The sequence below is a fragment of the Adiantum capillus-veneris genome, chromosome 3, assembly GCF_014529385.1.
Source record: "Adiantum capillus-veneris isolate H3 chromosome 3, ASM1452938v2, whole genome shotgun sequence".
In the NCBI taxonomy this organism is placed as follows: Eukaryota; Viridiplantae; Streptophyta; class Polypodiopsida; order Polypodiales; family Pteridaceae; genus Adiantum; species Adiantum capillus-veneris.
Window position 1 is genome coordinate 119,036,052 of NC_140933.1, and position 60,948 is coordinate 119,096,999.

The 60,948-nt window shown below is 45.3% G+C and overlaps 1 protein-coding gene across 1 annotated transcript; it reads left to right on the forward strand.

The window, feature by feature from the left end:
- The first annotated feature begins 17,833 nt into the window (after nucleotides 1–17,833).
- LOC147461589 (uncharacterized) lies at nucleotides 17,834–60,477 on the forward strand. Its single transcript, XM_086509093.1, has 5 exons — nucleotides 17,834–19,371; nucleotides 19,463–19,539; nucleotides 19,618–19,729; nucleotides 19,825–19,950; nucleotides 59,933–60,477. Exons 1-5 carry the CDS (start codon nucleotides 17,983–17,985, stop codon nucleotides 60,272–60,274), a joined length of 2,046 nt encoding a protein of 681 aa, XP_086365219.1. The 5' UTR covers nucleotides 17,834–17,982; the 3' UTR covers nucleotides 60,275–60,477.
- The last annotated feature ends 471 nt before the right edge of the window (nucleotides 60,478–60,948 follow it).

Sequence of the window (60,948 nt, forward strand, 5' to 3'; positions counted from 1 at the left end):
ATGGCCAAGAGGAGACTTTCAGCCACAGAGTTTAAGAGAACAAAAATGCAAAAGTTATGCTTTAATTGCATGGGACGATACCAGAGAAAACATTGTCCCCATGCACCAAATTTGTAGGACCTTATGGAATGTCACCAATAAGTTTTCAACTATCTTTTAGATGTCATTAAGTAGGTATATATTTGATCGGCTCTTTGTATAAGATACAGTAGACAAATAGATATAGCCTATAGTCTAGAAATTGCAAATGTTGCTTTCTGTTTTGATTCTCAAATGGGTTGACTGCTACATATATATGGTGCTTATCCTTATGTCATTTACATTTACATTTACATTTAGTAAAATCACTAGCATATGGTCTACCTATTCTTTTGCGGCCGCGGTCCTTTAATACAATTTCTCCTACCAATTGCATGATACATGAACATTTGTGCATGCAACACATAGCTATGAGCACAATAATTTCTTAAAATTCTTATGATCAAGCAAGGCTTCCAGAAGCATGATTCCATATATGTATATGCATTTGATGCATAATTATTCCACAACAATCACATCTTGCCAGAGTGCAGGATGCTTCGACTTCTAATGCTAGGGGAGATGGTCACAAAATTTGGTAAGAGCCTTAAATTTAAGTTTCAATTTTGAACTTACTCCATTTTGTAGGATTTTCTACAATGTCAACTTGACAAGTGAATGTTGCTTCGGTCAAGCAGAGTTTTCCAATTTGCTACCTTTGATAGTTAAGCCTCAAGAGCTATCTCTTTCAATATTGGGTTATCTAAGGAATCTCAATAAGAGGCACGATTTGGCAAGGCCGATTTTCTTCAGTGAAAACTCGACAAGGTCGATTTTCTTCTACATTGACGTTTGTTTGTGAGTAGGAGAAGTTGTTAGATATGAGCATATGTTGCATCCTACCTTATCTTTTTCATGTACTTATGTGAAGCACAACTTCAATTTAGGGCATATTGCATAGAAACTTCCAAAGTTTGGAATATGCTCATAGCATACGAACTTGGAAAACTTTGACAAAATATCTACTTATTTTTTATTGGAGGTCGGTATTACCCAAGCCTCGAGGGCATACAAGGTACATTCAACAACTCTAAATTTCCCAGTAGACATGGCTACAAGCCACATTCTAGCAAGGGCAAGCGCTCTCAGATGGGCGACAAGGTCACACATTTTCAAGTTGTGCTTGTATTTTTGTCTTTCAAATTTTCACTTGAATAAGATTTCTCTTTTATGCAAAGCAAAGTGCTTTGACAGACTTATTGCAAAGCAAGGCTTCTGTTCCGTGCCACAATACTATCCGTTGATTTAGGATCAAGGATAATGGCACACAAGTTTGGCAATAAGAGGATATAAGCTCATAGTTGTGGTTTGTAATGACCAACTGTTAAGTGTCCATGCCAGTACACATCGTGCAAGGAAAATATGGCCTCTGCTCACATTGGGGACACCGTCATTGAAGCCAAGGACTTATCACACTATTTTTCTACTATGCATGCATGTCATGCCAATATTGTGGACTCGTTCCACTAAAGCATAGTTTATGCTTCTGCTATAACATCAACTACTATGTTTACAAAGAGTTGAGGCTGGTACCATTTCTTTTGATCGGTGTACAGTGACAAAGCAATTTCTGTGCACAAGGTGCTAGCAGTACAGATGATGTTTTATGTGAGTAGCAAGTAGGCATGGCCACGCTATCAAGCATATGATTCATGGGACAACATGAATAGATTAAGAGATCATCCCAGTAGGTAATCTCTTGTTGCAAACCCAAGAAAATTTAGTTTCACTACTTTCTTATGTTAGGAATTATTTTGAGACTCAACTGTGAATAAGATTCCAACTTGAGAAGAGATGCTGCTTAGTTGTAGCACTGATTATATCTATGGGAGTGGTATTTTCCGAGATATGACCAAGTTAATACACAATCACCCATAGGTGTTGAGCATCACAATTTGATCTCATCACATTTCTACTTTTAAGGAAGGAAATCCACAAGCTACCAAGGGGTAGTGGACAAGTTCAACTTGCAAAGTTGACTTCACTCAATATTAGACACGATAGATTGTATTGGCCACCGTCTAGTTAGAGTTGTTCTCATATAAAGTTTATCCAAGGGTTTTTAACCAAGGGGTTTGGACTGCAAAGGTGACACCCAGGGTTACCAATACAATACTGCTTGATTTTTGTTAATCTTTTGATTAGTGTTACTAGACCTTTTCATATAGGAGATTTGGTCATGTGTGTTGGACTACGGGCAAGTGAACACTATGTTCAACCTCCATGTATGCATCTAATTTGGTTTTATTTCATTTTTAAATATGATTTGCTTGAATTTTCTAAGTAGGATGTGTCATGTAGGAGAAAGTATTTTGGACCGTACTGTCCGCAATATATTTTTTGTATTTTGTAATTATGGGCCTGCATGTAGCATTTCATTTGACACAGGTTGTCACAAGAGGAGAAACATGGTCTAGGAACTCAAGGAGTTCAGTATAGCCAATGTGGAGTAAGAAAGCGAGGGTCCCTTTCACTCATGTCATAGAGTGTTTACAATTACCTCCACACACAAGTACATCTCGTTCTTGTAGGATGTTCTTTCTTGAGACTTCCTTATATGAGACATATTCCACATGTGGAGAATATGAGTCTTTGGGACTAACATTGGCACTTGTTCTTTGAATTTTGTGTTGCGAAAAAGTCCCTAGGTGTTAGTCAAATCCATTTATTTGACCATTTGAACACATTGTATTAGGAACAATTTCAGTGGCCCAAAATTGTCGAGGGATACTTAGTAAGACTTGTTAAGGTTACAAGTATTGTTAAACAACTTTAATGGATGGTTGTTTATATGCGTAGCAGAGTTACGTTATGTTACTGAACTAGTTCATTTGGTACCTAAATGTGATGTATTTTCACATTCTAATATGGTCCAAATCTATTAGCATGGTTTTCACGTAGAAAATATTTGTTTTTTTCTCGTGCGCTGTGAGCATAACATTAGCCATAAGTATTGATAAGTATAATTATGGATATGCAGGTTCGGATTTGTTTTTGCTAAATGCATGCACACTAGGTGTTATGGGCCCTAGTTTTTAGCAAAGGCTGATTTGGAGCAACGTGCACATTCATGACATTAGTAGCTTCTAAAGAATTTCGCACTCTATGTGCACTATCTCTTCACACTCTATGTGCACTATCTCTATGAGATTAATTGTAGATCTATCAATCACCAATAAAGGTCATGGCTCAGTTTGGGTGCTTGTAGATCAGGTCACTAAAGTTAACCAAGATGATTCTTCTAATAATGTTGATTAATCAGCATTGTTGCAATGAATTTTGATCCCTATTTACCAGTCATTTTGGTGGACCCAATATTGCCAGTTATCTAGAGAGGCTAGGCAGATTACAAGTGTTAATCTTGTGCTAAAGGATATGCTAAGCGTGTACATTAGTACCACACACTCCTATTAGAAAGTTTATTTCTCTGGTTGGAGTTTGCTTACCATGAAGCAAAACATGTTGCAAGACTAAGTTTAGTCTCTTCTTAACATGAGGCTCTCAACCTCGATCAACAGTTACAATGGGGTTGTTTACTGATGCAAAGTCAAGGACGTATACTTTGTTCATGAGTTACGTCAGCCACTTATACTTTGGGTACATCTTTGTTGTGATAACTTGTTTAGCATGCTCAAGTGAGTTCTAAATGGAGTCTACATGCTATGTTGGATATGGGTCTGTTTCACAAGATGGTTGCAAAGGGACAACAATGTGGAAAATCAATATGATCTTCTTTATTTCATTGAATCTCCTATTGTACCGTGCTCCGGTCAAAAGGACAATTGGACCCATGAAGGATGTCATTGCCAACAACATTAGTGTTCTTTATGACGCTATCACCACTTTTTATTTTGAGGATGAAAACGCTTCTCCGGGGGGGGAGTAATGTCAAGCCAAGGGCCAAAGGGTCTGAACGCCTTAGTTGGGCTAGGAGCCAAGGCCAAGGCATAACGTTAAAGGATCCTACTTGAAAGAGCCAAGGGCTATAAGTAGGTTGGGAGGAGATCATTATGCTTGTCCATCCCTAGGTCTCACATAGTAAATATGCATGAGGATTAAATATCATAAAGAAATTAAGGTGAATTAAGAAAATGATTATCAAATAATTTAGTAGATGAGGTATATAATTTTCCCTTATATATTATGTGTGTATATGTATATTATGGAGAATTTTTCCATGCATCTAAAAAAAATGTATCATGGTGCCATCACCCGTTCCCATTATATGCATGCTACAAGACAACGGTGTATATATATAGAGTAGTGGGTTTTCCCTTGATCCCTCAAGGGTTTTTTCATCCACAATTAGGAAACTTTGTTTGGAAGGGGCTAGTGTAAGTATTCTATGTATCTAGTTTAAGTATTCTATACACTTTAAAGTTGCAATATCTGTGTATCATCAATATGTTCTTCTCTTCCTCTATCTTCTCACGCTCCATCGATTCATTGGAGTCTCTTACTCAGAAAGAGGTGGATGAGTTGTTGAAAAACACAAAACCACCAGTCTTAGGGTGAGGAGAAAGAAACCAACAAAGTCAAGATAAACATTTTCCTTAGTAAATGGGAAGGTATTCACCAACTTTGTCGTACTTCGAATGCAGTCAAGGCACTACAAATGGTGGATGTCTCTCAAGGAGAAGGGCATAGTACCGTGCACATGGGCTTCTTTTGAGAACATGTTTTAAAACAAATTTCTTCCTACTAATGAGAAGGATAGAAACTAAATAGCATAGGATAGCATCATAGGACCCATCTTGAACATATTTTGCATTTTAGAGATTTTATCCTCAAATTGGAGGGTTTAGATGACTTCCACGTGGGTTAAGTCTTGAGCTTAAGAAGCATGTTAAAATCCAAAATCCCAAAACACTTGAGGAAGCTATAGTGCAAGCACATGTTCATAATGAGTCTGATGATCATGTGGAGTAATTGCTTCCCCCAGAAACCTCTTCTCGTTAATTCAATGTGGAGATAACACATATAGAAAGTGGTTCATGAGTGTTGTATCACTACCTCTCTGTGGCAACCATGGCCAAATGGGTAAGCATCTTCAAGGTCCCCTACAAGACAAAATCCAAATTCTACCTACACATGGTGCAAGACAAGTTTTTAGAAGAGTGCGGACTCCTCTATCAAAAGGTATACCAAGCTTCCCCCTCAAATGGTGCACTGATGGCAACAAAATTTGCCAAGAGCTTCATCTATGAGAAGTGTGCAGTTGTCGATATGGACCCGTAGAAACATTGAATTGCTTGGGCAATGGTGGGTGGTGTTAAGTATGGAGCCTGATTTACCCCTTGTAACTTTTAGTCTTAAAAATGAACATTTGTAAGGCCCCCATTATGAGGAGAAGCCATCGTGCATAAGAAAAATCACTCGTCAGAAAAGCAAAAAATCATGTCAGAATATCCCCTTTTCGTCAGAATATTATGGCCGGAAAGTGATCGGAAAAAGGCCAGTTGGTTGGCCGGCTGGCCAGTGACCAAAAGTCAACGGCTGGTGGCCGTTGGGTGGAAGTCTTTGGCCGATGGCCGATTTCTAGGCGGACTTATCTTCTCAAGGGTGGCCACACATGGGCGCATGGGAGAATTCAACTCGGACTTGTATATACAAGGGCGTATACACACAACTGCCTCTCCTGAGAGAGGGCAGCCCTTTTGGCTTATAAAAGGAGGCCTCTTCTACACACAAAATGCATTGTGAAGTTGATGAAACAAGGTGAGTGTGAGGAGGTGAGAGGGACGAAATATGGGAGCTTCATTAAGGGTATAATCCCTTTGTAACCTACTTCTAGTTTGAAGTACTAAAGCCATTGAGTGGCTAATTTCCCATGGACGTAGCCCACATTGGTGAACCACGTATATTGTGTGTGCACGCTCTCTCTCTCTCTCTACACTCTATAATCTCTCGTGTGTGAAAATTATCTCTCTCTAGTAAGAAAACTACTCTAATATTTACTTAGCTACTTCCTATTTCCTAGCACATGGAATTGTATTGGATGATGTCAAGGCTCAAGAAGGAGGTCTACAAAGAAAGCTCAGTAAGTTTAGAATAGATTATGTTGTGCCACAGTCCCTGCATGCAGACATTGCAGTGTCTTTGGTTCCAACCATGTCAGTATCGAGGGCCAAGCCCTGCAAATGATATCTCATGTAAGGTTCAAGATGCAGATGAGAAGTTGGCTTCTATTAAAACATTGTTGCAAGAGAAGCGTGACCTATGGCTACACAATGAGGGAACATATATATAGCGTGTGCTCCAATCATTGCATAATTGGAGTGGTTGATAGACAAATTGTAGCAAATGAAAGAAATGCATGGTTTCTATAAAGATATTGAAAGGTTAAGGTGGGTGATCCGATGAGGCATTCATACTATTTGTATAATTAGAAGATTGAGAATGCTAAGTACACACTTAGGTAATTAATACACATAAGAGCATAGCATATGCACACAATGGTTATTAGTTCATATTGAGTGTATACACAAGCTCAATTTATAGCCTTGAGCTAGGCATATTTGTGCACACAAGTGATGATGTCACAAGGATTGCCAAGTAGACTACACATTAGGATTTATCACATGGTCTATCACATGCCATAAGTTGGCTAGGCATCCACATGTAAGAGGGTGCTCACACACCTTAGGTGCTACAAGACATGTACCCTAACAACCCTCCCCGTGTGGATTTTGTTTGTACTAAAGCACTTACCCTACCTCCCTTCAAAACACACTAGGGGTAGGTATAAAAGACACAATCCTCCCCTTGACCACAAGTAGGGAAAAGAATGCACAAAAATCCCTTGGACGTAAGGTCGGATACACAAAATCCTTTCCTACAACACAAACATTTGATTTTTGCCTTTTTCTTTGTAGTGGTTGTTGTTGTTGTGTGTGTTTGGTGTTGTTATCTTTGTATTTGCAATACTTGGATGAGTGATTGTTCTTTCCACATGCTTGCAAGGGTTGACTCCATAAAATCCTTTGACAAATGATTGGTGTGGCCATAGTGTGTGCACTTGAGGTTGCTTTTGTTTTTGTTGTTCAACAATGGTAGGTGACCGCAGATGCTCCTCCATTTTTTTCTTGGTGCCTCTGATCTTCTTCTCAAAACCTTGAAAATAGTCTATCACTTCCTCAAGAAAGGGTATTGGGTCCTTCTCCTTGAGTACGGTCACAATTTGTCCATACTCACCATCAAGGAGTGCTTTGAGAAGCACTTCCACTTGATCGTCATTATCGACAACACATTGGACATATGTGAGATGTGCACAAATTTGAGCCGATTTACTAGTGAGGCTATAACTTCACTAGGTTCTATGATTAGACTGTTAGAGTTCCATTTTAAGGGAAATTTTTTAGTGTTTGACTCTAGCTCCAAAGTGCTTCTTTGGTGTGGTCCAATCCTCGTAATAAGTTTTGCAACTATTTAAATAGTGCACAAAATGATCGTCAAAGTGATGTGAGGAATATGTCCAAAGCTTGCTTGCTCGTCTTTGGTGTAAAATTGAGAAACACTTTGTCCGGTTTCAATTCTCTCACTCTCCCCCATTGGTTTGACCATAAACCACAACTATTTTTCATTAAATATCCTTTGGTCTTAGCTTGCCATGTGTGGAAGCCCTAATCATTGAATTTATATGTGCCCTCCCCCCCCCCCTTCCCCTCCCATAATTGTGCAGTGAATGTGTGTGTGAAGAGGTATGAGGAAGGTCTTACCCGATATGTAAACAGGTAGTGTCTAATCCTCTACAAAGAATGTAAATGTAGGAGTATAGGTGTATACATACATTGCATAGAAAAAGGGTATAATGTCGCAAATGACTATAGTTGAATTTTGAACAAACAAAAATATTGCGGTTGAACTTGATAGTGCACCCTTTCCATCGCGTATCAGAAAACTTCAACCGTGGTAGGCCATGCGAGTGCCTAGACTAAGGGGGAGTTTAGATTGCGCTAGCGCAGAGCCTCTCCTAGCTCCACTTTTTCACCCTCCTACAAGCAATCCGGTCCACCTATGCAATTCACACACGTGTGCTTCTTCTCTTTCTCTCGATCGTTGTCTCGCAGCGATAGCTGTCAGCCAGTGTCAAGACTGGAGGTTTGTGATTCATTGAAGTCACCTTTTCCATTCCCGTGGGCGGGGTGAGTAGCTTGGAATAGTTTGTTCAAGTTGTTCCACGAGTCAACATGCCACGCAAGCCTAGTGAGCAAGTGGGAAACTCTAAGTCTAAACAGCTTTCTGATGAGCGAGTGATTCCATTGCTCAAAGTAGGAGAGAGATGTGCAAAGCTTGGCACTATGTACCAAGCCTAAGAGTGTGCAAAGGCTTGATAAAGGAAGATACATCTTGGATGCCATTATATATATATTTAGGAGGGTATTGAGTATGCTAAAGAGACAAATTAGGACTTCATTTTCTTCAAGAATGATTTTGATAAGGTATATGATAGAATGGAGTGGGACTTCATATTAAGAGCAATTCAAGGATGGTACTTGGCTCTCCAAATCCCAGCTCTTACACCAATTTCAAATTCCTCAAGGTTGTGTAGACCTAGTATGTAGAAAAATTCATTTATGCAAAAAGCTTCACAGTCTTACTTCAGGGGCAATAAATTTCTTTTGCTCAAGGTTTGTAGAAACATCTATGAATGCAAAGGGAACCTAGGGAAAATGGATTGTTAGCTGATTTCAAAGCTTAACAAAAGGTGGGGGCTCTCTTGGAATGATAAGCAATGGAGTTACATATTTTCAATGCATATGGGGTTATCCTCTCTCCATTAAGCACAACTGCTTGTTGTGGTTTATATTACACCAAGGGATTTGGACAGGCTCAAAAGAAAAAGCAATTGGTGTATTTGATGGAATATGCAGAAGATGTAAGGTTCACGAGGAAACGTTTTATCATCTTTTCATCAACTATAAATATAACACCTTCTTCAAAAGAGAATTCTAAGTACTTGCATGCTTTGTGGAAAGCTCAAAGTTAAATTAATGGGATGTATCTCCTAATTGGTGAATGTAGCTTCACATACATCCCTCTGTGGACTTGTATGAGAGGAACCCTATTGTGACAGATCTGGATTGAGAGGAACAATGCAATATTTGGAGATACTTTTTCACATTCAACTCACAAGCAGACTGCTAGCTTTAAAATTGTAATGAAGGAATTGGCCATTCATGCCTCTCATGTCACCTATTGTGACCTCAAATGTCTACAGAAGGAGCTTAGGTGGCAAAGGTGGAGACCAGTGATTTTATCCTTTTATGAACAGAGGAGGCTCAATGCTATTTTCAATTATCTTTCTTATTCTACTTAATGTACCCTCTATTTTCAGGCCTTCCCTCTTTTGGCTAGAGTTACCCTACCCTACCGTAGGGGCTTTTGTACTTTCTTTTTGCTCTAATTAATTTAGTTGTTCTTCTAAAAATAAAAATAAAAATTGTGGCACTTAGCCTAGGGTAAAGGGGCCATTAAAAAACCAGGTCCCTTTACAGGACTCGTGGCCCCCCAATGTTAAGTGTAATTTGGACCATGCAAGAGACATGAAAAGCCCGGTGTTGAAGTGGTTACTTCAGTTCAAAAAGGGCTCAAAGTTGCCGGATGTGAGCTCAATCCCTGTTGGCCACTTTGTCTCACAATACCCCCCACTATTGGCCTCCTTTTCAAGGCCATTTTTGTTACACAGAAAATTGTATGTGTTGTCCTTTGGAACGACCTTTGATAGGGCCGGGGAGGGGGAATGAGGGAACACACCCGACACAACAACAAAGGCCTCTCTATAGCTCGGGGTATCCACAACACCCCTATCCTCTCAAAAAACACCTTCAAAAACACACTTTACACTAGCAGACCACCGCCTGCTCTTTATCCAATGCTTACACACTCCACAAGTCCACCACACAATGCACCCCTGCTGTCACGATCTGTCTCCACTCTTGCACACACGCACACACACACACACACACACACACACACACACACACACACACACAGCTTCTCAATCTCACTCTCTCACACAAAACACCATTGGTCCGGGGGGGGCACACGCATCCACATTGCCGGCACCACGGGGAAACACAAGAGCAAGAGAAAGAAAAGGGGGAAAGGGGAAACAATAGCAGAATTGGGCAATAGTGGCTTGATTACAGTTCAAGAGGCATGTACGAAGCTTGAAATGCCATCACAATAGCCATTCTCAAGAAAAATTACAAAGGGATTGAGACAGGCACACTCCTCTGCCAAAGAACTCTACTCTGTAGGCTTCAAACGGCACCAAAAAAGGCCCTAAGTTGATTAAAAAATTACTTTTATAGTGGGGGGTCTTCAACTTTGGAAACTGTTCTCTAATTGGTCCATCTGGCACCTTAATTTGGCATTTTTGGAAGGGGGGAGCCCCCTCATTTTCATATGCTCTCTTTTGTTCTCTTTGGCTTGTACTTGAGGAGGGGGGTGGGGGGGGTGCACTAGTGACGTCGCTAGTGCCCCTTGGAATTTTTATTATTTCATTTATCTTTCCTTCATTTTCACCTTTTGGACTACCTTTGATTTAGCTCAACTTTGGTTGGCTCTGGCTTTGACCCAACCCTTAAACCCACTTGGACTCCCTATTTCTATACTGCCTTTTGAAATCCCCATCTGACCTCCGACCACCCTCCTCGGACTACCTTTTCTTGGTCCCCTTGACTGCCCTTTGTCCGGCTGGGTGGACCCTCTCTCTCTCTCTCTCTCTCTCTCTCTCTCTCTCTCTCTCTCTCTCTCTCTCTCTCTCTCTCTCTCTCTCTCTCTCTCTCTCTCTCTCTCTCTCCCCTAGAGCACTCTTTAACTTGCCTTTGACCATCTCTCTCGACTACACTTTGGGCTTTCTCCCTCTCTTACTCTCTCTCCCACAAGCTGCCTCCCTTGCACCGACTTGGGCCTTCTTGTTTTTCCTTTGAACTCTCTCTCTCTCTCTCTCTCTCTCTCTCTCTCTCTCTCTCTCTCTCTCTCTCTCTCTCTCTCTCTCTCTCTCTCTCTCTCTCTCTCTCTCTCTCTCTCTCTCTCTCTCTCTCTTCCCCCCCATGGGAATCATCCCCTACATGCATAGGACCACTAGCGATATCGCTAGTGGTGCCTTTGTCTTTTCCTCTCTCCAAAAGAGTCCTTCCAGGCCGCGTGTGAATGGGCCCCCGTCGTACGGCCACATCCTGCCACCACTGGCCACCGCCTTCAGCTTCGCCCATGACCAAAAAGCGCCAATTTCCGCTCTGCAGGGCCCATGCGCCTCACGCCATGGCTTTGCGGAGAGAGCTCTCTTCCCACGTGCTTGATACACCATATGAGTGTCGCCCTCTAGCCCATATAGCATGTGGTTCCCCCTTCTACCTACCAAAGTTACCCAAAAAGATCATTTTTTCCCATCACCCCTTCACGGTTCCACAACTCGGTGATCGCAAGTTCGATTGCCTTATCGTGACGACCGGCCGGTAGAGTCAGTCCTCACTTCAAACCTCCTCATGCTTTTCGCACTTCGACTTCCTCGGGCCCTCTTTTCGAGGCTGTCCAAATTGCCAAAATCAAGCTGGTGGCACGACGTCGGGAACGAACGTCGACTTCCATCTGCAATATCTCTCTTGTCCGGCTTTCGATTGAGGTGTTGTCAGTCCCCGTTGACTCACCTTGGTTCATACTACCCTCTAGAACCCCATCGAGGCCCAAAAAATTCCAGATGGCCCGCATACCCGTATTGTCATGTGGGCACAGACCCAGCCCCCCGCAAAACTTCAACTAGCCATAACTTGCTATCCAGAGCTCTGATTAGCAATCCGATAAGACATGCATGCTTCATAATTTGAGCACTACAACTCTATCTGCTGATATCTACTCTAGGCACCTATCCCCATCTGCCCTGGCCATCTTAGATCTGCTAACTCTTCTAACTTTAAATTGCAATATCTTGCACATTGGGGCTCCGTTTGACGAGTCGTCTGGACCGGCTTTTAGAGAACTTTGAACACTACATTCCAGATCACTGACTTGGCACCAGTCACCTCTAATTGTTATCCCTTATGGACCATTTTTGAAGCCGTTTTGGCCTAAAAAAACTACATTAAGCATACATCCCCGCTGCCACTAGTCTGCCCAGGGACTTCATACCTGCTCTAGCCTTCCACACTGCACCTGCCTGCGGTCTTAGCCTGGCATTGCACACTTCCCATCTCCTCGTCAACCATTTATGTTCGACCAAAAGCATATTTACAGGACTTTAAAAACTGACACACCAAACTGACAACTCAAAGCACTCGCAAAACCACAACCATATGTACAGGCTATGTACAAAAGATTCATATCCTTGACACTTTTGTACAGGCTATGTACAAAAGATTCATCTCCTTCACACATTGCATACTTTAGGTGGGTTGCCCACCCCCCTTGGCTACAATATGATGCGTTTCAGGCGCTAGACTTATTTCAAAATACAATTTGAGCCTCACACCGTTCACCCTATGCCTAAGAATCTTACCATTTGCTCTTATCAACTGATAGGTCCCATTTGGAAAGGCCCTCTGCACTTTGTACGGACCCGTCCACTTCTTTTTAGACTTAAAATTCTCATACTTCATCACCCAACTCCCTTTTTGCATCTCCCTATCCGCTAAACTTGGCTTAGCCTTCCCCATTTGTTCCTTCTATTGCTTCATATCATGATCCCCTGCTACCTTCCCATCTAGCTGCAAAACATGCATACCCACTTCTTCGGCTTCATCCCTAGACCATGGAATGAGACTCCTTTGAATCCCTCCATAGCGTGGTTTCTTTATCAACCATATTCAAACCACCTCGTAGAAAAGACTCTAAAGCACGATCCACACCAAGAAAGCCTTGCAGTGTATACAAATATATTTGCAGCACAACCTTCAATAGCATACTCATCAATAGCACAACACCATGCTCCAGTACCTGGCCACTTTCATCCATTTGCGATATGGTTAAGCATATCTCTTTCCTCTGTAAAATTGTATTTGAAGACTTTCTCACTGGTTTAAGGACTGGCTCCACATCCCGCTCTTTAGCCTCAAGAACATGCTCCGCCAAATCTCCAACCTGTTCACCATAGACTGGGCCAAGATGATCATCTCTTAGCTTGGGAAATGCTACTTCACTCTCACAATCTACTTCCATTTGCCCTTCTAACACCTGCTCTACCATCACATCATTGGACAAGCAAGACCAAAATTCACCCCATACTTCATCTTTGACAAGGTCAGCAGTGCTCTCCTCATCTGCACAAAAATTCTCTATGTGGTGACTCCAAACAAATCTACATTAATGTTTAGCAAATCGTCCTCGCTTTCCTCTTCCTCTGTGCTAGTGTAGCCTTCATCATAGGCCATCTCCGTCTCGTACTCATAGCTTGTCATGTCGCCTTCATCTTTAGCTGCAATGGGACGAGAATTTCTCTCCTTGGTCTTCAAATCTAGCACGTTCTGTCTCCCCTTCTCTCTGTCAGGCAAAGTAAACACTTTGCTCTCCCAATACTGCTTAACACCTATTGCCAAAAGCCACGGCCTACCCAAAATGATTGGATAAGCATTATCACCTGCCTTCATCACAAAAAAGTCTATCAAGCACTCTATGCCCATCACCTTGACCTTCACATCCTAAGCCACACCCAAGCATCTAGCTTTAGTATGGTTGGCCATCCTCATGCGGACATTTGACTTTTCTATCGCCTTGACGCCCGTCTCTTTCATGGCTGCTTCTGTCATGACACATACCTGTGCTCCACCGTCTATATAGGCATGTACATGCATCCTTTTCTCTATGACCGCATCCACCATTGGAAGAACATAAGCCGGGCTCCTACCCTCAAGGCCATGTTTTGCACCGCGTGGCACATTTCCCTTAGCTCTTGGTAGCCTTGTGCTAACAGTCGTAGACCACTGCCTCCTCAACTTCGGATTTAAAACCAATACTTGACCAAAAGTAATGTTTGCTTTTTGATTTTGAACATCACTTACCAGGTTGTACTCGGGATAGCCACGTCCCAATTGGAAATCTGCTTGCTTGACTTTGCGACGTCTCCTTCTTTTGCTAGTCTTAGGTTGCTCTCTGTCCTCGTACACCTTCTCTTTGGCCTTGCGAGCTCTGGTCTCATGCTCGGTCTCTGTTTCTCTCTCAGCTCTTGCCCTCTTATTGGCCAAAATTTCAACATCCTGCTTATCCACCCCGATAATATTCGCCCTTGGGACTTCACCTCCATTTGCCAGAGCTGGCTGCACAAGAGTTTTCACTGCCTGCTCTCTTGGACCATTGAACTGCCCTTGACCTCGGCCTCTACCAAATAGCGGGTAATGCCTCCTCTCTCTCTTGGCGGTTGAGGACAATCAGGCGCATAGTGCCCCTCTTCTCCACAATTGTAACATCTACTTGGGAGGGGCCTTGCTTTGTCCCTTGCTCCTCTCGACTATCCTCTATCCATCATGCTTAGCCGCAACTCTTGCATTTGCTCGGAAAAATCCAGCACTGTGCGTACCCAATTCTGCGGTACAATGGCTACACCTCGGTTTATGTGATTTTCCTCATGCATAGCCTCCCTCAGACTCTATGGTTGAAGGTGGGCCATCATCTCGTAGCCCGACACACCCTACTCTATCTTCTTCTTTATCTTTCTACTCTTTGATCGTGCGATTTCTACTGCACCATTGCAATTTTTTGGGCTTTCGAAATCGACCTTTTCTCTCACTTTTGGGTTCAGACACACCATGAATTTATCCATCTTGAAGTAATCCCCATTAGCCAATTGCATGGTTGCCGCTACTTTTGCCCAACACTCTTCAAAATGATCCAAAAACAAATTGAACTTTTCACTTACATCTTGCTTGAGCGCCTTTAGCTTTGAATCCATCTCGACTAGGGACGCCTCCTTGCGAAATCCGTGAAGAAACCTCGCTCGTAGAGTTGGCCACGCTTGCCTCAGCTCGCCTTCCAGAGCTTCATACCAAACTTTAGCTTTTCCACGCATCACCAAAGGAAAAGTCTGCATTTTGATATCCTTGTTCGGCATACGCAATGATAGCATATACAACTCGAAATCCGACATCCACCCTCCTCGCATGTGAAAATATGCCCATAGCTTCTTGCCGTCATGACTTCAAACATGAAAAACTGCTTCTTTTCAATCAATTGGGAGCAATTAGTGTGCTCCTCAGTGGGGGCACCAAAAGATGGAGAGGGAAATGGGGGAACACACCCGACACAACAACAAAGGCCTCTCTATAGCTCAGGGTATCCACAACACCCCTATCCTTCAAAAGCACACTTTACACTTGAAGACCACCACCTACTCCTTTCTCAATGCTTACACACTCCACAAGTACACCACACAACGCACCCTGCTGCCACGGTCTGTCTCCACCCTTGCGCGCGCGCGCACACACACACACACACACACACACACACACACACACACACACACAGCCGCTCAATCTCACTCTCTCACACAAAGCACTATCGGTCCGGGGGGGCACACACATCCACACTACCGGCACCACGGGGGAACACAAGAGCAAGAGAAAGAGAAGGGGAAAGGGGAAACGACAACAGAATTGGGCAATAGTGGCTTGATTACACTTCAAGAGGCATGTACAAAGCTTGCAATGCCATCACAATAGCCATTCTCAAGAAAAATTACAAAGGGATTGAGACAGGCACACTCCTTTGCCAAAGAGCTCTATTCTGTAGGCTTCAAACGACACCAAAAAAGCCCCTAATTTGATTAAAAATAGACTTTTATAGTGGGGGATCTTCAACTTTGGAAACTGCTCTCTAATTGGTCCATCTGGCACCTTAATTTGGCATTTTTGGAAGGGGGGAGCCGCCTCATTTTCATATGCTCCCTTTTGTTCTCTTTGGCTTGTACTTGGGGGGGGGGGGGGGGTGTGTGTGTGCACTAGCGACGTCGCTAGTGCCCCTTGGCATTTTTATAATTTCATTTATATTTCCTTCATTTTCACCCTTTGGACTACCTTTGATTTGGCTCAACTTTGGCCGGCTCTGCTAACCCTTAACCCCACTTGGACTCTCTCTTTCTAGACTGCGCTTGGAAATCCCCATCTGACCTTCGACCACCCTCCTCGGACTGCCTTTGCTTGGTCCCCTTGACTACCCTTTTTTCAACTGGGTATGGACCCTCTCTTTCCTTCTTTCTCTCTCTCTCTCTCCTAGACCACTCTTTAACTTGCCTTTGACCTGCTCTCTCGGTTGCCCTTCGGGCTTTCTCCTTCTCTTACTCTCTCTCCCACGGGTTGCCTCCCTTGCACCGACTTGGGCCTCCTCGTTTTGCCTTTGAACTCTCTCTCTCTCTCTCTCTCTCTCTATCGCGCGCACACACACACACACACACACACACACACACACACACACACACACACACACACACACACAGTATGGGAATCATCCCCTACATGCACATGACCGCTAGCGATATCGCTAGTGGTGCCTTTGTCTTTTCCTCTCTCTAAAAGAGGCCTTGCAGGCCGCGTGTGAATGGGCCCCCGTTGGACGGCCATGTCACCAACATACCCAAGCCACTTGCTGTTGGCCAGCTCTGCCGCGCTGCCACTAGTCGCCGCCTTCAGCTTCGCCCATGACCAAAACGCGCCATTTTCCGCCCCGCAGGGTCCACGCGCCTCACGCCATTTCTTTGCGGAGAGAGCTCTCTCCCCCACGCGCTTGATACACGATATGACTGTTGCCCTCTAGCCCATATAGCATGTGGTTCCCCCTCCTACCTTCGCATATGGGGTTATCCCATCGCCACGTGGCGTGCTGGGATCTACTGCCCTCCCCAATTCTCTTAAACCCCACCAAAGTTACCCAAAAAAATCATTTTTTCCCATCACCCCTTCAAGGTTCCACAACTCGGTGCTCGCAAGTTCGATTGCCTTGCTATAATGACCGACCGATAGAGTTGGTCCTCGAATTCAAACCTCCCCATGCTTGCTGCACTTTGACTTCGGCCCTCTTTTCGAGGCTGTCCAAATTGCCAAAATCAAGCTGGCGGCATGACATCGGGAACGAATGCCAACTTGTATCTGCAATATCTCTCTGTTCCGGCTTTCGATTGAGGTGCTGTCAGTCCCCGTTGACTCACCTTGGTTCATACTACCCTCTAGAACCCCGTCGAGGCCCAAAAAATGCCAAATGGTATGCGTACCTATATTGTCATGTGGACACAGATCCGGCCCCTGACAAAACTTCAACTAGCCATAACTTGCTATCCAGAGCTCTGATTAGCAATCCAAGAAGACATGCATGCTCCATAATTTGAGCAGTACAACTCTATCCGCTGATATCCACTTTAGCCACATGTCCCCATTTGCCCTGTCCGTCTTAGATCTGCTAAATCTTCTAAATTTAACCTGCCATATTTTGCACACCGGGGCTCCGTTTGACGAGTTGTCTGGATCGGCTTTTAGAGCACCTCGAACACTACATTCCAGATCACTGACTTGGCACTTTGGGCACTTCTAATTGCTATCCCATCTGAACCATTTTTGAAGCCTTTTTGGCCTAAAAAACTGCATCAAGCATACTTCCCTGTTGCTGCTTTAGCCTTGTGCATTGCACCTGTCTGCAACCTTAGCTTGGCATTGCACGCTTCCCATCTTGGACCAACTTTGGCTGCATCAACGCCCGTCCACCCAACAAAAAATCTGTGCAAGGCTGCAGAGCTAGGTGGCACTATAGTGGCCCCTTTTACCCACTTGCCGACTCCATTTTTTGGACAACTGCGTTCACTGCCTTGGCGTGGTACACTACTTCAGCATTTACCTCGAATGCCGGTTTGAATTTGAACAACAGCTCTCCGCGTCGCCATAGCTCGATTAGCCTCTCAAGCTGAAGGTTTTCGCCTTAATCCACATGGATTTACAAGATGCATCAGATGGTGATGGTACCGCGAGCGACAGTGAAGATGACGTTTCTCATGTTTCTTCCCGTTCGTCCAGCAGCGGACAATCCTTCAAAGCCCTGCAGAAGGAGCTTCAAGCAGAGAGGCTTTCCCGCAAAGTAGCGGAAGCAGAAATTTCAGACTTGAAGGTCTCCTTCTCTCGCCTCAAAAGCTTCACCATGGAGGCTGTGCAGCAACGAGATCATGTAATGCGGTTGAAAGAGGAAGCGGAGAGCTCCCAGCAGGACCTACTGCGTAAGCTTAATGAAGCTTTTCAATGTAAGAATGATGCCTTTAGGCAAAGAGATGATGCCTTGAGGTTAAGAGATGATGCAATCAGATTAAGAGATGAGGTTTCTTTGCTCAAAGACGTTGCCATGCATGCAAGGAACTCAGGCAGGTCGGATGTAGAAACTGCGACACGTTTACTTGTTGCAGCGGCCGACAGTATTGCAGCTAAAGCTAGCTCCTACAAAAGCTTTGCAGACAATCTTCCACGCTCCTCTTTACATACAGGCATTGCTGCTGTTGCTTATGGTTTCACAAATAGGGCCGAAGAAATAGTAGATGAGTTGCTTAGACACTTGGATATGGCCTCCAAGGACAGAGACACAATCAGACAGCAGATGGAACAACGACACAACAGGTTCGTGATCGAGGTCTCTGAGCTTGAGACGTCCATACAGATGCTGAAAGGAAATCTAATGGATCAAGGTGCAGAGCTTGCGAAGTGGCAAGCCTTGGCTACTGAAAATGAACAAAAGTATTCTGAAGCTGAGGAATTGTTGTTAAAAAAGCTTACTTTAGCTGACCAGGAGAACCATGCCCTGACAAATGCCTTACAATTGAAAGAGTCTTTATTAGCAAATGTGGAAGTCTCCATTAAACATTTGTCACAGCTCCTTTTTCAAACACATGAAACTGTTGCTAATCATGCAGTCGCCTTCTTTCCCACAGAGATTCTTTTGGATAAGATACCCCCTGTTTCCCCCAGTGGCGAAGAGCCAGAGGAAGGCATTAATCATTGTATATCCAGGTCGAAGGACATTACAAATCTTTTCTCGAAGCTGGCTATGACATGGAAAGAGCAAATAGATCTTAGAAAGAAGGCATTAGAAGACCTGGAGGGCACAATAACTAGACTAATAGTCGAAAAAAAAGAGATTACAAGCTTCCTTGAAAGTGCTCTAGCAATTAAGCAAGAGATGCTGGAGGCAGTTTCAAAGGTCAGCTTGGACAGCAACAGTAATCTGAACACCATAACAAAGACAAAGGAAGCTAGGAGTGACAGTGTTGGATTACTTGTAGGTCAGCCAGGTTTATTTAACAATGATCTGGAAAGGGGAGAATTTTCAAACAAGGTGTGGAAATAGGTTTTGAATCATTCTGCCAATGTTGTGGTATTTTTCATTTGCATGCAGGCTCCCATCTATTTTCTTTTCATGTATACAGGGTTCAGCATTGGAATCAGAATTGAAGAAGTCAAAGCAGGAAACTTTTGAACTGCAACAGTTTTTAGCCGCTGCTAGGTAGTTTCATTGGGTCTTGGTAATGCTCAAGCCTTCACTTTTTTATTCTTTGCTAACATAAATATTCAATTGTTCTAGGGGTGAATTGGAGGTGCTAAGAGTGACTTCAGAACGCCAAGCAAAGGAGTTAGTGGATAAAACAGTCAAAATAGAAGACTTGGAAAATGCACAGTCTCTTGCACAGAAAACTGTAAGAGCTTGATGATACTAGGAGAGTGCATAGATGTGATGCAAGCTAGACTGCAAAATTTTTGTAAACCTAACTGTAATGTGTTGCATTTAAAGATTGAAGATTTGAGGTCAAAGTTGGCAGCAGCAGGCAATGATTTGCTAGAGTCGAATAAAGCTTTCACAACAGAGGCTGAAGCCAGATTGCTATTGCTTGAGGAGGTGGAGCGACTTAAAGAACAAGTAATTATCAGTTTTGTGATACAAACAGCAATAGCTGTAGGTTGGCAATTACTGTATTTAAAAATGTAAAGCATCAGCTTAGTACACTAGTTTTGCTTGTATTATTTATAGCCGTATTGAAAGCTAAGATTTAATGGGTATGCCCAGACATCACTTCACTTGCTAATCAAGAAGCCATCAGCCACATCACAAAGCTTGTTAGTGTGCTTTTTGATTGATAACTTTTTCCTGCACTTTGGTGGCCTAGTACCCTTGCAAAAAGCATGGGCTGCTAGGCTGTCTTCCTGTCACAAAATGATAGGTGAGCACAGCAAGCTAATTGTAGCATGCAACGCCGGGGACCATTCACATAGCAATCTCATTCCCAATGTGATCCTAGTTATTATTTTGTCTTTTAGGTATTTATTTTACTTATTTGACATGATTCTAGGTAGGGCAATTCCTATTGGGTAGTATATAAGTGCACCCAAGCCTCCATTCTATAATGATCAATTCATTTGCGTGGTTGGTTGGTTCAACAATCTCTCTCTCTCTCTCTCTCTCTCTCTCTCTCTCTCTCTCTCGCATTCTCTCCCTAACTCTATGCTTACGCATTGTCGACTTTGACTTGGTATCAGAGCTCTTGGCTCATTGATCGCGGAGAGTGGTTGCATGCTCGAAGTGGCCACAGTAGGTTGCTTCTTGCTCAACCATGATATACATGAACTGCCAAGCATGAAACAAAAACCACTTGTGAACACTCGCGTGTCAAAACAACCAGCCCAATCTGAGTCCGAAAAAGCATGTAAGTCTGGCGGCAATGATCCCCCCTTGGGATAAAACAAGCCAAGATGTAAAGTGCCACTAAGGTAGCGAAAAATCCTCTTGACAGCCTGCCAATGCTTAGACCCTGAGCTATGCATAAATCTGTTGACCTGTGAGACTGTAAACTGAATATCTGGCCTCGTGTTGCATACATAAATGAGGTAGCCAACAACAATTTGGTAAAGAGTGACATCAACAGGATCGCCAGCATCATGTAGACTCAACTTCAAACCTGTTTCCATGGGAGTGGCAATAGGTTTGCAATCCTCAAGTCCAAATTTACATAGCAATGTCTCTATGTAACTTTTCTGACACAAGGCAATACCACCATCACACTGCTTAAATTGTATACCCAAGTAATGATGCAACAGCCCCAAATCTTTCATCTTGAAAGTATCATTCAAATCGGCCTTAAATTCAGCAATATGTCTCTCATTTGTCCAGTAATCAACAAATCATCTACTAGAGAACCACAATGAGAAGTACATCACCCTCACGCTTTACATACAATGTGCTTTCTGTTGGACTGTTATGAAAGCCTTGTTTGACCAAATGAGTGTCAGCTTTCTCATACCAAGCACGAGGAGATTGCTTCAACCCATACAAAGCCTTGTTACATTTACAAACTTTGTCCTATTGTCCTTTCTTGACAAAACCTCGAGGCTACGTTACATAAACTTCCTCAAATATGTCAGCATTCAAGAAAGTAGTAACAATGTCTGATTGATGTACATCCCAACCAAAATGAGCTGCCAATGCACATAGAAAACGCACAGTAGTCATACGACAAGTGGGAGCAAAAGTCTCTTCATAATCTATGCCTTTTTGCTGTGCATAACCCTTTGCAACAAGTCGAGCCTTATGGCGATCGATCTCACCATCCGGCTTGCGTTTCAACTTGTAAACCCACTTCGTACCAATGGCCTTTTTGCCAGGAAGCAAATCACATAAAGTCCATGTGTCATTTTCTATAAGTGCATTGTATTCTGATTGCATGGCAGCCATTTAATTTTCTGAATTCTGTGCTTCATCAAAAGACAGAGGCTCCTCAACATTATGTAAGCTAGACACAGCCAAAGCATAACAATCTGATGCATAAGATGCATGGTGAGAGCCTGAACGAGTACGATTAGACAAAGGTGCATCCAATTTACTGTCACGCAATGTATACACCAGTCATTTTGGCATACCTCTAGCCTGCTCATTTTCAGCCCTTTCCTCATCAAGTACATCATGTACATCTGCATCAGTAATAGGCTAATCTGTAACATTTTCGGAAACCCCCATAGGTTGGACATTTGCCTCATTGGAATTTACATTCGAACTTCCACCACTGAAAAGAGGCAACAAAGTGTCATAAATGTCTTGTGAGCTTACATTACTGTCTCTAGTACATGACAGCAAGGGCTGAACAGAATCTTCCACAAACACTACATCCCGTGAAACCAGAATACGCTTTGTTTGCGGATGATACAACCTGTAACCTTTGTTTTCAGCACTATAACCAACAAAAATACATTTGACAGCCTTATCATCCAATTTTTTGCGTTCTGTTTGTGGTACCAAAGCATATGCCAAACATCCAAAAACACGCATGTACTCAATAGAAGGTTTTTTGTCATGCCATGCTTCATATGGAGTAATAGACTGCAAAGCTTTCGTAGGACACCTGTTAAGTACATAAGTGGCACACATGATGGCCTCAAGCCAAAAAGAATGCGGCAAAGCTTGACTTTTGACCGTACATCGTGCCATTTCCGTAAGTGACCTGTTTTTCCTCTTAGCAACACCATTTTGCTGAGGTGTATAAGGCACTGTACATTGGTGTTTTATCCAACGACTAGCCAGAAATGCATAAATTCATGAGACGTATACTCCCCCCCTCGATTGGAACAGAGGGTGTCCATAGTGCATTTTGAGACATTTTCAGCCATAGCCAAAAATTGTTTGAAGCACATAAAAACTTCGGACTTCTTTTTAAGCAGAAATACCCATGCATGCCTGGAGTAATCATCAATGAAAGTCACGAAGTACAGGTAATTGCCCAAGGACGGAGTTTGCATGGGCCCACAAACATCACTATGCACAAGCTGCAACCTGCATGTGGCCCTAACTGAACCATCCTTTGAAAACTTAGAACGCTGCATTTTACCCGAAATACAGCCTTAACAAACATGTTTGATAGGTGCTTCAAGAGGTGGCAAAGAAGCAACCATATCAGATTTTTGCAAATGCAGCAAACTGGCAAAATTGAGATGACCAAAACGTGCATGCCAAAGTTTTGCATTTGAAATAGTCCTTGAATTTGCAACAACATTTGCAAAATTTTGTCCACACTTGTCATACAAAGTGAGCTTATACAGCCCACGGCACAAAAGGCCAGATGCAACAATTTCATCACCAAAACTGAGATCATGAACTGTACATCTGTCATCCACAAATTTGACTACAAGACCAAGTCTAGCAAGTGTGGATACAGACAAGAGATTCTTCTTGATCCCAGGTACATAAAGTGCATCAACAAGTGTGAAGGAACTGCCATTTGTAGCAGTAAATACAATCTTTCCAACTCCCTGAACCGGATAAGAGGCATTGTTGGCACAAGTGACTGAATTCCCATGAGGGACAGACTCGAGAGAGGTGAACAATTCACGATGTGAGGTAATGTGCTTTGTAGCACCACTGTCAAAATACCATACATGTGAATTTGCAGCAACTGACATGCATGCATCATGGACAGCAGGATTGTAAGTGCACTCTGCACTAAAAGCCCATTCTGCATCAACATCAGTCGACTCCTTCGCGACATACTTTTGTGGCATCCTCAACAGAATCTCTTGATCTTGCAAAGTTTCCTATCGTTTTTGAACTACATGTTACCCCCTCTAATGCCCCAGTTGGTATCCCCGTCTCCAACACCAAAAAGTACAAGAGTCTCTAACCAGCTGTCACCGGGAGGTGTATTTTTCCTGTTGCCTTCCGTAAATAAGTACTAGATATTTTTATTTATTTTTATTTTTACTTGTTTCCCCTGGGACCCTTGAAAAGGTGCAAGTGGACATTGTATGGCCAATGTGAAACGGTTGCGGCCGAATAGGTTTCTCACATCGGGAGTCTAGGTCGGTCAGTCTGGGACTGGTCGGGCCAGTTAGCACTGAATTCTGATGAGTATTTAAGCCTGTGTGCGCCAAATGAAGTCTGGGCCACTCGAAAAGTCACTTATAACTTTATAAGTCAGTGGGAACTAGAGAATTAACTCAAAGGGGCAAACTGGACACTTGGCAGGAGGAGAGCTGCCTGCAGGACACCTCAGCTGGAGGGGGCGCCCAATTTGAGAGAGGAGGCTGATTTTTACTCTATGTGAGCTACAGTGTGTGTGAGTAGTGGGTGCAGGTCTACAGCTTTAATGGAAAGCTTGCCTTCTCCTCTGTCTCATGTAGCGGGATGATTTTTCTCTCGTGCATCTCTCTCTCCCCTTTGGCACATATGGTAATGCCCCACTAGATGGGCTACTCAGTTGAACATGTACAGTTCTGGGGGTTTATGCGCGTTTGCCAAGGCAAGAGCCTTCTGAACAGGAACCGGATTAGCTAATTGCTAATCCCCCATAGGTACGCATAGTTCCATCTCGAAAGATTGCGAGTTCGGAGAGTTTTCTCGCGTGAAAACTCGTTCAATTCACAGGGGAACTGTCCCATTGCGTGCGGGAGCCTTTGGGACACGCGTAGGCGTGTTCGCTCCGCTAAAAACGATCCGAAACAGCGAATTACAGCCTGCTGTGTTTTTCTGCAGGTTTAGGGTTTCGCACCTAAACTGCAAGGGAACATCGGGGGAGTCTCGTGAGACCCTTGGGGTGCGTGTACAGGCTTTTGGACACCCGGCAGTGAAAAACAGGGAATTACAGCCTGCTGAAATTCTGTGACAGCTCGCCAGAAAGCTTCCAGATAGCGAGGGAATCCGTCCTAGACAGGTGCTTTTGACCTACAGGGGTTTTTGCGCCGTTATGTTGCCAAAATCAGGTCGAAAACCTGCGTTTTCAGCCCTCGCCAGGTTTGGACAGCTTTGTGAAAGCTTGTGCGAAGTGGTCGGATCGTCTACTTTAATTTGAATAAAGAAATACCGAAAGGGGCGCCAGTCTTTAGGGCCTACAGGGTGTCGGTCTCGTGTGCGCAGTGACATTCTAGTCGCTGGATGCAACTGTGTTCTCTTCCCTTCTCAGTGCTCTGTGTAAAGTTAACAGGTAATTGAAATAGTACCGCCCTCTACGTTGTACAGGCCGGTTATATGGTTCCATCGACGGGATAGTCACTTTTTCTTCAAAAAGTGCAGCGTGGATTGTTGTGGGTGAAAGCAACACAGAGCTTGTCGATATGGCAGAGAAGAGAGACCAAATACCTGAAGAGGGATCTTCCTCACATGGCACAGAGAAAATTCCTTCAACTCTTCAAGAAGAGGACAGGTTGTTTAGAACTCAACTGCATTGCTGCATGGACATGTTTCAGCAGTTGGCTAACAACCCAAGGATGCAGGAATTCTTACAGGCTCCGACACAGGGTTTTAAGCCTCCTACACAGGGAATGACTGAGCCGTTGTAGGAAAAGGAGATTTCCAATGCGCAGAGGACTCGTGATGCTCGAGGGAAAGCCCATGTGGTTGAGCAACTAGCGGTGTCCAATGATCCAAAGCAACTTGCTTTAGCTGGACAGGAACCGTTTGTGAATGGTCAAGGGAGCAATGAACAGGCTATGCGTCAGACCCTTCCATTACCTAATACTTATCTTGGTTATTTTGGAGGTGGTTCAGTGTTTCAAGCTATGGCTGGACCTTCCACAGGTTATTTGCCAGGGAATGTGTTCGGGACAATGCAAACAGGCATGGGTAACCCTATGTACGCGAACATGGGTGTCCAACCAGGTTTTCAGGGTGCCTACGGCCAGTTTCGAGTGCCTGGAACACAATTTGGTATGGCTGGTTTTTCGCAGCCATACGTACAAAATGCAGATATGACAGGGAAAACAGTTGATGCGAGTGCTGGAATGAACACTCATGGAGCACCACTGTTACAGGCACCTGTTTATGATAATGTGGCTCCTTTGAGTCAGCCTAACGATTACAAGGAAGGTGGACAGGGAGTGAAGTTTGAAACTTTCAGAGGAACTCAGGACCAATTGAAGGCTTTGACCTTCATACAACAGTTCGATGCAGCTTATGCTGGAGGCAACTTCACAGAATCTTCAAAGATATGCAAGGCTGCCACTTTCTTGAAAGGGAATGCGCTTCAATGGTGGACCGCATTATTGAACCAAGGTCAAGCCCCAACAACGTGGGTCCAATTCAAACAACTTTTTGCGCCTGCATGGTTGACAAACACTTTTGAAGTGGATGTAATGACGGAATGGCACGAGTTAAATGCTAAACAGTGTGCGGACCTGGAAGAGTACAATAAACGGTTTTGGGCCGCACTGTTGTCAGTCACCTCTTACAGGTTTGTGCCTTTGTCAGAACAAATTGAGAAGTACTGTTGCGGATTGCCCAAGAAAATCAGGGACTACTGCACAAAGACTACTGTCATGAATATGTTTCAATTGATAGAGAATGCAAGAGTGGCCAGCAATCTGTCGAAGGGAGATTCCGATGGATTTAATAGCCACAAGAAAGGGGCCCAGGGCAAACAGTTTTTAGCCAAGGGCAATGTTGCAGCAAAGCCTTCTGAGTCTCCTGCAAAGAAGCCCTCCACTGAAGAAGCTGATACGTCCAAGAAGCAGTCTAAATCTCCTTCGGAACGAGGACAAGGACAAAAAAGGCATTTTTCTGGCAAAACTTTTCAAGAAAGGAAAGCTCTTAGGGAGGCCAAGAAATGCTACATTTGTGAACAAGAAGGACACTTTGCAAATGAGTGCCCACAGAAGAAGTCACAGGATAAGGATGACAAGTCAGACCATAAAGGGAAGAAGCCAAAGCCGAGTGCAGGACTTGTTCCAGATTTGGTTGGAGATCAGCCAAACACAGATGCTACGGAGCTGTGCAGAGCTTGGGGCAAAGTTAGAGACCAGACAGTGCTGGTTTTCTTTGATCCAGGAGCCCGTGCAAATTTCATATCACCAGAATTGGCATCAAAGTTGGGCATTCATGCAAAGGAGATGGGTATGACAGGCGAAGTTGGTTTGGCATGCCCAGGACATTCAGAGCCTGTTACTCCCATTCTGGGAAAGCTTCGTCTGCACATTCAGAGCTATGTGGATGCGGAAGAATTTCATATTATGCCGCTTGAGGGCTGTGATGTGTTATTGGGTATCCCATGGTGTTACAGGTTGCATGCTATGGTGGATACTTACAACAAAAAGATTACCCTTGTACATAGAGGAAAGACTCATGTCCTTGATGTAAAGCTTAAAGGCGAGTCTGTTCTAGTTGTTTCTGCTTCTGCTATTTCATCTGTAATAAAGAATCATCTTTCTGCGTACTTGATCTTTGCAAAAGAAGTACCTCAAGTTGTATCTAATTTGTCTACCTTAGATAAAGACAGGTCAACTTTTTTGAGTGGTTTCAGTGATTGTTTTTCGGACTCTTTGCCAGGGGAGTTACCTCTTGAGAGACCTGAGGATCATACAATAGATCTTGTGCCAGGTTCTAGTCCACCGAATAGACCACCATACAGGGTTAGTGCAGCCCGGCAGAAAGAGATTATGAGTCGGGTCAACGAGCTTTTAGAGAAGGGGCTGATTCAGCCTAGTTCATCCCCTTTTTGTTCGCCTGTACTTTTAGTGCAGAAGAAGGATGGTTCATGGCGCATGTGCATTGACTATCGCGCCTTGAATAAGAATACCATCAAGAACAGGTTCCCCATACCGAGGATAGATGACATTCTTGATCGGCTTGAGGGAGCGTCATTGTTTACAAGAATAGACCTAAAGAGCGGGTATCATCAGATACGCATTAGACCAGAAGATGTCCATAAGACTGCGTTCAGGACAACATTTGGTCTCTATGAGTTTCTTGTCATGCCATTTGGTCTCACAAATGCTCCTGCCACATTTAATAGAATGATGGACATAATTTTTAGACCACATAGAAACTTCGTGGGTACCTTCTTTGATGACATGATTATCTACTCAAAGTCCGAAGAGGAGCATAGGGATCACTTGACTGCAGTTTTCAATGAGCTACGCAAGAATAGGCTACTCATTAATGCGAAGAAAAGTGAGTTCTTTTTGCAAGAGATTCACTTCCTTGGGCACATTGTTTCAAAGGATGGGGTACGCATGGATCCCGCTAAAGTGGAAGCAATTAGGTCATGGCCAGACTTGAAGTCCGTACATGACATTCGAAGCTTTCTAGGCTTATGTTCCTACTACAGGAGGTTCATCCGAAATTTAGCTGAGATTGCTTCTCCACTCCATGCACTACAAGGAAAAGGAGTTACTTTCAAGTGGACAGCCAAGGAAATTTTAGCGTTCAAACACTTGAAAGAGAAGTTGACTTCAAATCCGGTAATCATTTTGCCAGATCTTTCGAAACCTTTTGTGGTTCAGTGTGATGCGTGTGGCCATAGTCTTGGTGCAGTTCTAATGCAGAATGGCCGAGTAGTCGCATATGAGAGCAGAATTCTTTTGAAGACTGAAAGGAACTTGCAAGTCTATGAGAAAGAATTGCTGGCAGTAATTCATGCTCTCACTAGTTGGAAACACTATTTGCTAGGGGCTGATTTTGTTGTCCAAACGGATCATCAAACCTTGCGATATTTTCTTACACAGACGAAGTTGTCTGAGAAGCACATGCGATGGGCAAACATCTTGTCAATGTTCCATTTTCAGATTGTGCATGTGCAAGGGAAAAAGAACGTGGTGGCTGATGCGTTGTCACGAAAGCCCCTAATTTCAGCAGTGTCAATTCCGTACCATTGTGAACTAGACGAAATGAAGACACAATATGCTGAAGATTCAGATTTTGCAAGGATCTATGACCAGCTTGTTGATGGGCAACATCATGAGCACTATATGCTTAAGAATGACTTTCTCATGATGCATGGAAAGTTATGCGTTACTAAACAGTTACGGCCAAAGATTTTGATGGAAAGTCATGCTCCACCTTATGCAGGGCATCGTGGAATTGATGCGACAGTGAAAGGGGTTGAGGCATTCTTCTATTGGCCAGCTTTGCGTCAAGATGTTGACACATTTGTAAGATCATGCTTAGTATGCCAAAAAGTCAAATTTGACAGACAAAAGCAACCGGGATTGTTGCAGCCATTGCCGATCCCTGATAGGCCATGGGAAAGTATAGCAATGGACTTTATCTTTGATCTTCCAAGGACGCAAACAGGAAATGATGGGATTTGGACTATCATTTGTAGGTTCAGTAAGCAGGCCCATTTCATTCCTGTTAGGAAGAAGATAAAGCCAGAACACATGGTCAAGATATTCATGAGCAATACTTTAAATATCATGGGATGCCTCAGTCAATTGTCAGTGACAGGGATCCACGTATGACGAGTCTTTTCTGGAAGGCATTGTTTGAGAACATGGGCACTACGCTCAAGTTCTCTTCTTCGTTTCATCCGCAAACTGATGGACAGTCAGAAGAGGCAAATTCTACTGTCTTGGACCTGCTCAAATGTTATGTCTCAGAGCACAAGGCAACTTGGGAACACCATCTCCCATTGGTTGAATATGCTTACAATAACACTGTGCATACGTCAACAGGTAAGGCACCATTTGAGATAGTGGAAGGAGGAAAGAAAGTCCCGCCCATTTTGCAGACTAAGGACAAGATTTTTGAGGCAGACAAGTATGTGCAAGATATGGATGAAACATACAGGAAGATAAAGATTGCTCTTGAGAAGACTCAGGCTAAGCAAAAGAAAGCTGCTGATCGTCATCGTCGTGAATTTGTATTTTCACTTGGTGATTGGGTGCTTTTGCGCTTTGAAAAGGCCAAGTTAAGGAAAAGGAAAGGCAAGGAACGCTTGTTTCCTAAGCTCAGTATGCGATATTATGGTCCTTTTCAGATTTCAGAAAAGATCAGCGATGTAGCTTACAAGTTAAAGCTACCAGAAGGCTGGAAAATACATAATGCTTTTCATGTCAGCCTTCTAAGACCCTTTGTTGGTGATGTGCGAGAGAATATGCTTGATGAGGAACAACCCGAAGTGGAAGAATTGGATGAAATCCTTGTTCCTGAACAGATATTGGCACATAAAGAAAGAAAGGTTAGAGGAAAAGTTGCAAGACGCTATTTGGTGAAGTTCAAGAACTATCCATCATTGGATGCCAAATGGATGGAAGAGTTTGAATTGCTTGATTCACCTCAGCTATTGCAATTGTATCTTGAAGCCTTTCAGATGGAACCCACAGTGACTTGATGTAGACTTTTTGGAGCAAGGCAAGAGCATGGTTCATGATGCTCAAGAGAGTAGTTAAGCAAATGTATCTACTCTTTCCATACAAAATTTAGCTAGAGAAGTTTGTGCTTGAGAGTACACTAGAAGACTTCTATGCTTGATATATGTGTCGTAGCCAGGTTGGTGGGATTGTTTAATCGTCCAACGCTACATTTCTGGAAGCATATATATCTTGGATTCCCATCATAGAATATATGTGATATCAGGAGATACTGCATGTATTATTGGCATGCAAGCGAGGTCGCTTGCAGTATTTCAAGGGTGGGGTGTGTCACCAGGAGGTGTATTTTTCCTGTTGCCTTCCGTAAATAAGTACTAGATATTTTTATTTTTACTTGTTTCCCCCGGGACCCTTGAAAAGGTGCAAGTGGACATTGTATGGCCAGTGTGAAACGGTTGCGGCCGAATAGGTTTCTCACATCGGGAGTCTAGGTCGGTCAGTCTGGGACTGGTCGGGCCAGTTAGCACTGAATTCTGATGAGTATGGAAGCCTGTGTGCGCCAAATGAAGTCTGGGCCACTCGGAAAGTCACTTATAACTTTATAAGTCAGTGGGAACTAGAGAATTAACTCAAAGGGGCAAACTGGACACTTGGCAGAAGGAGAGCTGCGTGCAGGACACCTCAGCTGGAGGGGTCGCCCAATTTGAGAGAGGAGGCTGATTTTTACTCTAAGTGAGCTACAGTGTGTGTGAGTAGTGGGTGCAGGTCTACAGCTTTAATGGAAAGCTTGCCTTCTCCTCTGTCTCATGTAGCACGATGATTTGCTCTCGTGCATCTCTCTCCCCCCTTTGGCACATATGGTAATGCCCCACTAGATGGGCTACTCAGTTGAACATGTACAGTTCTGGGGGTTTATGCGCGTTTGCCAAGGCAAGAGCCTTCTGAACAGGAACCGGATTAGCTAATTGCTAATCCCCCACAGGTACGCACAGTTCCATCGCGAAAGATTGCGAGTTCGGAGAGTTTTCTCGCGTGAAAACTCGTCCAATTCACAGGGGAACTGTCCCATTGCGTGCAGAGCCCTTGGGACACGCGTAGGCGTGTTCGCTCCGCTAAAAACGATCCGAAACAGCGAATTACAGCCTGCTGTGTTTTCCTGCAGGTTTAGGGTTTCGCACCTAAACTGCAAGGGAACACCGGGGGAGTCTCGTGAGAGCCTTGGGATGCGTGTACAGGCTTTTGGGCACCCGGCAGTGAAAAACAGGGAATTACAGCCTGCTGAAATTCTGTGACAGCTCGCCAGAAAGCTTCCAGATAGCGAGGGAATCCGTCCTAGACAGGTGCTTTTGACCTACAGGGGTTTTTGCGCCGTTATGTTGCCAAAATCAGGTCGAAAACCTGCGTTTTCAGCCCTCGCCAGGTTTGGACAGCTTTGTGAAAGCTTGTGCGAAGTGGTCGGATCGTCTACTTTAATTTGAATAAAGAAATACCGAAAGGGGCGCCAGTCTTTGGGGCCTACAGGGTGTCGGTCTCGCGTGCGCAGTGACATTCTAGTCGCTGGATGCAACTGTGTTCTCTTCCCTTCTCAGTGCTCTGTGTAAAGTTAACAGGTAATTGAAATAGTACCGCCCTCTACGTTGTACAGGACGGTTATACCAGCAACCTTCTCAACCGTCTGTTCTGATTAGAGGAGTTTTTAGAAACATGGTGCAGTCATCTGACCGTGATCAAGTGCAACCGCCTCTGCCACCACCTCCCCCACCACCACCACCACTTGGGTACAATGGTTAGAGCCCGTATGGATATCCTTATTATCCATATCCGGGTTTGTGTCTAACAAACCAAAGGATTTCAGAGATGGCGGCACGACAATAAAAATTTTCACCTTTTTTGGAGTGAAAGATCGGAACAAAGCCTTAAAGTCCCTCCAACAATTTGTTTGAAATGAATTGTATCTGTTTTAAACATGTCTTGGTGCCGATTTGAGAATTGCTTGACTCTGGTTTAAATAATTGGTTTCAATGATTTGTGATTTACTTCGGAGAGAAGTACTAAAGCGATAATGTCTGAAACCTCATAACAACGCAGATCGGGTGTTTGGGGAGCGTTTCGTTGTACGATAGAAGAGTGCAGCAAGACACCCACTACATATCAACGCGGTCTTTGTGTGATAGAATATCAGGAGCTTTGATATGGAATGAGAAAATTGATTGTCCCTCAGAATGACCCTTCCATATTTGAGCTCATTCGAGTTGTTTTGCGGATATAATGTGATTGCAAGTGACTACTCTTCTTTCAAGAAGGGGGGATGTCACAAACTATTGACGTGTCAAGTCATTGAAGATTCTAGCCACCCTGCAGATCTTGGCCGAGGGGCCTAAACCCTAGAAGCAGAAGAAGAAGAAGTTCTCGCCAACTTACAGTTCCTCGTCGAGAGGGCCAAAATTTTAAAAGTTCTACCAACTTATGGGACCCCGTCCAATGGGGCCCAAGCCATTAAAATAAAGCCAGCACACATACAAAAGATGTGTGCATGATGACGAGGCAACACCTGTACTGACGTCCGTGAATCGTGCTGACATGCCACGTGGAAACTTGTACGGAATTTTGCAATTTGCGCTGGCAGCCATGGACAGTTTTCAGTGTTATGCTTTTGGACCAGATGCTTTTAGGACCATGGGCCTTCAAATTCGTGTGGGGGGACTCTCTCTCGAGCATTCTCGCAGGAGCAGATGCAGAGCAGAGCCACCGAGCTGTAAAGTGTTTGAAGCAATATAAAGATATATGGAAAGGGGTGCTAGGGTTTAGGGCTAGTGCTCTTTGGCATCTCAAGTGAACTGCTCAATGTGATCCCAATATTTATTTTGGCTTTTAGGTATTTATTTCACTTATTCGTCAAAGTTTGGGTAGGGCAATTTACTGAGGTGGGTATATATTCAACCCATTGCCTCATTGTACAAGCATCAATTATTCATTGCCAAGGTTGGTTGGTTGAGGAGACTCTCTCTCTCTCTCTCTCTCTCTCTCTCTCTCATGCATTCTCCCCATGGTCTACGCTTTCGCATCGCCGACTTTGAGATGGTATTAGAGCTCAAGGCTCAGTGACCTTGGGCGTGGACAAGCACCACTGCGTGGAGAAGAGGAACCGAAGAAGAGGGCTTTCAATGTTTCCTTGCAATCGGCGTCTTGGAGGACCGAGAGTGTGAGGAAAGGGTGTCTAGGAGCGTTTTGAAATTCTCCTACGTGGAAGCTTCTCTACCCAATGAGGAGGGAGCTAATTGGCACTTCCTTCGGAGTGCGTTCTAGAACGCCTTCCTTTCGGCTCGTTGATGGCCTTAGTGTGGACGGCATCGCAGGGCGACAAAGCGACGAGCCTATTGTCTTTTTTACTTGGCAACGATTCTACCCCATCCCCTCTAGTGCGCAGAGAGCGTTTTAAAACGTTGCTGCATGTACTGTCCCATTGTTTATTTGGCTTTTAGGTATTTATTTTACTTATTTGTCAAAATCTGGGTAGGGAAATTGTCACGTGCACATCTAACCCTATGTCCATGTGGACAAGCTACTACAGGTCTAGGGTTCAGGTCAGCTTAGGAATTGTTCTGGCACCTTTGTGAGCTTGTGCGTAGGCCGTGCATGTCCAGACACTGAGAGTAGTTGCATATCCTCTGGTTGCGCACAACATGATCATCAGCATGATAGTCAATACCCATCATGAGCATTTTACAGTGCACATAACCCATTTTCTCTATTTATCCATTTTTCACTTATTATTTAATAAGTGACTTTGTTGGGAAACGGGGTAGGGCAATTTTGCTAAGTCAATATATAAGAAAACCTATCGCTAGCACTTTTTGGCAAAAGAGGCTGTAGAAGTTCCAGCAACTTGTAGTGCACCTTCTTAGCAAGACCGGCAAGTGGCCTAGCGTTTTTCAGCCAACAAGAATCGAATTGCGTTTTGGTTGCAGATCAACCTAGCGTTTCTACAATAGTTTCAGCCTAGCGTTTTTAGGAGTACCAGACCAGCCCTGGTGTTAGCAGTTACCAGATCAGCCTTGGCGTTTTGCCACACATCCACCGGCGTTTTCAGTTGCAGCACTTGACCTAGCGTTTTTACAAATTTCCGGCATCAGATTAGCCCTAGCACCAGCGTTTTCAATTTTCAGCACTTAGACACCGCAAGATCAACCCCTAGCCTCGCAGATCCCACCTACTGGCAGCAAATCCTCGCCGCACCGTCAGATCAGCCAGCGTTTTCAGATTCAGCATCTTGCGTTTTCAGTGCATCGTCGTCACGTCGTCACCATCGCCGTCCTCGTCGACATAGTGTTAGAATTCAGCAATTAGCAGATTTGCAGATTTCAGCCCCTAGCGTTTTCAGATTTCAGCTGTCACGTGCACATCTAACCCTATGTGTACGTGGACAAGCTACTTCATGACAAGGGTTCATTTCAGTTCAGTTAGCCTAGCTTAGGAAGTGTTCCGGCACTTTTGTGAGTCTGTTCGCAGACCGTGCATGTCTAGGCACTTAGAGTAGTTGCATATCCTTTGGTTGCACACAACATGATCATCATGTTAGTCATAACCCATCAGGAGCATTTTTACAATGCATAGACCTACTTTCCCTATTTTAGCCATTTTCAATTATTATTAATAAGTGACTTTGTTGGAAACTAGGTAGGGCAATTTTGCTAAGTTAATATATAAGGAAACTGACAGTCACTTAGTGGAAGCAGAAGAAGCAAAGGAGAGCACAGGCAATCTCTTGCAGCAAGCCCTCTAGCGCGACTTCTCCAGCAAGAAACTCCCAAGAAACCAACGTTTAAGCCTACTGAAATCGCGTTTTTCAGCCTCAATATACCAGTGTTTTCAGCCTGTTGAAATTTCGATTTTCAGCCTACTGAAATTGCGTTTTTCAGCCCTGCTATCTTAGCAGACAAAACCAGCGTTTTCAGCCCCTGAAACCAGCGTTTTCAGCCAGCCGTCGTCCTCGTCGTGGTCGCCACCCTCGTCATCGCCATCGTCTCCGACTTAGAACCACATTGCATAGTAGCGTCAAGAACTTGCATCAACATCTTGTACCAGATTTGTGCAATCAATAGCATAGACTTCTCTCGCCATCGAGAGAGGGGCCCTTGGAGGAGGGTTTGACAACTTGTCTGGTGTCATATTCTTCTCTCTCTATCCCTCAGTCTCAATACTTCCAGGCATAGTGTTTACCCACTTTGTTTGTGATCATTTGCACTCTCTCACTAAAGGAACGGAAGGCTCTCCCTTTTGTAAGTAAAAGGAACCTTGAGCATAGTTCGGAGCACTCATCTTTAGCAAAGTTCAACATTCACTTCCGCTGCACCTTACATTGGTATCAGAGCTTTGGTAGTGTTCTGTATCACTCAAGGAGAGAACTTCAAGAATTTTTTTTGCTTCTTGCGGTCGCACGTAACCCAAGTACACTTGGGCGTGTCGATCCTAATCGTGTTTTTGAAGAGTGACAGGAAACCCATGAAAGAAGGTCTTGTCCAGCCTCCCCTTGTTTCTCTTTTCACTCATTGAGAGCGGATCGTGCACTTAGCGGCTGGCGAATCGACGTGAGGTGGGAAAAAGCAACCTTGGTGTGAGCGCAAGGTCGCCAAGGGGTGCGCCCGCGGGAAAGAGAAGAGCTCGGATAAAGAGAAGATCTTTCTCTAACACAGGTTGCAAGCTAAAGAAGAACCTCAAGAACCTCAAGAACTCAAGAACCCAAGTTCCTCGTGAACTTAAGAACCCAAGACTTTAGTGTATGGTGATCACCCAAAGCGGAATGGATACTTCACATGGAGGTGATGAGCATGGAAGTGGCGAAGAAGAATTTTCCCCACCAGGAGGTTTTTCCGACCCTCCCCCTTCCCCATCTACGCCAAGGATTGCACTAACTCCTATGGAGGCTTTGGTCCATAAGATGATGGCAAGGATGAAGTTACAACAAGAAGTGTGGCTCGCAGAAAGAAAGGCAGAATTGGATCATGAACACGAAGAAAGAATGGAATCCTTAGAGCGTGAGCGCAAGCAAGCGCGCTTGGCGGAAGCGTAGAGAGCCCAACACATGCAAGAGTTATTCCGACTCTTTTCTAGTGTGCAGGCGCAATCAAGAGCAGGAGACTCTCAGTCTTTTCTTCTCCAAAGCATGGCACACATGATTTGCCTGATAATGATAAGCATGATGATTTGCATGATCAAGATGTGATTATTCACGAGCTTGATGATTTGCATGATCAAGATGTGATTATTCACGAGCATGATGATTTCCATGATGAATATGTGATTGTTTACAAGGATGATGGTTTAGTTGATACTTTGTCTGGTGAAGCTAACCTCATTGTAGATTCGATCAATCACGAAGACCTATCTTGGCTCTCGAGTCGAGGTCCCAAGAACACCCACAGGAAGTATTGTGTATGCACATGATTAGTCAGTACGCATTGTTCGAGTGTTTCATTTGTAATGCTTTCCTGTATTTTAGTCACCGTCCTTATGTGATCCCTTTTCATAAGCATGCCATATTGCACGATGAACACGATTCATTCATGAATGAACACGGATGTATGCGGATTACTCATGAAAAGATGAAATGTTTGCACCCAAGGGATTCACATTACATGTCTCTTCCTTGGCATGACACATTATCCGAAAGAGCACAAGAAGGATTGAGCATCAAGCATCGGCATTTCCAGTTCAGTTGAGTTAGCCTAGCTTAGGAAGTGTTCTGGCACTTTTGTGAGTCTGTTCGCAGATCGTGTATGTCTAGGCACTTAGAGTAGTTGCATATCCTTTGGTTGCACACAACATGATCATCAGATTACAGTCAGAACCAATCAGGGAGCATTTTTACAGTGCATAGACCTATTTTCCCTATTTTAACCATTTTTCACTTATTATTAATAAATTACTTTGTTGGGAAACTGGGTAGGGCAATTTTGCTAAGTTAATATATAAGGAAACTGCCACTCTTGCAGCAAGCCCTCTAGCACGACCTCTCCAGCAAGAACCCCCCCCCAAGAAATCAGCGTTTTCAGCCTCAGTATACCAGTGTTTTCAGCCTGCTGAAATTTCGATTTTCAGCCCTACTGTCCAGCGTTTCCAGCGGACAAAACCAGCGTTTTCAGTCCCTGAAACCAGCGTTTTCAGTCCCTGAAACCAGCGTTTTCAGCCAGCTGTCGTCCTTGTCGTCGTTGCCCTCGTCGTCGCCGTCATCTCCGACTTAGAACCACATTGCATAGTAGCGTCAAGAACTTGCATCAGCATCTTGTACCATATTTGTGCAATCAATAGCATAGACTTCTCTCGCCATCGAGAGAGGGGCCCTTGGAGGAGGGTTTGACAACTTGTTTGGTGTCGTATTCTTCTCTCTGTATCTCTCGGTCTCAGTACTTTCATGCAAAATGTCTACCCACTTTGTTTGTGATCATTTGCACTCTCTCACTAAAGGAACGGAAGGCTCTCCCTTTCGTAAGTAAAAGGAACCTTGAGCATAGTTCGGAGCACTCATCTTGAGCAAAGTTCAACATTCACTTCTGTTGCACCTTACATGAGCCCGTCGTTGTCCTCGTCATCGTCATGATTGTCGTCGACATCGTCGGCAAGTCCATTGCATCTAGACCATTGTATCGGATTTGTGCAATCAATAGCATAGACCTCTCTCGCGAGGGGGCCCCTTGGAGGGGGTTTGAGAACTGTCTGGTGTCGTATTCTTCTCTCTCTCTCTCTCTCTCTCTCTCTCTCTCTCTCTCTCTCTCAATCTCAGCTCCTTCATTCACAGTGTCATTCACTTTGTTTGTGATCATTGCACTCTCTCACTAAAGGAACGTAAGGCTTTCCCTTCCGTTCAGAGTGTCATTCACTTTGTTTGTGATCATTACACTCTCTCACTAAAGGAACGGAAGGCTCTCCCTTTCGTAAGTAAAAGGAACCCTTGAGCACAGTTCGGAGCACTCGTCTTGAGCAAAGTTCAACATTCACTTTTGCTGCACCTTACATTGGTATCAGAGCTTTGGCAGTGTTCTGTATCACTCAAGGAAAGAACCACAATAAATTTTTTGCTTGTTGCGGTCGCACGTAACCCAAGTCCACTTAGGCGTTCTATTCCTAATCGTGTCGTTGAAGAGTGACAAGTAACCCAAGAAAGAAGGGCTTGTCCAGCCTCCCCTTGTCCCTCTTTTCACTCATTGAGAGCGGATTGTGCACTTAGTGGCCGGCCAATCAACGTGAGGTGGGAAAAAGAAACTTTGGTGTGAGCGCAAGGCCGCCAAGGGGTGCGCCTACAGGGAAGAGTTGAGCTCGGGCAAGAGAGAAGCCTTCTCTAACACAGATTGCAAGCTCAAGAAAGAACTCAAGAACCTCAAGAACCTCAAGAACTCAAGGACCTCAAGAACCTCAAGAACTCAAGAACCTCAAGAATCCAAGAACCTCAAGAACCCAAGTTCCTTAAGAACTTTTTTTTTTTCCGAGAAAAAGATCCTTCTATTAGTTACTGAAACTGCCCATAGGGCTACAACCACCTCTTCAAGAGAGGGCTACAATAACCATGGTGGGAGACTCTCCCAATGAAAAAACCAGCATATGTACAATGGGGCTAAATCAAGAAATGGGGGGAGGGAAAAGCAACACAGGTGGTCGGTAGTGCCATCGGAGTACACCTTGGACCATGGTGTAGAAAGGCCCAGAACACCAGAGTCGAAGGAAAGCCTCTCTACGCTCCCGCATGCGGTCGGAGCTGCCCTGTAGTCCCTCGAGCTGTCCTCTGAGAGTGTGGATCAGCTCTAGCCAAAAATCGCGAACAGTCTCTGCTGGTGGCACAGGGCGAGCCTCAAAGATGCGAAAGCAACGGGCCCGCCAGATGAACCAGAGTGTCAGGCCACTGATGAGCTCCCAACACTCCTCTCTCTCACTGCACCACTCCCGTGGGGTAAGCTCTGTAGCAGGCTAGAGTGTAGGTCGCCCCTCCTGCATCACTATTATCCTGCTGGTGGAAGATAGCTCAAACTGAAGTGCCGGGCCCGTGAGGGTGGACCAAGCCGTTGCTCCCCAAGTGTACTGTTGAGCCGTGGAGAGAGCAGGCATCAGCCGAAGAACTCGAAGCCACACCTGCTGGGCCAAAGGATAGTCCCAAAGATAGTGTTGCTGACTCTCCACAAGATGGTCACAAGCTGCACATGCGGCCGAGAGACCATTATGCACTAGCCAGCTCCCAACTGCTGTAGCTCTGTGTGCGACCAGCCACTGAAACAAGGTGACTCGCCTTGGCTGTTTGGAGTCCCACAACCTCTCCCAGAAGGTTGCCAAGAACTCAGCTGTGAGACCCTCCTCCTGCCAATGAGGTGCTGCAGCGGGGCGGGCCTCTCTCTGTGTTGCTAGTATATGACGTCCCAGTCGAACAATGTATTGAAAGAACGGGACACCTGGGTGGTCTGCAGAAGAGAAAGGGTCCCTCCAGAGCCACTCACCAGGATCCCACTGTACTCGTGTCAGTGGACAGCACTCCCAAGCCCACAGCCTCCAGTGTCCAGTCTCAAGAGCTGCTGGGTTAGGATCAATGACACAAGTCCTCCCACAGATGCCTACTACTCGGATCTTCTGAAAACAGCACTCTGCCACCTGCAGGGCCTCTACTGCAACTCGCTGTAAGCGTCCCCCACCCTGAAGCTCGAAGAAAAGGGATGGAACAGTCTCTGAGCAGGCCTTGATTGAGATGAGAACCTCCAGTCGTGTGAAGGCTCCCATCCACCTGGGTGCTACTGGCTCGAGAGGCGTGAGCCACTCAGCTGGAACTGCCTCTGAGATGTCTTGGCACATGCTCTGCACCCCTCTCATGCCCTGTAGCTGGAAACCCTGCACCTCCTCTGACAAGCCTGTGAACTCTAACCAGTCACCTAAAGAGCGCACTGGACCCGCTGCCATGGGACCCCAAGAAACATGAGGCCGACTACCACCAAGTGGCATCTCTGAGTGCTAACCATGGGGTTCCAGACAAGGGGCTGTTGTAGGCGCTCCTCCGTGCAAGAAGGCTCTCTGTGCTCTAGGCCTCGCCGCAAGAGCTCCTAAGATCGAAGCAAGCTCACAGCGAAGCAATCCTCCAGTCTCCTGCTCAAACCAACTCTGTGCATCTCTGTGAAGATCCATCTGGTCGAAGGTCGCCAGGAGCCTCCAGCTTGAGGCACCCTAGCACGAAGCCGCTGTAGCAAGAACTCCTTCCAGGGCTCCTTACCTGGAAGAAGTCCTCTGACTATGAACTTCCCAAGATGGGCTCTGCTCTGCTGTGCTGGGTCAATGATTCCAAGCCCTCCCTGTGAACAAGGAAGAGTGATGACCTGCCAAGCCACTTTGGCTCGGGCTATCTGAGTGTCACGTCCTGACCAAAGGTAGTTCCTGATCAGTCTATCTACCTGGCTGATACAAGAACTCTAGAAGATCCAGCAAGAAGTGATGTACCACATAGTCGCCAACAACACCTGGTTGGCCACTACTACTCTTCCAGCCAAAGAAAGTCGTGCTGAGCTCCAATGTAACAACTTCCTCCTGATAGACAGGAGGAGGGGAGCAATCTGCTGCTCGAGAGGCAAGTCCAAACCAACCTGACAGCCCAAGTACCGAATTGCAGTCCCTGGGGGAATCCACCTCAAACCCTCTCCTGGCATCCAATCGGGCACAGGATCACTACCAACCGAGAAAGCCACTTTCTTTCTCGAGTTGATCAGTGCGCCCGATGCACAACAGAAGGTCTCCAGAGTCTGCTCACACCTGTGAAGATTGGCCTCCTGGCCATGTAAGTACAAGGCTGAGTCGTCGGCAAACTCAACGTCCAGTAGCTCATCTCCCCGAATAGGGAGTGCTAAGCCTCGTAGACCAACCTGCTGCGACACCAAAAACCTGCTCATCGCCTCCGCATAGAAGAGAAAGACGAAGGGGGCAAGAGGACAGCCTTGTCTGACCAAACGTGTGAGCATGAAGCGATCACCTCTACCTCCTGCCAAAAGTACCTGACTGTGAGCCTGTCTGTACAAATGTGACACCCCTCTGATCCAAGCATCTGAGAAGCCCATCCTGCGTAGAGTGCCCTCAAGAAAGTCCCAGTCAACTCTGTCGTATGCCTTCTCAAAATCGAGAAGCAGAATCACTAGGTCCTCACCACGGAACCGTGCTAGGGCAGAAGCCTCCCAAAAAGTAAAGATGTTGTCAAGGATACTGCGTTCCTTGACAAAACCTGTCTGAGTCCCATGTATAAGGCTCTCTAGAAGTGGCTGAATCCTCAAACTCAGAGCCTGGGCAAGAATTTTGTAGGCTGAGTTGAGGATGGTGATGGGGCGCCACTATCGAATCTCATCCAAGGAGCCACCCTCCTTGGGAATGAGGTAGATCAAGCCCTCACTCATGCTGTCAGGCATCACTCCTGTATGCAAAATGTATTGAAAAGCACCACAGAGATCTGGGCCAAGCAGGTCCCAATACTCCAAGAAAAAACTGGGAGTCAGTCCATCCTCACCTGAACAGCTACCACGAGGGAGGGCCCTAAGAGCCGTGTGCAGCTCCTCAAGCTGAAATGGCAACTCAAGCCTCTGACGCATCTCCTCAGTCACAAGACAAGGCATCTGTGCCCAAACCTGCTCCCTGCATGCATCCTGACGCTCTGACTGGGGCTCTGTAGACAGTAGCTCACGATAAAAGTCAGTAGCAACTGCACGCATATCCTCGGGCTCAGAAGCAATTGACCCGTCGGGCCTCCGCAACTGACTGACCTTGGCATGCGAATGCCGAGGTCCCACTGCCTCAAAGAAAGCACCAGTCACTCTATCGCCCACGTGTGTCCACTGAGATGCCTGTCGGTGGAAAGCAAACTCATGTCGCCTCTCCTCTGTGCTAACAAGCTCCTGTCGAGCCTGCTGTAGCTGCTCCTCCAACCAAGGACTGTCTGGATGCTGCTCCTGCATCCTCTGTAACGAAGCAATGCCTCGTCTGAGACGCTGCTCCTCTTCTCTCGCTGCAGCCCGGCGAGCCAAAAACTCTTGGAGAAAGAAACGGCTAATCTGAGCTAGTCCTGAGGCCACTCTGTCAGTAGGAGAATCCTGCCTGTCCAAGCTCTCTGTCCAGAGAGCCTCTACTCGCTCTCTGAGTGTAGAGTCCAACAAGACCCTCTCTGGGATGCGAAGCATCGTGCTCCCTCTCCTCTGCCTGTCTGCCACTGTGAGGATCACTGGTGCATGGTCCAAGAAGGAGGTCCCTGCCAGAATGCCAACTGTCCCTCCCAAGTCACTGAAATGGTCACTAGTGTAGAAGCAATCTATCCGCGATAGATTCACTCTTCCCACTCTGCGGTCCGAACGAGAGAAGGCAAGGCTGTCTGAGGGCCTCACAAAACTAGAGTGCTGCCAAACATTCGAGACCCTCAGAGTCATACAAAACCTCTCCCAAGCTGCCAGCTCAACTCCATGCACAGTAGCATGGCTGCCACCAATCCTGTCAGAAGGGTCCTCCAACATGTTGAAGTCCCCTCCTATGCACCAGTGTTCTGCCTGCGGCAGAGACTCAACTATCTTTGACCAAAACTCTGCTCGAGCACTCGCCACATTGGGCGCATAGATGTTCAGGAAGCCCACTAGGCAACCCTGAACCTGCATAGTAATCCACTGAGCCCTACTTGGCACAATAATCCCTCTGCCAACAATGGCCTGCTTGCAAAGAGTCCGCAATAGTCATACATACCCCACCCTGGATGCCTCCACGTCCAAAAGCAGCTGACCAAACAGTATCATATCGTCCACGCAAGAGCTGACCACAACGTCTAATGTGGCTCTCACACAGATGGTGCTCCTGAAGCATAAGGAGATGAATCTCTCCTCCCACAAGGCAGCGCTGAAGCTCCTGACGTAGTCGGCCCCGCTGACACTGAAACTGGGGCCCACCTAGTCCCTGCACGTTCCATGAGACGATCCTCATGGGGAGCGAGAGAGAACAGATGTTGCCGTAGCAGCTAGACGGGCTATCTTCGAGGCTGGCTTGGATGGGGAGTAATCCGCATCCGAGCGTCATCTAGATAGGCGTGACTGCAATGAGTGCCTGGCCCAAGCCCAAGCAGAGCGAGCCGTACGTAAAGCAACCTCCTCTGTCCAGGAGTCCTCATGAATGTGTACATAGCATGGCAAGCACTGTGTATCGGCAAAGAAGTAAACCACAATGTGTCTACATCCTGTTGTATCTAGAGGTGTCACCGCAAACTTGGCCAATGGCCACAAAGTCTGAAGCATGTGTGTAACTCCTAGTTCTCCCATGTGGTGAGAGAACTCTAGGACCTGTGTGTGCAACCATCCCAACAGTGAGTCGAGAGTCCACTCAGTCTGGTCCCTGCCGCAATTGCTGGTCCCTGCCGCAATTGCACAGGGGAAAGGAAAAGCCAACTGCTGAGTCCAAGGCCTCTGTCCCACTAGCTGCAAGGAACAGAACATGGACCCTGAAGCAGACTGTCTCATGGTCTATTGAGGGGTCGCCGAGAAAACGAGTAAAGTCGTAGTCGAAGAAGTCCCATCGGCACCAGATGTCGATGCTCGTCAGACCACGAGGGATAGCTGCAAAGGGAGACGTCTGTACCTGTAGAGGAGGTTGCAAGAAAGGCCGTCCCTCTCTCGCCAAGCGACTCGTGGCAAAGGCGCTGCCAAGAGATCTCCTAGCAGTCGGAGAAGGCCCTGCCCCCTGGGTCGACTGTGGAACTGAAGCGGGAGGGGGGGGGGGGGAGGAGGAGCAAGGGGGAGCGGTGGAGAAGAGGGGCGGGGGGGAGCGACAGAGGAAGAGGGGCGGGGGGAAGAGGCGGCGGGGGGGAGGATGATGAGGAGAGGGGGAACTCCGGGGGGAAAGGGGCTGTCGAGGGTGAAGCTGGGGTGGGGGCGGGAGTAGGGACCTCATCCTGCTCAAGAGGACCAAACCGGTTCCCTGTTGGGAACCCACTGCTGTTGAGTAGGCGCCTGAGGACCACTCTGAGTGCCAGACGGTCGTCGTGGTGGCCCCTGTCGTCGTCGACCACGGACCTGCTGCCATCCCTCCTCTGCTGGAGCCCCAGGCTCAGAGGGTGGCTCTGCATGTGTGCGCTCTCTCTGTCTGTGGCTATTGGCCAGCCCTTGCAGGCTGGGGTTGAGTCTGTGGTGTAGGTCGCGGCCTCCTCTGTGGACAGGCCTTCACAAGATGGCCCATCTGTCGACAAATGAAGCACTGGTTCAGGAGGTCCGAATACTCCACACTCTATCTAAACCAACCCCCACTCACCTGAGGCAGAAGAATGACCTTTGGGAGCGTTTGAGTGTCTCTAACCAAAACGCGAACTGAGGGAATGCCAGCCGCCTTGGCAGCTATTGAGGCTGCTGTGGGAGGTGTCTCCAGGACAGTCCCAATGGCTGAGCCTATCCTAGACAAAAGTGGTAAGTACTCCCTCCACAAACCCGGAAAGCAAACGGAGATGGGGATGTCTGCCTCCTCTACTAGAACATCCGAAGTAGGGTCGAAACTGCCTCCACTGTCGAAAGTGGGCTCGTGCTGCTCGGATGGTCAATGGACTCGTGGCGATGACCTTGGACGCCATCTCGGAGGTCTCAAACTCGATCTGATAGTAACCTCGTCCAAGATTTGCCCACCTCTGCGAGAAGGCGGGCCTGGAGAAGGTCACGCAGCTCTCCTCTGCTAGGTCGGGTGCCGAGAATCTTGCAGATGACAGAAGTCGCCTGCAAGCGCTCTACCTCTGCAGCTAGGCTCACCTGCCCGCTGCCCCAGAGCCAATTGCAGGGTGACTTCGGGAAAGAGGAGGGCGGGGGTGGGGGGGGTGGTGGATAAGGCGGGCAAGGGGGTGGAAGCTCAAGAGGCAGCGGGCGGGGGGGTAGTGGCGCGAGAGGGCAGCGGGCGGGGGGGTAGCGGCGCGAGAGGGCAGCGGGCGGGGGTGGGGCAGCGCGAGAGGGGGCAGCGGGCGGGTAATGTAGCGCGCAGCAGGGGGGGCAGCGATGGCGCAGCAAGGGGGGGAGGGGGATAGTAGTAGCGAGCACACTGACCTGAAAGCAAGTGAGTTATCGCCTCCAATTCCTCGAGAACTTAAGTACCCAAGATCTCAGCGTATGGTCATCATCGAAACAGAATGGATACTTTTCATGAAGGTGATGAGCATGGAGGTGGTGAAGAAGAATTTTCCCCACCACGAGCATTTTCCGACCCTCCCCCTTCCCCATCTACCCACCGGTTGTACCAAATCCTATGGAGGCTTTGGTCAAGACAATGATGGACATGATGCTACAACAAGAGGTGCAATGCGCCACCTTTGATCGTGAGCGCGAGCAAGTGCGCTTGGCGATCAAAGAATCAAGGGTAGCCTTGGAGCGTGAGCGTGAGCAGCGCGCATGGTGGCTGAAGAAAGACGAGCGGCCTTGGAATTAGAACGTGAGGCGCAGAGTGACCAACGCATGCAAGGGTTGGATCCTATAGGTACTCACCTCGAAGTCCGAGCCACTCAAAGAATCATCAGGTAGCACAAGTCGAGAAGCGGATACCAACAACCCCGTCACTGAGAAGTTGACATTCAATAAGTATGACGGTAAGATGGACGCTAATGTTATCCATTCTTGGTTGCATCAATTTAATGCTTATTTTGCTACAACTAAGAAAACAGGGAATAACAAAGTTTTGATGGCAGCCATGTATCTTGCCGGTGATGCCATTGATTGGTATCAAGCGTGGCAAGAGGCACAGTTGGCCGTGCACCTAGAGGAAGACGAGGCGTGCCCCTTTCTTTCAATTGGGCCGACCTCCAAGACAAGCTCAAGGCGTGGTTCTTGCCACCTCAGTACCTAGCGCGGTTAAAGAAAGATTTGCGCAATCTCAAGCAAAATGGTACCCCTGTCATGTCCTTTTCTAACCGTGTTTTGCAGCTTGGCACCCAATTACGCAAATCGGATGCGAAGCGCAAAGATGCTTTTATTTTCGGGTTGGACGACTATATCAGGTTTTATGTCGAACTCTTCGACCCCGTCGATCTCAACAAGGCGGTAGCGATTGCTCTCGCATAGGAGATGAAGCACAACAAAGAAAAGCCTAAGGAGAACAAGTCTTCTCACAGTACCTCTCAGACTCCTCAGAACCCAGAGAACTGTAAGACCGGTAAGAATGGTAAGAACGGTAACTCTTCTATCCAATCTTCCTATAATCTTTCGGAAAAGAACTCTCAGAATGAAGATAAGGGTAAAGCTAACACACTTGCTAAACCTAAGCTCACCCCAAATGAAAAGCTGCACAAGGAATTCTAAGAGGATACATAACGGCAGAAGAACAAGTCATTTATTCTAAGGAAGGTCATTGTTATCAATGTCACGTGAAGGGTCATATAAAGAGCACATGTCCTAAGAACCCATCCAACGAACCTAAAGAACCCACAGAACCCACATCCTCTGTTAATGCCAGAAATGAGAACACTAGTGCGTCCCAAGTTTCTCACGATCCTCTCATTGATGAGTCTCTCATGAAGTGTTATGGTCATGTGAATGGTATACGCATGGTGGTCTTGTTTATTCAGGCAGTATGCATTATGTGATTGGTGCCTCTCTTGTAGAGAGAGCCCGCTTGGAGGTTAGCCAAACAACTACTCTCATGGTGTCGGACTTCGCTCCCGATATGGACTCTCTCATTACACGAGAGTGCCTTGATGTGTTATTCACTGTTCAACAAGCGTCCTTCCGCATAAAATTTGTAGTCTCTCCTTTTTGAGGATGTGATATGATTCTAGGCATTCGATGGTTTGTGAGCATAACCATCTCATTAATTGGGCAGACAATACTCTCACTTTCAATGCCAAAAGTGACTCTCCCATTGTCATTCAAGGGGAGGAAGTTATTCAGTCTTCACCTCTGATTTAATGTGCAAGCGAAGCTTGATAAGAAACAAGAGAAGGAGACTCTCAGTCCTTTCTTCTCCAAAGCACGACACACATTTTTTTCATGATAGAGATGTGATTGTTCACAAGGATGATGGTTTAGATGATGCCTTTTCTAGTGAAGCTAACCTCATTGCAGATACGATCAATCACGCAGAACCGATCTTGGCTCTCGAGTCGAGGTCCAAAGAACCCATTGAGGAAGTATTGTGTGTTGGTATGATTAGTAAGCACACATTGTTCGAGTGTTTCATTCGTAACGGTTTCTTGTATTTTCATCACCGTCTTTACGTGTCCCTTTTCATAGGCATGCCGTATTGTACGATGCACATGAAACACTTCTGGATGAGCACGGATGTATGCGGATCACTCTCGAAACGAAGAAAAGTTTGCATTTAAGGAATTCACATTCCATGTCTCTTCCTTGGCATGACACATTCTTAGAACGAGCACAAGAAAGATTGTCCATCAAGCATCGGCATTTTCATTGTGATTTGCCATAGTTGATAGGTTTAGGCCGAAAAGTCAAGATTCGATCTCATTGTTTGCGTGTGTTTGGTGAACGGTTTGACACTTCGTCAGTTGGTTCATCTCCATTGCATGCACAGTCATTTAGGAAGAATAGTATTTTTCCAATCACTCTACATGGAATGGGTATGTTCATGATTTTGTGTTGGAAGTGGTTTCAAGAATTTTCCTTCTCGGAGATTCTTGAAGAAGGTGGACCTACGTCCATAGACACAGTTGGAGCATTGAAGCAGCCACAGATCTCTTTGTGTCGCTTTCAGCGCGGCCCAAAGAAGCAAGCATTGCAGACCTTCATGAAGTTCACGTATCGCACGACCCGTATATCAGAGTGGGCCAGCGAAGAGTCCTTTCCAGAATTCCAGCCGTTGTTGGCACTCTCCCTCGACGCCATACAGCTCGGTACCAGTACCTCACTTTGAAAAGGAGGGGATGTCACGTGCATATCTAACCCTATGTACATGTAGACAAGCTACTTCAGGTCTAGGGTTCATGTCAGCTTAGGAAGCGTTCTGACACCTTTGTGAGCTTGTGTGCAGACCGTGCATGTCCAGACACTTAGAGTAGTTGCATATCCTTTGGTTGCTCACAACATGATCATCAACATGAAAGTCAGTACCCATCATGAGCATTTTACAGTGCACAGAACCCATTTTCCCTATTTATCCATTTTTCACTTATTATTTAATAAGTGACTTTGTTGGGAAACTGGGTAGGGCAATTTTGCTAATAAGAAAATCTAGCGCTTGCAGATTGCTTCTCAGAGGGCTTGCCAGGTGAGTTACCACTTGCTCGTTGTGAAGATCATACCATTGATTTGATTCTTGGAAGCACACCACCGAATCGGCCACCTTACTGTGTGAGCCGAGCACAGAATGAAGAGATTATGAACCAAGTGAAAGACCTCTTGGAAAAGAGTCTTGTCCAGCCTAGTACTTCACCGTATTGCTCTCCAATGTTGTTGGTTTTGAAGAAAGACAGATCTTGGTGAATGTGCATCGATTATAGAGCTCTCAACAAAATCACCATCAAGAACAGATTTTCGATTCCTAGGATCGATGATGTACTCGATAGATTACAAGGATCCTCGTGTTTTAGCAGGATTGATTTGAAGAGTGGATATCATCAGATTAGAATCGCATCGGGAGATGTCTACAAGACAACCTTTCGGACGACTTTTGGGTTATTTGAGTTTTTGGTGATGCCTTTTGGCTTAACCAATGCTCCTGCGACATTTAACCGGATGATGGACAGGATTTTTCGAGAGTACAGGCTATTTGTTGACACTTTCTTTGACGATATCATTGTTTTCTCTAAGAATGAGGCAGAACATAGAGATCATCTGCTTCAGGTCTTTTAGGCATTACAAGATCACAAGTTAGTGATTAATGTGAGAGTCACGGCAAAAATTGCGGAAGACCGTACTGTTGACGTGGCAGCGCTGTACGGCAGTTCTGGCAGCTTTTTGGGCGATGCTTTATTTCACTTAAGGCAGCAAGAGAGAGAAGCTTTCTGCTTTATTAAAGCTTGAGAGAGAAAGAAAGAGTCTCTTGCTTATTTTTCAAGTAGCTTTTAACTTGAAGCTTTTGAGGTTTTTGATTTCAGCTTTTAGGCTCTGCTTTTAGCACCCCTTGTAATCTATAAATAAGTGGGTAGGCCACTCACAACTCAGAGCATTTGGACGCAGAGTCTGAGTGTGAGCACCTGCCCGCACTCTTGTACTTTGAACTCGGATTAATACAAAAAGAAAACTGAAAGCGGCGCCAGTCTTTGGGGCCAATATCTCTAGGCACAGAACTCCGCCGGACCAGTGTCGAATAAATTATGAATTGTGAACTGTTTTGAAGTGCTTATTTGGTGTTGTCGCGGTAGATTCTGGACTTGGAGTGCCCAAGTATGTTACAGTCAAACCCTCCTCCAAGGGCCCCTCTCTCGATGGCGAGAGAGGTCTATGCTATTGATTGCACAATCTGGTATAAGACGCTGATGCAAGTCGTGAGACTATGATGCAATGTGAGGGGACGACGATGACGACGTGCATGGCTACGACAACGTATCTACTGAAAAATGCTGGTATGCTGCTGAAAAATGCTGATCTGAGGTTCTTCAAAAAGCTGATTTGCTGAGCCTTCAAAACGCTGGAAGGCTGTCTTCAAAACACTGGTCTTGCTTGCTAAATTCGCTGATGTTTTAGGGCTGAAAATGTCACAAGACGGGCACCACGTGCCAATAGAAAAGAACAGACTGAACAAACTTTTAGCACTTCAATAACAACTGAACTGAGAGAGAGAGAGAGACCACACGCGACACGGAGTGGCGGAATTCCACCCCAGAGAGTATTGGCCCCAAACCTTGGCGCCCCTTTCGGTATTTCTTTATATTGCAACAACACAGTACAAGCCGGTACTCGAGACTCTGCACCTTCGTACTGAAGCATGCCAGAGAATGAGCCCTAACCTCATATTTAAAGGCCCTTGGCCTAAAAAGCAGTTTACAGTAAAAAGCCTTCAAACTTAAAAGCTTTTGGTCCAAAAGCAAAGCCAAAAAGCTGCCAGCGTAAATCACGGAAATTCGTACAACCTGCCACGTCATCAGCTAGCGCAAAACGTGGAAATCCGTACAGCCTGCCACGTCATCATGTCAACACAATTTTCGGAAAACTGCCACACTGTCGTTAGGGTTAGGTTTAGGGTTTCTGCAGTTTTTAGGGTTAGGGTTTCCAGAATTAGGGTTTGTAGGTTTTAGGGTTATATTTCCAGAATTAGGGTTTCAGCAGTTAGGGTTTTTGGCAGAAATTAGGGTTTCCTTTGACACGTCAGCAGTTTGTTACAGAAAACGCCAGGCATCAAAGCTGAAAACACTGGTGGTTCACTGCTGAAAATGCCAAAGTTCTTGGGGGGTTCTTGCTTGAGAAGCTTTCTAGAGGCCTGTTGCAACGGGTGCCTGTGCTCTCCTTGCTCTTCTGCCAGATAAGCGTAGCGCTAGGTTTGCTTTTATATATGCTTAGTTCATTTGCTCTACTCAGTTCCCAACAAAAGTCACTTAAAAATAATAAGTGAAAAATGTCAAAAATAGGGAAAATAGGTCTATGCACTGTAAAAATGCTCCTGATGGGTTCTGATGGAAATTTGATGATCATGCTGTGTGCAACCAGAGGATATGCATCTAATCTAAGTGTCTGGACATGCACGGTCTGTGAACAGACTCACAAAGGTGCCAGATCACTTCCTAAGCTAGACCGTCTGAATTGAATTGAACTGAACCCTTGTCATGAAGTAGCTTGTCCTCGTACACATGGGGTTAGATGTGCACGTGACAAAGGGTCCTAGGGTAAACAATTTTCAGCCAAGGGCAATGCTGCAGCAAAGACTTTGTACCTCCCACAAAGAAACCCTCCACTGATGAAGTCGACATGTCCAAGAAGCAATCTAAATCTTTTTCTGGGCGAGGACAAGGACAAGGTATGAGAGAGGCCAAGAAATGCTACATGTATGAAAGGAGGGACATTTTGCAAATGAATGCCCATAGAAGAAGTCACATGATAAAAATGACAAGTTAGAGCATAAAGGAAAGAAGCCAAAGCCCAGTGCAAGACTTGTCCTAGATTTGGTTGGTGACTACCCAAACATAGATGCCATGGAATTGTGAAGAGCTTGGGGCAAAGTTAGAGACGAGACAGTATTTGTTTTCTGTGATCCATGAGCCCGTGCAAATTTCATATCACTAGAATGGCATCAAAGTTGGGCATTCGTGTAGAGGAGATAAGTATGACAGGTGAAGCATGTTCGACGTACCCATGTCATCTAGAGCTTGTCACTCCCATTTTGGGGAAGCTTCGTCTGCACATTCAGCGTTATGTGGATGCGGAAGAGTTTCATATTATGCCACTTGAGGGCTGTGATGTGTTATTGGGTATCCCATGGTGTTACAGGTTGCATGCTATGGTGTATACTTACAACAAAAAGATTACCCTTGTACATAGAGGAAAGACTCATGTTCTTGATGTAAAGCTTAAAGGCGAGTCTGTTCCAGTTGTTTCTGCTTCTGCTATTTCATCTATAATAAAGAATCATCTTTCTGCGTACTTGATGTTTGCAAAAGAAGTATCTAATTTGTCTACCTTAGATAAAGATAGATCAACTTTCCCGAGTGATTTTAGTGATTGTTTTTCGGACCCTTTGCCAGGGGAGTTACCTCCTGAGAGACCTGAGGATCATACCATAGATCCGTGTCAGGTTCTAGTCCACCGAATAGACCACCGTACAGGGTTAGTGCAGCCTAGTAGAAAGAGATTAGGAGTTAGGTTAACGAGCTTTCAGCCCAGCTAATCCCTTTTTGTTCGCCTGTACTCCTAGTGCAGAAGAAGGATGGTTCATGGCGCATGTGCATTGACTATGGCGCCTTGAATAAGAATACCATCAAGAACAGGTTCCCCATACCGAGGATAGATGACATCCTTGATCAGCTTGAGGGAGCGTCATTGTTTACAAGGATAGACCTAAAGAGTGGGTACCACCAGACACGCATTAGGCCAGAAGATGTCCATAAGACTGCGTGCTGGATGGTCTCTATGAGTTTCTTGTCATGCCATTCGGTCTCACAAAAGCTCCTGCCACGTTCAATAGAATGATGGACAAAATATTTAGACCACATAGAAACTTTGTGGGTACATTCTTTGATGACATGATTGTCTATTCAAAGTCTGAAGAGAAGCATAGGGATCACTTGATCGTAGTTTTCAATGAGCTATGCAAGAACAGGCTACTCATTAATGCGAAGAAGAGTGAAATCTTTTTGGAAGAGATTCAATTCCTTGGGCACATTGTTTCAAAGGATGGGGTACATATGGATCCCGCCAAAGTGGAAGCAATTAGGTCATGGCCACACTTGAAGTCCATACATGACATTCAAAACTTTCTAGTCTAATGTTCCTATTATAGGAGGTTCATCCGAAATTTCACTGAAATTGCTTCTCCACTCCATGCACTGCAAGGGAAAGGAGTTACTTTCAAGTGGACAGCCAAGGAAATTCTAGCCTTCAAACACTTGAAAGAGAAATTGACTTCAGATCCGGTAATCATTCTGCCAGATCTTTCGAAACCTTTTTGTGGTTCAATGTGATGCAGGTGGCCACAATTTTGGTGCAGTTCTATGCAGAATGCCCGAGTAGTCACATATGAGAGAAGAATTCTTTTGAAGACCGAAAGGAACTTGCAAGTTTATGAGAAAGAATTGCTGGCAGTAATTCATGCTCTCACTAGTTGGAAACACTATCTGCTAGGGGCTGATTTTGTTGTCCAAACAGGTCACCAAACCTTGCGATACTTTCTCACACAATTGAAGTTGTTTGAGAAACACATGCGATGTGCAAACATCTTGTCAATGTTCCATTTTTAAATTGTGCATGTGCAAGGGAAAAAGATTGTGGTGGCTGATGCGTTGTCATGAAAGCCCCAAATTTCAGCAGCGTCAATTCTGTACCATTGTGAACTAGACGAAGTGAAGACACAGTATGCTGAAGATTCAAATTTTGCAAGGATCTATGATCAGCTTGTTGATGGGCAACATCATGAGCACTATATGCTTAAGAATGACTTTCTCATGATGCATGGAAAGTTATGCGTTACTAAACAGTTACGGCCAAAGGTTATGATAGAAAGTCATGCTCCACCATATGCTGGGCATCATGGAATTGATGCGACAATGAAAGGGGTTGAGGCATTTTTCTATTGGCCAGCTTTATTTCAAGATGTTGACACATTTGTAAGATCATGCCTAGTATGTCAAAAAGTCAAATTTGACAGGCAAAAGCAACCGGGATTGTTACAGCCATTGCCGATCCCTAATAGGCCATGGAAAAGCATAGCGATGGACTTTATCTTTGATCTTCCAAGAACGCAAACAGGCAATGATGGGATTTTGACTATCATTTGTAGGTTCAGTAAGCAGGCCCATTTCATTCCTTTTAGGAAGAAGATAAAGCCAAAACACATGGTCAAGATATTCATGAACAATATCTTTAAATATCATTGGATGCCTCAGTCAATTGTCAGTGACAGGAATCCACGTATGACGAGTCTTTTCTGGAAGGCATTGTTTGAGAATATGGGCACTACGCTAAAGTTCTCATCTTCGTTTCATCCACAAACTGATGGATAGTTAGAAGGCAAATTCTACTGTCCTAGATCTAATTCTATTGTCTTGGATTTGCTCAAATTTTATGTGTCAGAGCACAAGGCAACTTGGGAACACCATTGGTTGAATATGCTTACAATAACACTGTGCATACATCAACAGGTAGAGCACCATTTGAGATAGTGGAAGGAGGGAAGAAAGTCTCACCCATTTTGCAAACCAAGGACAAGATATTTGAGGCAGACAAATATGTCCAAGATATGGATGAAACATACAGGAAGATAAAGATTGCTCTCGAGAAGACTCAGGCTAAACAAAAGAAAGCTGTTGATCGTCACTGTCGTGAACTTGTATTTTACTTGGTGATTGGGTACTTTTGTGCTTTGAAAAGACCAAGTTAAGGAAAAGGAAAGGCAAGGAACGCTTGTTTCCTATGCGATATTATGGTCCTTTTCAGATTTCAGAAAAGATCAGCGATGTAGCTTACAGGTTGAAGCTACCAAAAGGCTGGAAAATACATAATGCTTTTCATGTCAGCCTTTTAAGGCCCTTTGTTGGTGATGTGTTAGAGAATATGCTTGATGAGGAACAACCTGAAGTGGAAGAATTGGATGAGAGTCTTGTTCGTGAACAGATATTGGCACATAAAGAAAGGAAGGTTAGAGGAAAAGTTGCAAGACGCTATTTGGTTTTTCATGAACTATTCATTGTTGGATGCCAAATGGATGGAAGAGTTTGAATTGGTTGATTCACCTCAACTCAACTGTATCTTGAAGCCTTCCAGATGGAACCCACAGTGACTTGATGTAGCCCTTTGGAGCAAGGTGAGAGCATGGTTCATGATGCTCAAAGGAGTAGTTAAGCAATTGTATCTACTCTTTCCGTACAGAATTTGGCTAGAGAAGTTTGTGCTTGAGAGTACGCCAGAAGACTTCTATGCTTGATATATGTGTGGTAGCTAGGTTGGTGGGATTGTTTAATCGACCAATGCTACATTTCCGAAAGCATGTATATCTTGGATTCCCATCATAGAATATATGTGATATCAAGAGATATCCGCATGTATTATTGGCATGCAAGCGAGGTCGCTTGCAATATTTCAAGGGTGGGGTGTGTCACCAGGAGGTATATTTTTCCTGTTTCCTTCACTAAATATGTTGTTACGTGCACATCTAACCCTATGTGCATGTGGACAACCTACACCAATTCTAGGGTTCAGGTTAGCCTAGGAATTGTTCAGGCACCCTTGTGAGCCTGTGCGCAGGCCGTGCATGTCCAGGCACTTAGAATAGTTTGCATATCCTCTGATTGCACAACTCAGTAGCACCCAGCATTTGCATTTTCCAAGACAGTACTCCCAAATTTCCATGACATTTTGGGGCAGTTAGTGCATGCATTTTATAATTATTTAATGCCAATTTGCAAGGTCGTGGGGCTGTAGGGGAGCATGCTTGACCTAGCTTGGTTTTCATATATAAGGAGGAGAGGGGGCGCCCATTTCAAGCAGAAGTAGCAGCAGAAGAAGTTATCCAACTTGCACTGTCTCGACTCAGCAGTACCGGCAGAGCCTCAAGCACTTGGCGTTTTGGATTTTGCAAATCTGCCTAGCGTTTTCAGTTCTCCAACACTTGGCGTTTTGAGTCTTCAGCATCGCTACCAGCAGATCAGGTTAGCGTTTCCAGATTTCAGCCCTGAAGAAGTCAAAGGGGGCTCGATAGAGAATGGCCTCTATCGGCTCCATGCTCTTTCTTCATCGATTCGGATACCCACAGGTGATTTATGGCATTACAGGTTTGGCCATTTGAACAATGATGCCCTTCGACTTGCTTTTCGTGAGCAAATGCTTCAAGGCTTACCGAATGTTGGGAGTAAGCATGGGAAATGCATTTCTTGCATTCGTGGGAAACAACATCGTGAATCCATCGGGAGGCTTTCTACGTGCCGTGCCATTGCCGTATTGGAGTTGGTTCACACTGACCTTTGTGGACCTATGCAGACCCCTTCCCTCGGCAAGGCTCTTTACTTTATGTTATTGGTGGATGACTTTAGCCACTTTACTTAGGCATCTTTTCTACAGCATAAGAGGGCTTTCCCATAGGCCCTCTTATGGCGTTTCTAGAGGACCCTCAAGATCCTATTGCACTACCCCATACCCCCTTGATGGCATAAATCAGGTGACCTGTTGAGACTGCTAACATTCCGCTAGGGGGTGCTTGAACCACCCCTCACATTAATAAATCACTTTTATCACCTGTTGCAACCGGTTTCTAGCGCTCGAGAGCTGATAACGACGGATTTGCGACGTGTTGGCAGAAAGGGCCCTCCTCTTTCGCCCTTTAACGGGTGTATGGGGGAGGGCTCTAAGCACGAGGCATTTGGCCTCTTCAAGAATTGGCGTACTCTTGTGGAGAAAGAAAGCAATCATGTTTTGAAGACCATTCGATCGGACAAAAGTGGGGAGCTCACTTTCAATGCTTTCATTCAATTTTGTACGGACCATGGTATTAAGCGAGAGCTTGCGAATACCAATACACCTTCAGAGAATGGAGTTGTGGAGCAGAAGAATAGGACATTGGTAGAGATGGCACGGACCATGCTTGATATGGGTTGAGGTAGTTGTGACGTCTGTCCACACCATAGACCAATCTCCGACCTCTTCAGTTCCAAAGATACACCATTTGAAGCCTACTTTGGTAAGAAGCCCGACATCTCCCATTTTCGGATTTTTGGGAGCGATGCCTATGTCCATGTACCAAAGGACCAGAGGGGGAAGTTTGACCCCAAGACAAAGAATGTTTTTTGTCAACTACAACTCTCTTTCAATAGGATATCGACTTTATGATCCAGAGAAGAAGGAGATTGTTCTCAGCCGTGATGTTGTCTTCAACGAGACCTAACCTTCAAAGGGGGCCTCCGCTCTCAAGCCTTCCACGACGACTCCCGATTTGTTGATTCTTGGAGACCGGATTTTGATTTGCGCCCTATGATGAGCCCTCTTCTCCTACCCCTGTCCCTCAGGGTACTGAGGAGCATGCACCCATTCCTGATGATGCCGTTGACAATGGATCTCATCACAGTGCCGAGGTAGAGACAGATAGCAAGCTTGACAAGTTGCCGAAATGGCTATTGGAGACTTTGCGAGATTCAGCAACCTCAGGTTTTCCACCCGATTGGCGTGAAGCCGGTACCACACAACGCTCTCAGTGACTTCGACTTGCTAGGGTGGATGAACCTTTATTACAAGTGAACTATGCATTGGTGTCTACAATGATCAAGGATAGAGTTCCTCTTACAATTGAGGAGGCGCTTTCATAACCCAAGTGGAATTTGGCCATGCAGAAAGAGCTTGATTCCATCAAGAAGAACAACACATGGGTGTTGGTTCCGCGGCCCGCCAAGCATAAAGTGATCAAGTTCAAGTGGGTCTACAAGACCGAGTACAAAGCTCGGTCTTGTACTCGGTCTACAAGACCGAGTACAAAGCTCATGGTTCTTTGGATAAGCACATGGCAAGGCTTGTTGCCAAAGGCTTTTCCCAGAAACCCTGTGTAGACTACGAGGAGACCTTTGCCCCCACCGCACGGATGGCGACCATACTGATTGTTTTTGTCCTTGCTGCCTTTTTCAAGTGGCCGATTTTTCAGATGGATGTAGTTTCGGCATTCCTCAATGGTGATCTAGAGGAGGAGGTTTATGTGGAACAACCTCCAGGCTTGGAGGATCCAGACTTTGCAGACATGGTCTGTAGATTGCTCAAGGCCCTCTATGGCCTCAAGCAATCCCCTCGAGCGTGGTACCAGAAAAGCGATTCCTTTTTCCTATGACACTTACTCTTTTGGGGCTTTGCTCTTGGGCATCCCTTGTACTCTTTATAAGTGCCTAGAGGGCCACTTCTCAAAGGCATTTGGACTCGGGGCTGGAAGATCTGAACCCAACGGGGGTTGTACTCTTGTAGAGATCAATCACTATAGAAACACCGAAAGGGGCGTCAGACTTTGGGGCCAACGCTTCTTGGCTTGGAACTCTGCCGCGCCGTGTTGTCTTCTCTCTCAGTTTTGAAGTGTTAAAGTATTGCCCATTGTAAAGTTTGCAGTTATCTTTGTGTTGCCTCCGATTCCTCGCCGGAAGTGATTACAGCCCCTCTATCCTTTTTTGAGTACTTTGTCTCCCTTGGGAGGAGGCTTCTTTTGCATCCTCCTCACCGTCCACACGAGTCGAGAGGTATGGCAAGATCAATGCATCCTCCCCGCTTTTTAGAGACAATTTTGGTATGCATATGGACCCAACTTTTTGTGGGGTGGCCTAGATGGCTCTACTGACACTTGACCATGAGGCCATTAGGACACAGTCGTTTTGCCTAGAGAAGAGAGAGGATTGGGGATCATTGATCCAGAGATGCAAAGCAAGGCATTGCTTGCAAAGCTCATAGTACGAGGATTATTTCGAGGGGCAGAGCCTTGGAAATATTTTTTGTACCATGCTTTATCACATACCTCTCCTCGTTTTGGATCTCTAGATACTACCGGTTTTGGCGCTCAACCATCATATTCATCTTTACACATGCACCTTTAGTTATGTCCCCTTTATCGTCATTTATGCGTTGCTTGCTGCGGAGTTGGAAGGAATTACGTCTTGCTTTGATTTGCCATCTGCCTTCTTATGTGAGGAGGTAGCGGGGCAGCCACTTGTATTGAATGTTCAATGCACGAAGTGGCCCTCTGGGCTTGTAAACTTACAAGGGATGCCCAAAAGCAGAGCCCCAAAAGAAACTGATCCAAAAGCATTCACTACAAAAAGCTTTGACCCAAGAGCCTTGCGCAAATTCTGCCAAAATCAGCAGGGCAAACCACGGAAATCCATACAGCAATGCCTCGTGGCATTCAACGCAATTTACAAAAATCAGCCTAGAGTCCAAGCCTTTAACCTTTAGGTTTTTAGGCCCCTGGGCCGGTGCTCCAAAAGTTGGGTATGGTTAGGTTTTTGTGAAAACCCTAACCCTTCGCGTTCAAGCCCCCCGTCCACACTTTCTGGGTTCAGTTCTTCTTGTCCTCGCGGCCAGCTCTTTCCAGTTGGGCATGCACGTCATCGCTTTGTGAAACAGCCAAAGGACAGAAACTTTCTTTAGTAGACACTGAATCCTATGTACTCGGGCACGAGACTCCACAAATCCATCACTTCTACAAAGACATCAGTCATTGATCAATCACATTTCTGTCGAGGGTGTCATATACAAATCATGATCATTGTAACCTATTTAGCAACCACATCCAGACCGCACTGATTTTTTCACGAATGTCTTGATGTACTCAACCTTGTTACTATTAGATTCATATCCTTTCTTTTCACATTTCAAGCAAACCATGTTCGTTTTCATCCCCACAAGACAGCACACATTCACATAGCGTGCAATTCACAAAATCACACACTTAGTTCCTGCTGAACACTGTGTTTCAATCTTTCAATCTAGCCATCTCATCCCGTCCAGATCTCTTGATGCACCTAGATCACTGTGTAGTCATCTCATCATTCCAGAACTCTTGGTGCTCTCACACCAGTATCCAATCTTCTCATCGAGATAGAAATCTTGACGCACTAGAATCACATTCATTTCTCATTTACTTAGCCATCACATTGAGATAACAGATGTCTAGGTGCACTAAGTTCAAATCATTCATTAGACAAAACGCTGTAGACATTTCGTCTTTCTTTATATTTCTCTAACAATTCACACATAAAAGAGCACGTGTCTTCAGTTGAGTCGCAGTGGCCTTCGTTGCACGATGATGGAGCCCCCAGTATCCCTTGGGAGGAGGCTTCTTCTGTGGAACGGACACCCACCTCACTGTCCACGCTTGTCAAAGGTATGGCAGGACCAGTGCATCCTCCTGGCTTTCCAGCAACCAGTTTTGGTCATGCATCTGGACCTTCATGATCAGCTGCAGGATATGTTTTTTCAAGTGGATGACAGTGCCTGCAAGAATGCGTGTATGCAGTCATTGGTCATGATCCAACTTGTCAAAGATGCACTTTCGAGCCTGAGTCATTGAGGGATTGTTTGTGGATGGCAGTTCGTTGCTTGTTGATTAGAGTGGGCATCCATGGTGGGTTCGTGACGTAAGGGGCAGTTGCATGGCTTTTAACGTCGTGGGAAACAATCCCAAGAGACATTAAAGATCTATCCCACGAGAGAGAGAGAGAGAGAGAGAGAGAGAGAGAGAGAGAGAGAGAGAGAGAGAGTTTTTTGTTTGTCCAGGTTTCTTTCTGTACACAACAGGCCCGCCAGTTCTGTGACTTGCTGGAAGAGAGCAAAAACAAATTACATTTGAAAGAGGAGATGGCAACTGCTGCTGTAGCTGCTCGAAATGCAGCTGAGCGGTCTCTTCGCATGGCAGATGAACGTGCTGTGCAATTGCGAAAGAAGATTGACGATTTAGTGAACCAATTTGAGCTGCTAGAAGGAAAGGAAGATGGTTTAACCCCTGTGGACTGGTACAATGCATGCTGGCCTTCCCAGTGGCTTCGGGGTAGGCGCTCTCATTCACATACTCGCCAAACTGGAGCTGAATTGGACAAGTTTTTGGAACCGTTTGTGTAGATAAATGAAAACTCTGCTTTGTACACAGGAACTCTTGAGTTTCAAATTTCTAGGGTGCACAATTTTGCTCCCTTGTATACTACAGCCCTTGATCAAGATTTACAAACAGGGACATAGCTTTGCAAAATACAAATGTACAAAAGTTTCAAACTTGTCATAAGAATCAGGATACTAATGCATGAATTTCGGAGGTATTGCTATTATGTTGGCTGCCAGTGGCTGTCAAAATTCGTGATGCATTGTGTACCTGTTTGTGTAGAAACCTTGCATTGGCAGTGTGTGCGTGTGTGTGTGTGAGCATATGTGTTTTAAGTAGACAAATACACTCCCATTTGGTGTGGTGCGCAAATGGACCCTAAAGAGGAACTCCCAAAGAGGATCATAGCACCAAAAGCACTTTTTTCATCGTTAAATTAACATTTTCCCACTGTTTTTCGGCCGTAAGTGGCCTTGCTTTGAGTTCTAATCCCACCTGTGGGTTCAGTGTGTGCAAATGTGACTTTCGTGGTCACCCTCCTACTTCCAAGTGCTTGCCTAGAATGAGCTCAAACCCCACCAGAGAATTTTGTGATGTTTTCTGGGCATTTTTCCTCCAGGCCCCTTTCCTTCATTTTTCCCTTTGGTTTCCAGTATCATGACGGAAGGTGTTTGAAGTCTTGCATCACAGATTACAA

Coding starts and splice junctions, on each gene's coding strand:
- LOC147461589 (XM_086509093.1), top strand. CDS start 17,983: ATGGATTTACAAGATGCATCAGATGGTGATGGTACCGCGAGCGACAGT. Junction 19,372..19,462: donor GGGGAGAATTTTCAAACAAG/GTGTGGAAATAG, acceptor TCATGTATACAG/GGTTCAGCATTGGAATCAGA. Junction 19,951..59,932: donor TGGAGCGACTTAAAGAACAA/GTAATTATCAGT, acceptor TTGTTTGTCCAG/GTTTCTTTCTGTACACAACA.